Here is a 72,089-nt window from a genome sequence, read left to right as displayed (position 1 = left end):
GAAACCAGCCCACTAGAGGCTCACACTGATACAAATATAGCCCAGGGATGAAACAGGTAGACCAAACAGTGGAGAGAGGCTTGTGAGTCTGACATAAGAACAGAGCCAGTGGCAAGGACAGGAGGGAGGCCAAGCTGATCCAGATTAGGACTGAGAATGAAGGTTCACAGGCAAATAAACAGGCAGGCAAGGGTCAAGGCAGGTGGCAATCAGCAGTCAATAGAAGGCTTCAGGAAACAGAATTAAGCTAGGCTCATAGGATAAACCAGGCACTAAGGATAATCAGGCCACTAGTTGGTTTATTTAGCATGCATTTACAGGTCAGTGTCAACACATGTGGGATGACTATGTGCATAGGCACCAACACATACACATGACTTTAATGCACACAAGCATTGCAAACATTTATATACACAATGCCTGTCTTAATAACCCATGCTCTCACCTTGTAAACCATGAGAATAACTTATCCAGACAAAGAGGAAACTAGGAGTCCTGCCAGGTTGTTCAGCCACAAATACCAAGTACGATGTATGTAGGCAATGAGTTGATCTAATTTGAGACTCACTACTTCTTATGAATAGCTGACTTTTCACAGTACATAAGCTCCACCATATGCACTTTCATTTCTAGCACTCCCAATCCCAACCTCCAATAACACTCTGTCTTCTTTCTCAGCTTGTCTAATTTCTCTAGTGCCTCTAACACAATTATTTTTTGTTTTTTTCCAATCTTCCTATTATTTTTGAGATTGCTTCTCTTTCTTTCTCTCTCTCTACCCTTCTGTCTTCTGATTGGTGATATCAAGATTATAGATGCTGACATCTCCAGAGAAACCCAAACCCCATCCTTTGCAGTAGAGTTCTTGAGAGCCTATCACGGCAGTACTATTTTGTAAAATGTTTCTATAGAAATTGTGAACTTTTCCAAATGGCTTTGCTCATATCTAACAGCAGTTCTCACTGTTTTGGCCTCACTGTAAAGTCTTTGTTTATGGCCCACTAATGAGGAGGACAGGTCCACAATTTGTACTGCTTTATTGGTGTGGCTGCATAGCACAGAAAGGCCTGATTGGTAGTTAGAATGTAGTGTAGCCTTGGGCATTCCATAGCTCTGGTGACCAGGATCATGGCAGAGCCATCATTAAAGATTGTGCCCAAATGTTTTAAAGGAGGAAGCAGTAGATGTAATATGTTCATCTATCAGGCCATGTTGGTGGGTTCATGAGGTTGCACCGAAGCCCCAGCAGCTGTGCTATTCAGAGTCAAATTCATATGTAGGACACCTTGAGATTTACAGCAGAGGCGTTCTGCTCAGCGCTTTGTTGGTGCAGCATTTCAGATTTGATCCTACACACAGGAGGGGGTTGCAGTGAAGATTTCTTCATTAGAGACATAAAAGAGATTTCACAGGGCTGCGATATCTCTCAGCAGCAGGGAAAGAATGTGCCCATTGAGAATGAATTTGCATCATGCTGAGCAGCCCCTGGCTCATAGGGTTTTTTTTCTATCCTCAGATGTTTAAAACCCAACGCATTGCAAAGGATATCCCTGTGACATCATGTGACATTGTTTAACACAGTCCAAACTCCTGGCGGCAGCCAACCTACATTTTGTGCAATCCAATGTAAACAGGTCACTTTAGCATGTGCATTTTAACATTTTGAGATAACCAACTTGGTAGGGGATATGTATTCACTTTACTGCAGATCTTACAATCTAAATGTGTGGCCTACCACACAAGGGGGTTAAATGACAGTACAGGAATTCAACCACTTGCACCAGAATTTTGTTTGTGACTTTTCAGCTGAACTACCACTTCTCCCATATTTATAGGTATGAACAATGTATACCAGGTAACCCACAAACACATGCACAGTTGATACATAAGGACAGCTTTAATAAATTATCAGTGAAAATATATACATATGCTGCTTGTGAGGCTTCTAACAACACTGCTCTGTAAACAAAAAAATGGATTTGTGTTTATGTATTAGCCTAGTTTATACACGCCTGAAGCATTGACCTGAGTCCAGAAGTTTTCTTTCTATAATATAATAATGTAGGGATCCATAGGGTTAATGGTTAAGTCCCCTATGTTCCTGTGAAACCACATGTTTGGAAATCCCCTGACTGTTCAGCTACAAGTTAAACTTAGAGTACAGGGAGGGGCAGAAGCCCTTGTCCCTGTGCAGTGTGTCAGCCAGATACCAGAGGATGTCACAAGATGTCGCTGCCATTTTGCTGATTTCTATCTCACTGGGGAGAGAGTGATAAGGAGTGCTGAAAGATGTAAGGGCTAAGAAGGAGTTTGATAGCCCTGCAGGCTTGAGGCAGGGTACTCCAAAGCCTGGTAAGCTCAACCATGCAGGCTTAGAGCTTGGATGCCTTTTTGTGTGCTCACACTATGGAGATTGCTGGGAGCTGTAGTTCAGCAGAGGAGGACTTTGTGTGCTTGCACTATGGAGAGTGCTGGGAGCTATGCCATGAGGATAAAGCAAGCTGCTTATGCTTCGCTGAATGGATTTCATTGCCGTGGATGCCTGTCCCAGCTCTGGATGAGCTTACCCATCTGTGTGAATAGCCAGGGTGAGTTGTGTCCAAGGGAGGGTAGAGAAAGAAAGGATTCAGCACGTGTTCCTGTACAGATACAGGCTTTGTTCTTCTGCCTGCCACATGAGAGCAAATACTTTTGTCCAGCGGAAGAGGTATTTGGGCTGGTTGCGCTACCTGGGAAACTTAAGAGCTCTTTGGGGAAAAGGGACTGAGACTCTTTGTCCACCAGGAGTGGAGTGTGGGACTTTGCCTGGCAAGGAAATGCCAGGATAGGAGTGCAGATATTCCCAGGGTAGTGGGTCATTTATATCATGTAAATGCATATTTTACTTTGCCGTTAATCTTATATAAAGTTCCTATGTTTTACTGCAAACAGCGTGTTTGATTATTGTTTCCTAATGGAGCCACTTGCAGGTGTATTCCCGGATCCCATTAGGTGGAGGCACTGCCATGAGAGGTAATTCCCAGTACCTTTTCATCTTGCAAAGGGGACTCAGGACCTGAAGTTGGTAAGAAATATGTGATGTATAACCTTTGGCACGGGGGGATGGCGAAAAAGGGGTTACACTTAGTTAGTCAATAAAATCGGCCACCACCTTTTCTAATAAATTGCCATCCTTGGGGGGGGGGAGGACAAAGCCAAGAAAAAAGATCATCTTGGTACTAGACCACTGGATTACCAGAGGAAAATCCTAGTGGGGCTCATTGCCTGTATGTATGTGTGGTGTAGCGGGGTGGATATTTATTACGCAATTGGGGGGGAAATGTGCCTAGCCTATTACATCTAAATCATTGTGTTTTGTTCATTGGACAGTATTGTATGGGGTTACGTCTTTGTAGGTATGTATGATATTTTTTTTATTCCTATGGTGCACACAGAGCTGTGCAGTAGAACAATAAGTGAACAAAACAGACAGGGCTCAGTACAATAATAACATGTAAATAAATACAGAATACAGTTACATTCAAGATTAAAGGGATTCTGTCATGATTTTTATGGTGTAGTTTTTATTTCTAAATAACATTACACTGCAAATATTTCACTTTATATAATTATGATGATGCCCAAATATTAGGTTGAGGAACCGTTATTTATATAGTGCCAACATATTCTGCAGCACTTTACAGGAATTCAGGATCATTCCTTGCTCCAGTGGAGCTTTCTATCTAAGGTCCCTATCACATAAACACATCACACATACTATATTTTTGGGGACCTGAATTCTGGAATGTGCACCTCACACTATGGAGAGCAAATGGAGTTCAAGTCCCAGAATCCATCACTTCATAATAGAACATGGTGAGGTTGGGGTTGCATTATGCTGTGAGCCTGAAGGGGGAACTGGTCCCTGCAGCATCATGGTTTCTCTACTGTGAAATCAGATACATTATTGTGTGTATATTTATCTTTGGAAGCTCAGACAGCATTTTGCACCTTTTTACACATGGCCATGTGAATGAGCTCATGTCTAAATGTGGGCATATTTTCTCTTTAAATTTAAAAAAAAAAAGTCTAATTCTAAGTGCCCTTTACAATATATATATATACAGGTATAGGACCTGTTATACAGAATGCTCGGGACCTGGGGTTTTCTGGGTAATGGATCTTTCTGTAATTTGGATCTTCATACCTTAAAGGAGAAGGAAAAGTTAAAACTAAGTAAGCCTTATCAGAAAGGTCCATCTAAATATACCAGTAAACCCCCAAAGTAGTGTTGCTCTGAGTCCCCTGTCAAAAGAAATACTGCATTTCTTTCCTTCTATTGTGTACACATGGACTTCTGTATCAGACTTCCTGCCTTAAGCTTAAACCTCATTGCCCTGGGCAAGAGCATGCTCAGTTTGCTCCACTCCCCCCACCCCTCCCTTCTCTACTGTAATCTGAGCCCAGAGCAGGGAGAGACTCAGGCAGGAAGTGATGTCACACCATGTTAATACTGCAGCTCCTATCCTAAACAAACAGAGAGTTTCTAGAGCTTTTTACTCAGGTATGGTAAAATATTCTGCAGAATAAATATGGCATTCTAGCTTGCACTATTGCAGCTAATCTATTGGCAATAAAATGCCTCCGTAGCTTTCCTTCTCCTATAAGACTACTAGAAAATCATGTAAACATTAAATAAAGCCAATAGGCTGGTTTTGCTTCCAATAGGATCAAATACAAGGTACTGTTATTTTAATCCAGAGAAAATGGAAATATTTTTTTTTAAAATTTGGATTCATTTATTATAATGGAGTCTATGGGAGACAGCCTTTCTGTAATACAGAACTTTCTGGGTTAACGGGTTTCTGGATAACAGATCCAATACCTACCATGGATATATTATGGGTCATTAATGAGTGCAAGTGCAGCCACATTTAAAGGACAAACAAACCCCTTATTAAAAAAAACCCTACTCCCCTACCCCACATAGACCCCCCTCACCCCCAGCCTAGCTGCCACCCCAGGCAAATGCCGCTAACTTTTTACTTACCCCTTAGTGCAGATTCAGGGATCGGAGTTCACGGCAGCCATCTTCCGCGTTGTCGCAAACTGGTAAATAGCTCCAACTGCGTATGTGCCACTCCGCCAGACTCATTCTCAGATTACAGAAGGCCCGGAAGATGGCTGTCGTGAACTCTGATCCCTGTCTACCCATTCAGCAGTGTTACCATTCACATAACACATTATATTCAAACCCCTGCAACCCAATATTATCAGACATTTTGCATTGCGGATCCTATGAGGAAAAACAGCACTAACTAAAACTGAATACAGTTTTATAGCCTGCGATTTACAATTCCAGATAAAGCAAAACTAAGTCCATTTGGAGCCTGAATGAATATATTTCCTAGCACACACTTCTTTTGACTGAAAAAAAGCTATCAATATAACCTTAATGAAATATTAATAAACATGTTTGTCACCATGAAGAGGGAAATAGAAAAGAATAATGTGCAAACAAACCAGCAAAGATGTTACATTAGTACAATGAAACAACAAATTGCAATAAAACAATGAAACTGTTTGTACTGGTTGTGAGGAATCAATGTGATGTATAACTGAGGCAAGACATGCACTGTATGGTTTTCAAGATATAATAATGAAAAACTGAAAAAGCAGAAGATGGACTGGGTTTGTGTCCAAATCCAGGCACAGGTCTGAAGAGGCAGCAATCAAACAGAGTCCTTGAGACAGGCCGAAGTTCAAAGGGAGGGCAGCAAATAAACAGGGATCCAGATAATGGGCCATGGTCAAAATGGTGAGTCAGAGGGAGAGAAGATTCTGAGGTAGGAATCTCAGGAACAGGATACCTGAGTGGCTTGGACAGGCAGTAGAGCTAATGATCCAGCCCAGGTTGTTGTAAGAGGCAGGCTTAAATTGCCCCTTAATTGGGCAGTATCAATATCAACTGGGGAAAAGACATCCAGCCAACATGGCAGGCTTCAACACAGTCCCTCCTGTAGCTCAACCCAGAGGAGCAGTGGCCAGTATGCAGCAGGTCCCTGGACACCAGGGGCCCACCCAAAAAACCTTAGACCAGGGGCCCACTCAGTACTATTTTTCTTCCTCTCCTCACTCAATCTCTATTCTTCTAGTCTCTATTCTGTACATACTATAAACTATTATTCCATGTATTTAGCTTCAAAGAAATAGGGAATGGCCATGAAATAGGCCAAATGTTTAACAGCATGAGGGCCCACTGACACCTTGGCCCACTGGGAGTTTTCCTGGTATCCCGGTGGGCCAGTCCGACACTGGGATGACATCAAAAATGAAGAAATGCAGAAAAATTGTGGAATGTAACAGGTGCCAGAAGTTGGTGCCAGGTGTTTTACTTATTGATGCTTAAAATATTCATTTATTATTGGTTCATGGAATCAAAGTTCCTGGAAAAAACATTACATTTATATTGTACCTATAGCATGGCCCATAGTCAGGGGTATAATCTATTTGTACAGTTGGTGGAAGAGTAAATACCTGTCTACCCATTCACCAGTGTTACCATTCACATAACACATTATATTCAAACCCCTGCAACTCAATATTATCAGACATTTTTCATTGTGCATCCTATGAGGAAAAACAGCACTAACTAAAATTGAATACAATTTTATTACCTGCAATTTACAATTCCAGATATAGCAAAACTAAGTACATTTGGAGCCTGAATGAATATATGTCCTAGCACACATTTATTTTGACTGAAGAAAAGCTATCAATATAGCCTTAATGAAATATTAATAAACTTGTTTGATACCAAGAAGAGGGAAATAGAATAAGAAAAAGAATAATGTGCAAACAAACTAGCAAAGATGTTACATTAGTACAATGAAACAACAAATTGCAATGAAACAATGAAACTGTTTGTACTGGTTGTGAGGAATGTGATGTGTAACTGGATCAAGACATGCACTGTGTGGTTAACAAGATTTTATAATGAAAAACTGAAAAAAAGCAGAAGATGGACTGGGTTTGTGTCCAAATCCAGGCACAGGTCTGAGGAGGCAGCATTGAGACAGGCCGAAGTTCAAGGGCTGGCAGCAGACAAACAGGGATCCAGATAATGGGCCATGGTCAAAATAGTGAGTCAGAGGGAGAGAAGACAGGACAGTATTCTCAGGTAGGAATCTCAGGAACAAAATACCTGGGTGGCTTGAACAGACAGTAGAGCTAATGATCCAGCCCAGATTGTTGGAAGAGGCAGGCTTAAATTACCCCTTAATTGGGTACTATCATGGGTGTGGGCCAGGAAAAACTAAAGGGGGGAAAGACATCCAGCCAACATGGCAGGCTTCAGCACAGTGCCTCCTGTAGCTCAACCCAGAGGAGCAGGGGCCACTATGCACCAGGTCCTTGGTTCTAAACCAGGGAGTTTCTGACAGCTCCAGTCCACATTGTCCCCTTGAATCCCAGCCATCATGAGTGGGAAAGCCATCTGGGTTGCTTAGGGCACCAGACAGGTATTGACATACCAAGCACATTATACAATGGCTGCAGTGTGTTGCGGCATCCTATTCATATCACACAGTCCAACATCAAAGTTTTTGGTCAAATTATATTTCTACATGGCAAATAATTTACTACTGTAGTAGAGTAATAGAAAACCAACAGACCCAACAGTCATGACATATAACACCTTGGTTCCAGACCAACAAGATTGACATTATGAAGTGGCCAGCCCAATCCAGGACCTTAATCCAATAGAAAATTTGTGGGATGACATCAAAAATGCTGGCAAAAACAAGAAATGCAGAATAATTGTGGAATGTAACAGGTGCCAGAAGTTGGTGCCAGGTCTTTTACTTATTTAAATTGAGCAGATTATACACGCTATATATATTTATTGATGTATAAACTGTACTACTTGCAGACAAATGCTTACTGGTTCACATTTTAACCATCCACATTCAGGCAAAACTATTCCTATAAAACACAGAGTCACTTGTACTTCCCAGTTTGTTGTTTATATTATCAAATGCCCCTGCTGGTTTGTTTATGTAGGGAAAACAATCACGACTTTTAGGGATCGAATGGCTTTGACATCAGGCAAGGGTGACACTCCAGTGACAAAACACTTTCTAGAACTTAAACATACTCTATCTTGTTTAAAATGTATGATCGTAGACTTTGTTCCTGTGCCAGTGAGGGGCGGTGACCGTGAAAGGTTAATATTACAAACAGAACTTAAATGAATACATCAATTGGATACCCTGAGCCCTAGGGGACTGAATGAACTTATTTCTTATGCCTCTTTTTTTGAACTTTACAACCATTTATATGAATCAGTGTCAAACTCCCGGAAGGCCCAGGTGTCAGTGGGCCTCTTGATTCGAACCATTTGGCCTATTTCATGGTCATTCCCTATTTCTTTATAGGAACAAAGCGGTTTAATAATGGAAGAATAGAGTATAGTATGTAGAGAAAAGAGACTAGTAGAATAAAGTGGTTGAATGAGGAGTGGAGGTATAATAGTTTGGAAAGTGGGCCCTCAACCTAAGTTTATCTGGTGGGCCCCTGGCATCCCAGTCCGACACTGATATGAATTGTGAAATGGGGGTTACAATTTACCATGGCTTTAGTTTTCTGCGTTTTTGCACATTCTTTGTGGTGGTTGCTTTATAATTGGCTCTAACACTGAAAGATATGAATTTGATTATATTTATTTTCCTATTTCTTTCCTTTTTCTTCTCCTTCTTTTTCCTTTTTTCTATTTTTTGTTTTTTATGTTCATGGTATAGATCCCTTTGTGAGCCTTTTGTACAATTATTAATCTCACCATCTAAATGTTATGTGATGACAGCAAGGCAGGGCCGGAACTAGGGGTAGGCAGAAGAGGCAAGTGCCTAGGGCGCAAAGGCAGAGGGGCGCCAAGCACGTACCTCTTCTGAGCCCTTCCCCTAGTGTCCTTAAGCTGTGGCTGCAGCTTAGTTGTTTTTTAATGCATGCATGCCCTTCCACGCATGCGCACTGTCTGGCATTTTGAAATGGCATATACCCTCTAGCGTGCATGCGCACTGCATGCGCATTTGCGTGGCTTTGCCGCTTCGGCGCATGCGCACTAGCTCGGCCTCGCTGCTTCCGCTCTTCTGCGCATGCGTCGAACAGTGAGGGGCAACGTAGTTGGCCGGGGTTGCCTAGGGCGCCCGGCCAAATTGACCCGGCACTGCAGCAAGGTAATGTTGAGATGGATGGCATGGATCTAGTCACTTTGGATATATATGCTGCCATTTGACATGCTTTTTGGACGGATGAGGTGTCATATGCCCCTGTGTAGAGGACTACCTAATAGGGTCCAGTATATGTAAGGTGGCTGACCCCATTTAGTATCCCACGCCACTTACGGACCTCCAGTCTGAACGCAGGTGAAATGCAACATGCTGCGTCCCTCATGCGTTTGGCAATTACACGCGTTTGTGTGAGTACAGCCCACTTCACAATAATTGAGTGTGTCTACTCCTGTGCTCCACTGTGGCTGAACGGAAGAAAGCGCAACGCAGCGGAGCGCAGGAAAAAACACCCGTGTGTAAGAGCCCGTACTTTGGCCTAATTATCATTCATGTTGTCACTTCATGCACTATCCTGCCGTTTGGTGTTTATTAGACACACAGCAGTAAATGTTTTTCACTTTTATAAAGTCAAGAGTGCTAGCCGAAACGTCAGTTCTTTTCAATAAATAACCTTTTCACTTTTTTAAGACCTTAGAGAGCGAACATTGTTGTTCGATTATATATTTATTTATATATTTAAAATTCTACCTTCTTCCAACTACGGAAGAAAATCATACATGATAAATGATCCACTACATACACATTCTGCCGTGTGAATGCATGTTGTGCATTCCATTTTCTGGAACCAGAAAATGTAAATTTTTTATATTGCTGATCAGTGGTAGAGATGAGAAAATCCTTCAGACTGGAACAGATTTGTAGTTTTGGCAATCACAAAAATGTTCTTGAAACTGGTCTTGTATATTTCCATGTGTTCTGTTTGCCAAAAAAATGTAGCCTGTTGCGTATTAGAGCCCTCCTCAGTCCCCCTTCTATCTATGGAGCCTTTTTTTTCTACGAAGAACAATAGTATAAAGGAGCTTCTATAACAAGGTCAATGCATATGTTGCAGGTGTGGGACCTGTTACCCCGAATTATTGGGACCTGGGGTTTTCTGGATAATGGATCTTTCCATAATTTGGATCTTCACACCTTAAGTTTAATGTTTACATGAGAAAATCATGTAAACATTACATAAACCCAATAAGCTGGTTTTGCTTCTAATAAGAATTTGTTATAATTTAGTTGGGATCAAGTACAAGGTACAGTTTTATCATTATAGAAAAAAAGGAAATAATTTTTAAAATTATTATCTGGATAAAATGGAGTATATGGGAGGCCTTTCTGTAATTTGCTGTGAGATGTGTGCTTTCAAACAGCTGACTGGTTGCTATGGGTCACTCGACAAGTAGCAAACTTTGCACTGTTTATTATATTACCTCAATGGTGTTTTCGCCATGTGCTGATTTCAGTGAGAACTGCAGCCATCAAAATGGCTTTCCTGCCCAAAGTCAATTCCTGTCTGTTGAAGGTAAAACACAACCATTGGAGCTGCCAGCCAGTGATTACTTTGGAGCAAGGCAGCTCCTGCCATGAGGCAATGAACTTTGGGTCAGACGGCAGCATTCCAGCAACAGAAAAAAAACACCTCTTATAACTTTTAGAGCCAGATCTCAAAATTCTTGTGCAGAAAGTTACAACATTGCTTTCTGCACTTGCAAGCCATATTTAGCTTGCTCCAACGGCAAAGAAACTAGTAACCGAACACCTACACCCCCCACAAGAATTAAATATGACACATCGCCATATGGAGTGTGGACTGCCACTAGCACTGGGGCATATGGGTCAGCATCCTCAGATTCAGTTGTATGTATACATGTTATACATCCCCTAATAGAATCGGAAAGTACAACAGAAGGCAACACAACTAAATAAAACAATTCAACAATTGTAGGATCGTTACTTTTTTGAAAACGTTATCTCTGAGCTATATAAACAAAAAAATGTAAAGGGGAACACCAACCAAAAATATTATTCACAATCCTATTTTATCACATTAGTCAAGCAAAATAAACTTTAATTACACTATATAAATTATTTGAATCTTGTTTCCTTTGGTATGGGAATTCACAATTATAGCAAGCAGGCAGGAGCCATTTTGTGGACACAATTATTAAGGCAAGCCTTGCATCATCTCAGAATCTTGTTTGTGCACCAGAATAGGGGACCCCGATGTCCATCCCCATGCCCTGGCTACACATTGTGTGGAGAGCAGTAACATCTAGGAAGTGCTTAATGGAGAGTGAAAGTAATTGCCTGCTCTGCCTCTATGCCTCAGACTTGGGGTCCAGGGCCCAACAGGGCTTCTGTCTCAGGAGCCCACACACCCCCAGCTCCCCAGCCACAACCTCCCTCCGCCCCAAAACCGCAACCTCCCTGCACCGCTTGGGGTCATCTGGTCATTTTGGCCCTTGGGCCATGATTGATTCATAATGTTGTGCTCTATAGACTCATTGACAGGGACTGTATTAATAGGTCAATGTCTGACAAGTCTTTTCTAACCTGCACATAGCTATATGAGGGATTTTTGGCCAGATATTGGTCTGGCAGTCCATCAGGCAGACCCCATACACATTCCAGTAAGATGGGCCTAGTCAGCAGCTTGTATAGCCCACGTATGCTTGGATGTATGATGGAACTGTATCCACTATACAAATCCAGAGGTACAGCAGCCAATGAGTTGTTTGCGGTACCTCCTAAAAATACATTTCACTGTTAGCCAGCTCCCTAGGAATATATATGCTTATTGTGCTCTGGGGTTGCTATGGCTAAGCGATCGCCATATAACATGGAAACACAAAACAGAAAATAAGGTTACGTCTTTAAATTCAGTTCCCAACATTTCAATATTTGCGTCAATCACAGACACAGTGAATATTCAAATAATATCACTTATTCCAAAGAACTAATTCATATTGACACAATACAACCAGATTCCTATCATTGTAAGTATCAGAAGCAGCCCATATTTGTGTATAAGTCCATGCCTCCTTCTACACACCTTTTCCCCATATTGTACAATGCCCTCATATTTACATAACTCATTGAATTGGAAGGCAACAGCAGCCTCTCGTTACTGGAGAAGATTGCATAATCATATATATGACTCTTTAACTCCTTCCATGGCAGATGGGTCTGAAATAATTACTCTTCAAACAAAGCTGTTTGTGGGAGCTGCTGGTGACACAACCATATGTGCCGAGAAGTATATGCAAAGATGTACGTTTATACATGTGTACCATATGCGATATATTTATCCGCGCAAACATGATTTGGTACATTATTTTGGAAATGCAATGAAAAGCACATGTAGAAATAATTTAGCACTATAACACAAATCATGAATACACAAATGCAATAAAATAAATAGGAAATCATTCAACAGTCACAAAATTAATGGAAATGCTGTTTTATGGCTACAGCTCTGTCAGCGAATAGAAGTTGGTTTTAATCAGAGCCAGTAACATTGCACATGCAGGTTGAGTATGGGTGTTGGAAAGATCTTAAAGGGTCTGTTCCAAATGCATTTTCATGTACATACAGAAGCACTGAAATAATATTAACCTTAATCAATTGACAGTCTAGGCACCTTCGCCTACAGGTTTGTTTACCGCACTACATGCTCAGTGAATGCAGAATTTTTATTCCAAAGAGTTCTTTAACAATAAAGCAACATTGCATACACAAATATGCCTTCCACAAGCAGAGGTATTTAGTGTTTTTTTGTTTGTTTTTTTGGTGCAAGCTCCTCTTTGATGTCCAACATGCATTCAGGGCCTTGCTTAAGGGATAACAAGGTTACACACTATTTATTCATTCAGCCATTGTGCCAAGATTACCCAGGGAAGTAAACAAGCCTACAATACATTTTATACTAGTTAACCTTTAAATTGGACTTTCTGGAGTATTTAGGGGCATTCTGGCCTATTCCACTCTCCTATCAAGTTTCAGAAACCACTGAAACTGTGAAAAACTGTGAAAATGTGAAAAAGGTCTGTTTGTGGTCTGACTTTATTTGGAAACCTGACCAGTTATATTGAAAGTTTTCACGGATGCTCCTACTCCCAAAGTGAAAACAAGGGGGGGGGGGGGGAAAGCTGAGTCTGGGTAGAAAATTAGAGGCTAACAATCTACAGTTTCAAATGAAGCAATTCGTTACTTTTAAAAAAAGCCTGCTGGGGTATCGGTACATCAGAATTTGTAAACGGAAAAAATAATTATTGCAGATTGCTATTTGGCAGCTAAAAGTAAGGGCTCTAAGACACAGATGTTTTTTTCCTGTGTACCCATGAGATGGGAATAACAAAAAAACTGCATAGAAATATATATGTTTATCCCTGTCATGAAATGTATTGACTGCAACCAAGGGAGCACAGCAGTTGTCCTAAGTTTAAGGATAGGTAAAGCACCTTTAAAGTCAACTGTGAGTATCTTGATTGTGAAGACCATCTCAAATACTTACCCTGTACAAGGCAAGTTTCTCATATGCAGCTCATGGCTCAGTCAGTGAGAAGCATCACTTTTTTTTATTTTTAAAAGCAACTACTTGGACAACCCCCTAATACATTTATAAGGTGCTATATGGCTTCTTTACCCAGGGTAAGGGCCTTGTGCACCTCTAATACATTTTCTTGTTTTCTATGTTTAAAAGAAATCCTCATTATACACATGACAAAGGAATCCAACCCTAGTTATTCAGACATTTATCCTTATGCCTTTATATTTGAAGGTACAGGAAAGGGATCCTTTATCCGGGAAACCTGTTATCCAGAAAGCTCCGAATTATGGAAAGGCCATCTCCCATAGACTCCATTTTATCCAAATAATCCAAATTTTAAAAAAAATAATTTCCTTTATCTCTGTTTAAATACAACAGTACCTTGTACTTGAGCCAAACTAAGATATAAGTATTCCTAAGTGAAAGAAAAACCAACCTATTGGGTTTATTTAATGTTTACATGATTTTCTAGTAGACTTAAGGTACTGTATGAAGATTCAAAATACAGAAAGATCAGTTATCAGAAAAACCCCAGGTCCCAAGCATTCTGGATAACAAGTCCCATACCTGTACCTATGCTCATGTTATATTAACCCTCATTTTTTCTATTTGTTTCCGGAAGCTTTAAACGAAGAGTGTGGCAATGCTGTGAAGGGTGGTACAAATATTTATTTAAATATTGTTTTTTTTTTATCAATGACTTTTCACATGCAAATTACACATAGATGTTGAAACAAGTAAAATGTGTAATAAGGCAAGCATCGGCTGTTTAGGCCTGTAAATATAAACATTTAACAGTTTAATCACAATAGGCACAGTTTCATGTCTTATATAATGCTACTGTCTGTCTGCTACGTTATAATGCTACTGTCTGTATTAGGAGACAGAGTTTCAAGAGTCCCCTACAGGGCTGCTCAGTTTGTTACTCATGAGCCATGTAAATTGGGGGGGGGGAAGGTAGAAGGAGAAAAGGGGGGTCAGGGAGATGGCTGGTAGGGGGGGGGGTCAGTCCCATTAAGAGTCATGAAATATTGGGTTTTGTACAATAAGCTGTTGTGTGTGTTGAGCAAATTATTTGGAAAAAGAGATCAGTATTTTCTGTGGTCATTTAGATATGACAAATATGTTTGTTGTATGACAATATCTGTTGTGTATAGCAGCCAAACTCAGAATAATAGTACAATCTGTCCAATTGATGACGTCCTAAACTCAAATCAAATTGCTGACTTTCTGTGTGTGGCCCATGTGACAATAGATCTTACAAAATATCGCTCTTCATGATTCATTCATCTACAAACCAATCAGTCTTACCACCATAAGATGTATATGACGATTTCTATAGGTCTATGGCCAGCTTTCATTTCCAGAAAGGACTATTGAGTGTTTAGTAAGGAAGGGACCAGCAAATGTATTTATTTAACACCTTCTTGTTATGCTTGCATTGTGTCTTTTAAATTTTTTTATTAATGCGCCGAAGCACATTCGGGTAAATGTAATTTTACATGGCCTAATGAAATCGCTTTATGGTCCTACCTGTTTACATTTATGAGGATGTTTTCATGATTTTATGCCTACTTATATGAGACTTTAACCTTTTCTGCTTTCAAAGATGATTACATCATCACTCTGTAGTAATTCTTGTTGTAAAGTTGAGTCTGGCAGGTAATTTTAACGCTGTATTGTGATCAATGTTGCCCCATAACTGGACAACACCCTTGTGTTTCTTCTTCAAGAACAATTTTAAAGGCGTTGTTCACCTTTAAATTAACTTTTCATATGAGGTAGAAAGTGACGTTCTAAGACAGTTTGCAATTGGTTTTCATCTTTTATTATTTGTGGTTTTTGAGTTAAGCTTTTTATTCAAGCAGCTCTCCAGCTTGCAGTTTCATCTGGTTGCTAGGGTCCAAATTACCTTAGCAACCATGCACTGATTTGAATAGATACAGGCATATGAATAGGAGAGTGCCTGAATAGAAAGATGAGCAATAAGAAGTAGCAATAACAATAAAATTGTAGCCTCACAGAGCAATAGTTTTCGGCTGCTGGGGTCAGCGACCCCCATTTGAAAGCTGGAAAGATTCAGAAGAAGAAAAATAATTGAAAAACTAGGAAAAAATAAATAGTGAAGACCAATTGAAAAATTACTTAGAATTAGCCATTCTGTAACATACTAGAAGTTAACTTTATGGTGAACCACCTCTTTAACAAACTTCAGAGCACAACAGTTAAGGTTTTGCCACACCAGTTCGATGCATGTACAAGAGAATATAGTTCCACCAGATTTTGTGGTGGATTTGTGGTGGTCGGATACACCACATGGACAGGGCAGCAGAGTTATAGGTCGTCATTAATTCCTAACTGTCAGTTTATTCAAGAATAATTCTGTTTATAGCGCAATATGCCCAACATCCGATAATTTTTTCCTGTTTATAATGGAATGTTTTTTCTGACTGACTCACTTAGACAAATTCAAATATTTGCTGACTTGTTATTGCCTGGCAAATAGCCCTGTGCCAAACGTAAAGCTAAAACGTTCAGAGCCTGATTAATCCCAGTAAATGTTGAGCCAGATCCAGTACACTGAGAAAAACATCTCCATATCAATCTTTAGAATTGAATGGAGGTATGTTTTTCTCACAGATTCAAATTTGATGCTATGGGTCAGATTCAATTCAATTCCTATTTATCGCATGAAAATATTATTAAAGTCTATGGGTGAAAAAAAACTGGACCTGGTTTGGGATAAAAGTGTTTTTTTCTCAAATTGAATGTCGACCCATATGTTTCATGTGATAAACCATAAAATAAAGTTGTCATGGAATTGAATCTGGCCTCCTATGCCATACCTCACCTTCATGTCAAGACTCCTATCAGAGTTTTCATGTGTCAGTTAGCTGTTTTTTCTGTTGCAGCTTGTGCTATTATCCAGGTCCTTCTATCGATATTTTAATGGCGTTAGTGGCTGCAGGTTAACTATAGTTCAGTCTGCTTTAAACATGTTTAAAGACAAACACTTAGGGGCAGATTTATCAAAGAAAATTCCCCGGGCACAAATGCTTGACTTAGTGCTCACTTGCACCCAAGGAAATGCAGCTCCCTGCACCAGATTAAAAATCCGGTACTCGGCATAGAGAGCAGCATCAGAAGGCACAGCGAGAATAGTTGTGGTTCACAAACTTCACAGTGAGTTGCACCAAAAAATAATTTTCATTATACATACTTAAGTCATAGAACACTCTTTGCACTTTAATATAATTCCCTTTGGCACCCCTCGGTCCATCCTGTTTTTTGTTCTGAATCAATTGCAGTTGCTCCTATAAGGGAACATGGATCTAGCACCACTTTTGAACAAGGGTTCCCACAGAGCTCTGTGCTAGTTGCCATAGAACAGTTGTGCTGAATGAATAGGAAGTACTTATACACCATACGCTGAAAATTAAACAAACTGGACCAATCTTTCCAAGTCTCCTGCTGATACTTTAAGAAGCATCTAACTAAAGATCACGTTAGGGGATAGGTAAGGGGTAGGAGAGGGTACACATATATGCCCCCCCACCTATCCCTCTTCGATAGAGCATTCCCTAATAATGTTCTCTGTCTTTTGGAACAGAGAGAAAACCCCTCCAGCCATTCTGTACAGGCACAAAGCAGTGTGTTTTTAGTGTAAACAACCCCATATTGCTAATGATTTCCATCATGCCAATGTGCACAATGGCCTGGTTTAAATACATTTATACAGTATGCCTATATAAACTCATATTGGACCACATTTAGCTATGTGTTGCAAGCAGATCCATGGAATATATTTATTAAAATGTAAGCAGGTCTAGAATGGGAGTCAGAATAGACTCTGGTATTCCAAGTACACAGACCTAAACAGCCTGCCACCAGCCCACTAAGTAGAGACTTTCTATTGTATATTTTAGGAACCACTCTGGCATTTGCCAGAACCCACAGATTGCCATCCAGGCCTGAGCAAGAGCAGTGCAATGACAATATGTGTCAAAAGGAGGAATGCACAAAATGATCATTGTTTTGTGTTTAATCTAGGGCAGTGGTTCTGCTCTGTATGGGAAAATTGGAGGGATACAGATGCCTGTGTTCCCCTGTGCCTGTGTTACAACATTGGGTGATATTGCAACAGATCACTAAACCAATAGATTCTAATATTTACTATGGTGAATGCAATGTTGTACCTTCTGTTCTGGCCAACAGCTTTTGCATAGGGGTCAAAATCTCAGCATAGAAAAACAGCCTGGAAGAATAATAGGTACAAACTATGAACTCCCTGCTTTATCTGCAGACTCAAAGATTAAAATGCACAGTTCATATTGGTAACAGAAGGGTCTGCACCTTTTGCATTGCTTCCTCATCTTGTTCTGTAGAACCATAAGTAATCTCCATCTGCTGATGAAGAACTAAAGATAGATAACCAAGACCAAGCCAAAAGGTTATATTTACGACATTGGTTTATATCTATTTTATTATACAAATGAAATACATATATAGAACGTTCATTTATCTTTTACTATAGTCATGGAGCACTGTGACTATTTAAATGAATTACTTATATTCAGCACATACCTGTGAATGTTACAGCATTTTAATGAGACACATGCTAGAAATGATAGATATAATTGGTGTCCAACAATAGCTTTCTTCTTTTTCCACTATAAAAGAATGAGATTGTTAGCTCTTGTGATCAAGAGATAATTTATTCCTAAGAGTCTTTTTAAGGAAAGAGAGTTTACTGCTTCCAGATTGGCCACAAAAAAATAGCCATTAAAAATGAAATGATTAGAGGACACTAGCTGAAGCAGATGTCACTTGCTACAGTTATGATATAGTGATGCATTCTGAATATTCACTTTATAGTGCTTTGTTCTACTGTAAAAATAGGAGAGACCAGCTCAAGGGCAGTATCTGCTGGTTGCAGTTAATAATGCATTTCAACAAAAAATCAGACAAAAAAAAAAAGACTTATAATATTAGTTAAACATTTACTTAGAAACAGTTATTTCTGGAAGCTTCTGTGTATAAGAATAATGTATATGAGAAGGTTCAAAGTCGCACATTGGCCATGCTGCAGTGGGCGTAAATTAGGATACTATTCTGGATACAGGAAGGAGGCACTTGACTAGAATCTGCTATGCCCCACAGAAAAACTTCTTCTCAGTCAGGACCACCTTTATAAGTGTCTATATAACCCATGAGACAGGCATGTGGTCCAGTGTGCACATTGGTGCTTGTGCCCACATCTGTCTGGTAATAGCAGGTGCAAGGCCGGATTTGAGTGGCGGGCGGCCCTAGCGCCCACATTGCTCTAGAGAGCGCAGGTACACCGGAGCACTTACGGTTGCTCTAGTCAATATCTGGGTAATTAAAATCCCCCATTATCATTACTTTAACTAAACTAGCAGCCTTTTCTATTTGCATCAGGAGCTTAGCCACCTCCTCCTCCTCACTTACATTAGGGGGGTCTATAGCATACGCCTACAGTTAATTTGCTGGACTCTTTACAATTGGTGAAGAACTCTACCCATAAGACTTATGCCCCCTCATTTTCTAACATGACATCCTCCTTTATATAAGATTTTAAATCCTGCCTAACAAACATACATACCCCTCCTCCTTTTCTATTGCCTCTGTCCCTCAGAAACAAAGTATAGCCGCTGATATTAACTGCCCAGTCATGCGGCTCATTCAGCCATGTTTCGGCCACACCAATCACATCATATTTTCCATCCAGCACCAGCACCTCCAGCTCTCCAATTAAGCTGGAATTCTCCTTGCATTTGCAAACATACATTTAATACTGGTACCATAATAAACATATGACATGTGGTCCTCCCTGTCCTTAACAGTATCCCCAACCAAACCCCCCCCCCCATTTTCCCTTCCTTTGACCACTACCTAATCTTCCATGTAATCCTTTACTGAACCACACACCCCCACACCTAGTTAAAAAAACTCCTCCAACCCTCTAGCTATCTTCTCCCCAAAACATCATCATCATTGAGGTGCAGCCCATCCCTGGCAAAGAACCTGTAGCCAATTGAGAAATTAGCCCAGTTCTTCAATCACTCTGCCATGTATTAAACTCCCTAAGCTCCCATTGGTCTTGTGCTCAATTGCAACTGAGGCATATGCAACTCGGAAAGGCCAAGAGTTTTTACTATACTCCTGCCAACAAGCTACTACTTTTGCAGAAATGTCCATGCTGCACATGTCTACACTGCTTATCTACTGATTCCATCATTTCTAGTTGTCTTCTGGCAGTTGAAAGAGGATGCCGGGACATAACAACAAAAAAAATACTCTCTCTTCCTCTGTAATGGGGGTTGTTACTGGCACTCGGTATTTTGGGTTGTATTTTTTTTAGTAAGTTTTTTTTGCTAAACCACAGTATAGTACCACTAATAATAATAAAAGGTATCTGTGACAGTTCTATGTAGTTTGTCTCCTAACTTTTTCCTGGGAAAAGTTATGGTGGCAAATTGCTATGAGACATTTCCCTTTGTTTTAAATGGTTTGTTTATAAACTGATCATATGTTAAATGGTTTCTCTCTTTCCCGATTAATCGTACAGACTGATGTGACCAGATCAAACATTAAACAAATGGCAAAAGGTAGTTAGGTGAGATAAAAATCAGAGAACAGCAAATATGCATCAGGCTGCTCAGTGCCAAACAACCCAAGGACAGGCTAGATATTACATCTTTATACTGATAAGTACAGTCTGATATCCTATCAGCTCTAATCACACAGAAACATATAACCTTTTGCAATATGAACACAATTTACTATTTTCTGACCTGCTAGATTTCAAAATCCGTCATATACTACAAGTGGAATGGCCTAGTTACTACCTGTGGACTCATTTTGGGGTGGCATTTCGTTTCTGCTTTTTTCCCAGGAATTAGCTATGTAAATTGCAAATTAGCATGACACAAGGGAGCAATAATTTTCTTGACTGTGTTTTTAGAGGCTATTCAAATGTGTAAAAATGTGTTGAACATAATAAAAAGAGGCTCATACCAAACCTAACCAAACATTTGAGACATCTACCGTATGCACTATGAATACATGCTATATGCATACTGTACAGTGTATAAATGCATTTTCATTGTAAATCGTTGTATCTTTGTAACCTTGCATATAGATTTTAGAGAATAAGTACTGTATTAAATGTTGCAGTAAATAAGGTGCAAACTTGTTCTAGATCTAGTAAACTATAGCAGCCAGAGGGGTGCAGAACTGTAAATGCTCATTGGTTGTTGTGTGTCTTAGAAGCTGAGGAAACTTTCCACTTCATTACTTTCCACACATAATCCTTAGAGCACCCCCAAAACAGATTAAAGGGATACTCTCATGGGAAAAACATTTTTTTCCAAAATGAATCAGTTAATAGTGCTGCTCCAGCAGAATTCTGCATTGAAATTCATTTCTCAAAAGAGCAAACAGATTTTTTTTATATTCAATTTTGAAATCCGACATGGGGCTAGACATATTGTCAATTTCCCAATCACTCTTTACTGCCGTACTGCAAGTTGGAGTGATATCACCTCCTCCCTTTCCCCCCCCCCCAGCAGCCAAACAAAAGAACAATGGGGAGGTAACAAGATAACAGCTCCCTAACACAAGATAACAGCTGCCTGGTAGATCTAAGAACAGCACTTAATAGTAAAAACCCATGTCCCACTGAGACACATTCAGTTACATTGAGAAGGAAAAACAGCAGCCTGCCAGAAAGCATTTCTCTCCTAAAGTGCAGGCACAAGTCACATGACCAGGGGCAGCTGGGAAATTGACAAAATGTCTAGCCCCATGTCAGATTTCAAAATTGAATATAAAAAATCCGTTTGCTCTTTTGAGAAATGGATTCAGTGCAGAATTCTGCTGGAGTAGCACTATTAACTGATGCGTTTTGAAAAAACATGACAGGATCCCTTTAAGCAAGTGTCCTGCTGGGAGAAGATGATTTCCAAGGCATAGGACCAGATTTCATAAAAACAATATACCTTCTAATGTGATCTTACAATTCACACAAGGAGTGTAGGACGACCTCTGCTTTTTGGTGTAACCCTGGACCTTTCACCTGCTCCAGCAAATACCCAGTGGCTGCAGTAAAAAAAAGTAGAACATTTGATGGGAAATGCTCTGATCTGCTGAAGCAGTCTGATTGAAATGGGGCAGGTCCGGATTGAGAATTAAAATAGGCCCTGGCATTTCAGGTACACAGAGGCCCAATCAGCCCACTCAGAGGCCCAAACAGCCCCCACCAGCCCACTAAATACTGACTTTCTATGGCACCTTATAGCAGCCCCTCTGGCATTTGCCAGAACTCACAGATTGCCAGTCCGGGCCTGAAATGGGGCCCTATCCTGCCTTATGGGCAAGCTGACCTGTGGCCCTTGACACTGTGCGGGTTCTGCATTCCCAGGGTCCAGCACTTGCACCCCAAAAAAAAAACGTAAATGACCTCTAATAAGTTTCTGTACAGAAGGATTCCATATAATGGCAGCATAGGTATTTCCCTATGTAATGTTGATAAGCTCTACTGAGGGTCCTCTGTACCTCTTGTATTGGTTATTGGTTGTTTTTTGCAATCTGTATGTTCAGTGTAGCTATATACTTGGTAAATATACATCGCTGCGGAATATGTTGGCGCTTTATAAATATGTGTTATTAATAATAATAATAATAATAATCATTTGAATACTAATAACATCAGCATCAAATTTTAGGGTATAGTAGTCCTTTAAGTTTCCTTACATTCAGATTGAAATCAGTCTGATCTCCTAAAAATTAATATGGCTAAAATGCCATATTTTACACATTGAACTTACTGCACCATACTAAAGTTTCAGCTTCTCAATAGCAGCAATAATCCAGGATTTCAAAATTGTCATATGGGACATTCACATGCTCAGTGGGCTCTGAGCAGCTGTTTAGAAGCTAAACTTCGGGGTTGTTGTAAATTATCAAGCAGAAAATGAGGTTTGTCTGTAATATAAGTTGATGCTACAGGGCTGATTGTTAAACTATGATGCTAATTGCAGTGGTTTCTGAGCTGCCATGTAGTTATTATCTGTATTAATTACTAATCAGTCTTATATTGTGACATTTATATTCTATGTGTACTGTATATCGTGAGTCAGTCCCTAAGCTCAGTAAGTGACAGCAGCACAGAGCATGTGCAGTGAATCAGCAGAAAAGAAGATGGGGAGCTGCTGGAGCATCTTTGGGGGCACAGATCTTGTGGTTGCCTTGGGCTGGTATAGAAGCTCAAAACATAAAGCACACTTGTTTAATTAAGCTTTAATTCTTTAAGGCTTTTTTCTTTCTGATGGTGTGTTGGTCAGTTTTAATGGTGTAAAATCTCTATTTCAGTACAGCTATTGTTAAATAAACTTTCTGGCAATTTATTTTTACTGCAAGCTGTGTGAATGTTAATTGTAAGCTCTGCTAATTGCCATCTGTGTAGATCAGTTTTTCTGTTGACTGACAACTCTGCAGGTCAATGTGCTTTGGGCTTTTTTAAGTTTGTGCTCATTAAAAGGAATTTGGGTCTATTTACCTGTTCATGGGAAGTCTTATTTGGAGAATGGTAAACCGTGGGGTCTGTCTATCAGCTTTGCTTCTTAGTTTCCTTCACAAATTCCAGATCATCCTTCACCCTGATCTATTGCTTTTGAGAAATCACCAAAAGGTTTCTCCTGCAAAGAGATGAACAAAGTGAGTCGGCAAGTCCAAAAACTGGACAAAACCATACATTTATTGACAATGATGCCAATGAGTTCTCACGAAAGGCAGGACAAACAAGAAAAATCAGAACCCAATTTGGATATTTGATATCTGCACTTAGAACCACATATTAGGTCATAAACCTTTTGCTTAAAGCAGACATATGCACACATATAAATAAATAGCGATGCATGGAAAACATTATGTTCAAACAAGCAGATGGTTGAAGTCTCAAAAAATCTTTACCAGGCAGTTCTTGAAGTAATTCATTGGTAGTAATGCGAAGAGCAGGGTTGTTCATCTGGAGGCCCATGAGCTTGATGTGGTCCATCAAGAGAGTTTCTTATGGATCTCAGCTTGTACAGGATCTCCATATACCTCTGTGTGTGATAATTTGGCCCCCAAATGTGAAAAAAGCAGATACTCCAAGGCCTGGAAACGGATCTGGGGATGGGGTAGGATTGCTTCTCTCTCCACGCTGCACATTTAAAGTTCTTCCTCCTGTTCCTTCCTTATCTTTCTCCTCATTTGAGGCTCACTGCATTAGGCTCTTTTCTCCTGTTTCACTTTGCATTGCTGTCATATATCGACCTCCAGGACCAACAGCACAATTTTTGGATAACTTTGCTGCCTGGCTTCCTTACTTTCTTTCATCTAACATCCCATCCATCCCTACACTCCTATAACACCAGCCTTTCCCAAGCCAAACAAACATACTTTACTTCACTCATTAACTCCCTTTCTAAAAAACCGGCACAACTTTTCTCTACCTTTAACACTCCCCTTCTCCACTCCCTCCATGCCCTTCTGTCCCTGCTCAAGATATTGCCGAGCACTTCAAAAACAAAATTGACACTATCAGAAGTGACATTGCACTACTACTCAACCCCCCTAGACTTCCATCCCCCTCCCTCCACACTCCCCAGTTTCTCCTGTGCTCCTTCACCCCTGTCACTGATGAGGATGTCTCAAAACTGTTGCTCTCTTCTCACCTTACCACCTGCGTGCTTGATCCTATTCCTTCAAAACTTCTCCACAATACAAATCTCTGTCTAATCAAAGCCTTATCTTGCCTTATCTTGTTTAATCTTTGGCTCTCAATGGGAATCTTGCCTTCTCAACTAAAACATGCTCTTGTCATCCCCATTCTAAAAAAAACCTTCTCTTGATCCCTCCAATCTTGATAACCTCCGGCCTATCTGCTACCTTTCATCTCTAAACTACTTGAGCACCTAGTCTACAACCGACTAACCTCATTCCTCTCTGACAATAACCTGCTGGACCCCCTACAATCTGATTTTAAGCAACAACACTCCACTGAAACTGCCCTTACCCTACTAACTAATGACTTTTTAACAGCTAAAGCCAACAATCACTTCTCGCTACTAATACTGAATGATCTCTCCGCTGCATTTGACACTGTGGACCATCCTCTTCTTCTCCAGTCCCTCCATTCACTTGGCCTTCGTGACATGGCCCTGTCTTGGTTCTCTTCTTACCTCACTAATTGTTCCTTCAGTGTCTCCTACAATGGAGTAGCATCTTCTGCCCTTCCTCTTTCTGATGGGGTTCCTCAAGGCTCTGTCCTGGGGCCCCTTATTATTCTCACTCTATACTTCCTCCCTCGGCAAACTAATCAACTCGTATGCTGATGACACTCAGATATATCTCTCCTCTCCTGATCTCAGCCCAGAACTCCTAACTCGAGTCTCCTCCTGCCTGTCCGCTATCTCTACTTGGATGTTGCAATGCTACCTTAAATTAAACCTCTCAAAAACAGAAATGGTCCTCTTCCCTCCAACTAACACCATTAACATCCCAGAAGTATCCATCATAACTAACAATTCCACTATCACCCCATCTCCCCAGGCCTTGGGATTATCCTAGATTCTGCCCTGTCCTTCACTCCTCATATTCAGTCACTTATTAAATCATGTCACTTCCACCTAAGGAGCATATCCAAAATACAATGATTTATCACCCAAGATGCTGCCAAAATTCTTATTCACTCTCTCGTCATATCACGTCTTGACTACTGTAACTCTCTTTTAATTGGCCTTCCCCTCCAGAGACTGTCACCTCTCCAGTCCAAAATGAACACTACTGTGAGGCTCATAAACCTCAGCAACAATCCTCCTCTGCCACGCCACTGTGCCAATCCCTACAATGGCTTCCGCTACCTTTCAGAATAAAATTCTAATTAATGACATAGACATTCAAAGCACTTCATAACTCTGCCCCACCCTATATCTCTGATCTCATCTCTATTGTAATCCATCTCTATTGCAATCCATATTGTGATCCATTGTAAGGCAAAACTGTACTGATTTAGGCTTTGTTCTCCTTTAATTGCAAATTGCAATGCTTTCATTTTACATTGGTGCTTACTGCTTACATTTAGTTTAATAAACATGATTTAACAATTAAGCTTAAAACCCCTTTAAATGATTACCAGTTAAAATTACAGATATTCTTTAATTTCCAGCACTTTTGAAGATACATTATTTTTGCATTGTTTCAGTAAAGTTTTTTCTCATCTATAATGTTTATTACAAGGTTCACCAATGTCCCAATAAAAGTGGTGTCCTGGATTCAGTGTATATCTAATGCCCTCATCCATCTCCTTTAATGTTTACTTACCTATGTCCAGCTGGAAGCTCAATTTTAAGAGATAAGGGCATACACTTGCACAGTGTTGGACTGGGATACCAGGGGCCCACCCAAAAACCAGGGGCTCACTCTCAGTACTATTATTCGTCCTCACCTCACTCAACCTCTATCCTCCTAGTCTCTTTTCTTTACATACTATAATTGATTATTCCATCTATATAGCCACTTTTTCTCATAGAAATAATAACTGTCTGCTAAGGGGCTTTGTAATATCACAGGTGCAAAGTTTATGTCGAATTGCTCCTAGTAACCACTCTGCCAATGGCATGTATTGGTGTAGTCTTTTAAAGTAAGCTCCCAGCTGGTTGCTAAGGCTTATGAAAAGTCAGGCACATTTTGCACCTGTTATTTTATTATACCCTTGGGGGGGGGGTGTAATAAAAGTCACAAAGAGAATTATTATTTTTTGCCCAAATAACAATAAAAATTCACATTTCGCAATGTATTATTCTTGCTTAGACTGTTGTAATGTAATTGTGAATTTTAATTGCTCATTGCACCCTTTTAAGAAGTGCTTGAAGGTGGCGTAATCTTTTGGAGCATACTGTATATAACAACTTTATGAGTAAGAAGTTCTATTACATACAATGCACACTGACACAAACTATAAAATTCTCAATCTTTCTTCCACTGTACAAAGTGTTACGCTAAACTGTTTTCTGGGCTCACAAAATCTATAATAAAATTTGTTCATGCAAAAGTATACATTTGCAAAAAGTTTTTCCGTTACTGACTTTTATTATATTCCCCCATTGGTCTTTTTATATCTGCCCAATGCAGATTCAATGAAATCAAAGGCTTGAATGTAGGTTAACACTTCTTTCCAGTGCCTCAAGGTTGCAGAAAGTTTTCAGTTAGATGCACCAGAACAAGTATTGGACCAGAACAATTAAAACCTTATCCATGGGACAATGGAATCCAGATCTCTTTTGGTGCTCCATCTTCAAATGAAAACCACAAGGAGCCAAAATCTACGGAAGTAAAAAAAAAAACTTGTAGCAGAGCCAAAAAACAAGGAATCCCTAATTTATAATGTGCTATAAAATCTTATAATAATTTTATTTTAGGATCCCAACCGTACCCCAAGAACCCTGAGAAAAGAAACACATACTTTTCCAGCTTGGCTTGATAGGTTTTACTTTTATATGAAGATCCCCAGACTTCATATTCTCCAGCTGGAGCCATTACAGGAAGAGAAAGAACGATAAATTAAATACACAACAAAGCTTTGAATGATTATGCATAAACATATACGGCATTTCTTATATAACACTTGGCCGTCACTAATTTTACATCTAGACATAGGGGAGACAAAAATATCCAATTATTAAAACTACAACATTTTATTTTAATGCCAAATTGGCTGTATAATTTTACAGCTTTTACAAAATCAATATGCATTAACAGACTCAATGAAGATTGATTATACCCTGTCAGGACAGTGGGACACTAAGCTGTTACAAAATGTATTCTATTTGGTTTCAAGATTCTGACTGTTTCTAATGAATTCCACTAACATCAGAACTCAAATGAAAAATATAATAACTAATGTGTATTTTAAACAAGGTTGTTGAGGTGATTCTCCACTGAGTCCAAAAGGTAGTGATACCAATTTCTATTTGTAACTCAAGCAAGCATTGTTGCTTTTGCAGTTTTGGTGCAATGCCTTATCTAAGACAAACTTGGCTGCAGTTTAATGCACAGCTATATGTATACAAAGACCTGTGCACAGAATAAAGTGGGCCCTCATAATTTACAGCAGTTGTCATCTAAAGTAAAAGGAAGGCATTAGGGGTCATTTAATGCAAATGCAAGTGCAGTGTGCAATGTGCAATTCTAAATGCAAATCTTAATGTTTTTACCCATAAAGCAAGATTTTTCCCCATAATTCCAGTGTAGTTGCAGCCATGGCATGAGTTTCATCTGGCAAATTAGATTTTAATTTCAATCAGGTGCAAACAGTTTAGTAACAGTACTGAGTCAGGCCTTCCAACAAAGAAATCTTCAGAGGGGCCCAGCGCACAGCAACACCTACCTAGTTCTCTCTTCAGCCCACCCCCACTTGCAGGTGCCTTTACAAATGACCCCTACTGACTCCACTAAATCACTGGGTATGTAGTAGGCACAATGATTAGTACAGTCCTGCTGCCCTAAAGTGCATTAGGCCTGTGTTAAATTCCAGACATGGCACTATCTGCAAGAAGTTTGCATGTTCTCCATGACTCCATATAAAATTGACCATAGTGTGTGCATATGAAATAGACTGTAAGCTCCACTAGGGCATAGACTGACTGAATGATGTATAATTTGTGTAAAGCATTGTGGAACATGTCAGAGATATATATAAATAAAATATATTACCTTAACCATCTCATTCCACTGTGGGTTCAAGCTTTTAGACATCACCTTCATTTTCATGGACATGATTCCTCCAAATATTCTCTACATGTCAGGTCTGGCTATTTATAGATCAGATTTTTGGCTTCTAATACATGTATATAGAGTTTTCTGCAAGCAACACAAAATGTCACAGAGTACAGAATATAAAAGTGTTAACAGTGGCTCTATAAATAGAACTTTCGTCCTGAAAAATAAATTCCCACTGTCTTTCTGTCAGTGCGGTTCACTGACATCAAAATTGGTTGCTATGGGCTGAGTGAAATATTGACATGAGGGTAAAGTGTAAGGACAACATTAGCTTGGAAAGTAAGGGCAGATAATCAGTAGCATATAAACACAGTCAAGGTAAAGGTATTTACTGGAGTAATGGAGCATCAAGCGGTGGGTGAGCCCTGTTTAAAAACTACTAAACATTTTTTAATAAAAGCATATTGGAAAGTTTCTTAGAATTACAATTTATTTTATTAGGTTTAATTTTATTTTGGGATTAAATCCCCTTTAAGACATATCTTTTAAAAATTGCATTTATAAAAATACAAAGCAGTATATATGAAGTATTTGTAAATAGCCATGACTAATAGTTCTTTATGGATACTGGCTGAATGACACTTGTACATAGAGCCTTTTTACAGTTAACTTAAAAAAGAAAAGTGAAATGAAGATCAAATATAGGTAAGAAGGGTTATGAGTTTAAAAAAGGGTGCGGGGGAATAGAGGAAGCATTTAACTTTTGCTGATGTTAAAAAACCCAATAACTTTAGACTCATTTGTTTCAAAGCCAGAATGAAGAAAGAACAGATAATGGATAAGATAAAGAATAGAAGTTAAAAGTTAAAGTAGAAATATAGTTTCACAATCAGTCTGCATTGTGCCTGGGTCCTTGGCTCCAGAAACCACAAAGCATGTTACATTTCATTTGTAGGAAGGCAGAACAGAAAGATAAATAATTTAATAAGCACTAAAAATGAAGAATTTTAGACTGCATCTGTCTGCAGCATACTAATTTAACTCAAAGGTGAAAATGTATTTAGAGAGCAGCTGGGTTATTTATGAAGACCTTGAATGCAAGTGATAGAGCACTAAGGATGCAAAATACTTTAGTGCTCAAAAAGCAAGTACAAGTCAAAAAGTTGGGCTACTACTGGTCAGGTACTGCCAGATACATTTAGATAGCTTCAAGAAACCGTCGGATGCTATTTAGAAAGTGGGAAAATATTAAGTTACTGAAATTAAATTTTAATACAAAGTTGACCAGGAACTAGTCTAATTGCCCTCTGAATTTTTTACCCTCTGAGACAGATTGGAGATGCTTCAAATGAGCTTTTTCCCCTTCTGAGTTAAGCTGGCCATAGACGCAATGATCTGATCGTACGGATCGAGGATTCGTACGATTTTCGAACCGTGTGTGGAGAGTCCCGACATTTTTCTTCCGGCGGAGATCGGTCGTTTGGTCGGTCGGCTGCCGATAATATCTCTGCGTGTATTGCCGATCGTACGATTTTCAGTGGGAGACTGTCACTAGCTTTGGTTGGACATAGATATTGTACGATTGCTGTCAGGGGCAGAACATTGCTGATCTGTTCTTTAACTAATCTGACTGTTCTTTAACTAATCTGACTTTGATCTGAATGGTTAGTGGCGGGTCGGGAGATGGGAAAGTCCGATCGTACGATGATTCGTACGATCGGATCTTTGCATCTATGGCCAGCTTTAGGCAGGTTAGGCTAAACATGATGGACATGTGTCTAATCTAGTATGTTACTTCTTCGAGGAGCTTGAGGTCAAACTGCCACAAGGAAAAGAAATTGCTGGTTAAGGTTAATTGTTTACCTGTTTAAATTAATATTCCTTACAGTAATTTAGCATATTTAGGGTCTGACATGAGCTACTTCTGTGGGTTATTTGGAAGCATGTTCCAGTTTATATGTCTGAGGATTCATGCATGTAGTGACATTGTGCACATTGTTATACCAATAAAAAAGGACCTGTTTATGAACCCATGCCACATGCCTTTGTTAACACAGTGTGCCTCCCTGTTATTCTTATGGCAAAAGGGACTCATCAGTTGTAAAGATTTTGAATGATAAGATATCAGGGAAAACTTTGTTCCTGGCTAATCTCTATTTATAAAACATAACGAACTACCTTGGAGCTCTTTCTTTCATACATTGCCTTTACAGCCATGAAGATGTTGGTTAGATGTGTGATCCTCTTAGCCCTTTTTACCCTTGGATCCCCCATTCCACTAGAAGGACACAGCAAGGCTCCTCACAAACTTTTGCTTATCTCCTTTGATGGTTTTCGTTGGGATTATGATCAAGACGTTGATACCCCTAATCTGAACATCATGGCAAGAGATGGAGTCAAAGCCAAGTATATGACCCCTGCTTTTATCACTATTACCAGCCCATGTCACTTTACACTACTCACAGGTGAGTATACAGCTTGCCTACATACACACCAAAACACAGGGTGCTCTCAAGAAAGTAATGGAGAATCTAGGGATTTTTTTAAATAGAAAATGTATACACATATAACCTGGAGTAGCCTTTTCTATTCTTTTAAGATAAGGATGCAGCACAGGATAAGAGTTTAGCTTTGTTACTCAATAACCATTATAGTAATGCCGCAACTAAAATTGGCTTACAACGACAAGAAGGTTCTCTGTGGTTTAGCAACATATTAGTGATGATTTGGCTGTCCATTACTTACTTATTCTAGAATACTGATCTATATTGTCCAATAAGCTTCTGTTGAGAATGAGTATGATTATGTGAATGCTTATGCCCACTTATGTTATAACAGTTTAAATTTATATAATAATCACAGACTGGATTAACCCAAATTAGTTTAGGTAAAATGATAGAAAGTGACCGTTGGTTAGAACTGAGGTAATGGATTTGATATTGACCATTAGGTTTCCCCCTGCACCAGAAAAACATACTGGTAAATAAACTGGCTCTTGTGTAAGAAGGTGTTTGTGATATAAAATATAAAAGTCAAGGACTGAAGTTAATGAGTAACTACTCTCTGTAATTGTTGTGTATTATGTAAGCATCTTATATAACATATAAAAATTGTATTACCCCTAATACAATGGAAAATTATTGTGGAATAAGAATAAGGCCTTACATTAACAATAAAAAAAATCTAGAATGTAGGTTATACAGATATACAGAACAAACAAGCATTTTCTATACTACAGAAGTGAAATTACTTAGAGAAGAGTATATAGTTAATAGCATATTGTTCAGATAAGATGTCACAAAGAAAAACATCATTCTGATTATAAAGCAAAGGGGCAAAGTTAGCATTTAATAGGAAAACATGAAGTACAGTCTGTAACACAGAAATCAAGTGCAATAATACTGCATATGAAAGGGAAACTGATAACAAAACAAAAACACATCTACAAAGGTTATGTGTGGTCAATAATAAAAATCTCACAGAGAGGGCCCCTAAAATATGATGGAGCTTATTTGGTACCATATGTGCACCAGTTCTGTTACCTATAGAAAGCAGTTAGAAATTGTCTCTGAATAATAACTGTGAAACAAATGGATAAGATATGCTTCATCCAGACATTCTATAAAAAGTAAAAGGTCATCTATCACCAGCACTGCACACCCAGCTATGATACAAACCATTTAAAATGTTCCTCATTCATAATTGTACTTACATAAGTGAAAGGCAGTTTTGCAAGGGTGGGACATCATGGGACACTAACATGCAAAAGATCCCTCAGGCATGCTCACAATTGTGTTGTGCCCCCCTCACACAACCCACAATGCATAGCATCAGTTCTACTATACATATAGTATATAGTCAACATGAGATTTTAATCCTTCTGTTCCTAATGTTATGGAGACCCAAATTCAAACACAGTTCTGCCTGTTCTTTTGACAGCTGAGCGCTAAGAAGAAATTTAGCATGACTTTTTCCTTCCTACATTCACCTTTGGATAACAATATTGTATTATGTGTGAGAGGTCACCTCCCCCCAGCCATTCCTCCCTAAGCCCCCTGCATCTGATTGTGGTGAGGGGCTGTCTGAAACACTGACCTTTCCATAGTTTATACAGTCTTTATTCTACACATATGATCCATAGCTGAGCAATCCCACCTCTGGAGCCAAACGATACCCTATCATCCCTATCATCAACCACAAGTGGGAGCTAACGGGATGAGATCCACAGCACAGCGACCCAGTATCTCCCACTTGGAAACACCACAATCATTGCCACTGGATGATATTTTGGTTTTGTTTGGGGGGTGCAAGCCGCAGGAGATATGCGTCAACACTGCAGATGTGATAGCAGATGAGTGATATTGCAGTTTGTAGGGGTAGTAAATAAAATGGTGAATTGGGTGTGAAACAACACTTCACACACTCATAATTGAGCCCTCGTAGTACAGAAAGAGTGGGCTCTATATTTGGCTCTTTGATCTATTCCGCACATTAGTTCACATGGCCCCATGCAGCATAGATCAAAGAGCCAACCAACAGCACTGAAATGGTTCATTAAACATTTGACACATCAATTTACTACTAGATTATAAAAGTGAGCAAATGTATTTGACATTATCTATCCCTCAGAAAAACATTGTTACTTCTTATAAGGGGTCATTTACAAAAGACTGGGGGAAGAAGTACAGAGAGTGCAGAGGGGTCAAGAATTATCACCTTATCAGAAAGCTCTTCTTCCTCCAGTCTGACTGCAAACTGCACCACATGCTAGATAAAAAAAAATATGATACAAGATGCAGAACATAGTGGCAGATTGCGTGGGTCAGTTCTGTCCTTACCGCATGCCAACTACTGATCTTGCCCATCCACACACCCTATTTACTTTCCATGTGAAACACTTATCCATTTATCCAAACACTTATCCAATGGCATTTATCTGAAACAGGCCCTATGAATTCCCCATATATCTATGCACTAACTTGAAAATATTCTAAAAAATCTTTATAAAATCCTAGCTTTACACTTGATAAATCACATACCAAGAGATAGCAATTTGCACAATGGAACAATCAGCACTGCCTTTGGCACTGTTGCCATCCACTCTAGCTTCTATATCAGCTCTAAACACCTTTAAAATTCATCGGGGCTCAAAAACAGAACAGGTTAAATTTAATTTGATGACAAAACTCATCCCCTAATTCAATTCCAGATTTTCTATTACACAGAGCCAGCTGCAATTCAATGTGAAAATCACATTTCACTGTTAAACACATGAAAGCTCTATTGAAGTCTATGTAAAAAAAAACTAAATTAATTAGGATTTTTTTTTTCTCTTTAGATTGAATCTCACCCTTAGTTTCCATGTGATAACCATAAAATAATGTTTTCTCCTTAAACTGAATCTGGCAAAATGTGGAATTATGAAGAGAAGAACTCGACACAAGATGCAGAACATATTGGCAGATGGTGTGGGCCAGTCCTGTCCTTATCGCTTGCGAACTACTCATCTTGCCCATCCACACACCACATGTCTCAGAATCATGTCCCTTTATAATGTAACCTCTCAGAGCAGGGCCCTTGTTACTTCTTGTATCATTTATTCAATAACTAAGACAGACATAGATAAACATAGAATGCCTGTTATTTACTTTCCATATAAAACACGTATTGCAATTTATTAATTAGGAAAAAAGTTTTTTCTCCTCAGACTGAATCTCACCCTTAGGGGCAAATTTACTAAAGAGCGAAGTGACTAACAAAAATTCGCCAGCGCGACATAATTTCATAACTTCGCCAATTTACTAATGGTCGCCGGCGTAACTTCGCTAGCGAAAGAGATAGACTCTAGCGGTACTTTGTTCTCTAACGCCTACGAATGGACGTAACTAAGCAAATTCGCTAAGATGCGGATTTTACTGAATGTTACCTCTTGTGCCAGACTTGCCTTCGACCTCAGACCAGGCGAAGTGCAATAGAGTATATAGGAGTTCCTAAAAAAAATAGTTGAAAAATTTTCTAAGTCCCAAAAAACACTTTTCCTTTTTTCAGGGTGATAGGCTGCAAAAGAGCGTAATTTTTTTTTGGGGTAGCCGGCTTCCCCCCTACATTTCCTAACATATGGCACATAAACTATACACTGGGCTCATGTGTAGGGCATTATAACAACTTTATTTTATTTTATTTTATTAAGATTTCCCGGGCTTGTGTAGTGTAATGTATTTGCTGCAACATATACATCCATTGAACCTTAACTTCTCGCCGTATGCAAATTAGGCAACGCTAGCGCAACTTTGCTTCGCTTGGCGAAGTAACGCAAGTGCAACTTCGCCTGCCTTTGGCGCCCTGGACTCAACTTTGGATTTTAGTGAATTAGTGTTGTCCTGGCGGATCTGCCTGGCGAAGTGTTGCACTGTGAGTGAAGCCGTCGCTGGTGATTTTTCGGAGGTTAGTGAATTTGCCCCTTAGTTTCCATGTGATAACCATAAAAAAATATTTTCTCATTAAACTGAATCTGGCCTAAAATGTGGAATTATGAATAGAAGCATAATGCAATTCTCAACTTGCCTTTTTACTGTGCTAGGGAGCCACCTTGGTGTATGTAGGTATGCATGAATACGTTTGTCAAAAATGGTAAAGGCTGTAAGAGAAGCTTCACTCAAGTAAATGTGGCCATACATGGACAAATTCAAGGTGCTGATTCAGCAGCTTATCTGCCCATGTATAGAGCCCTCCAACAGGCCTCCCTAATCGATAACTGGCTGAAAATCGGAGATATCCCGATCAGGCAGCCTTGATTTTCCTGTCTGGCTGAGGACTGCATCAGCTCATTGATGTGATCCATTGTAATGCAATTACCATATTGTCCACCCAAAGTGAGCCTGTAGGAAAGATTTGCTTGTTTAGCGACCTTGCCAGGCAAGTGAATCTTAGGGCTAGTCCACACAGGGAGATAGCGACGCGTTAACGGTCGTGGCGACAAAGCGCCGCGACAGTCGCCGCGACCGGCGCAGGCGACAGTTTTGTATGGGCGCCTATGTAAAAATGCCTGTGCTAACCACACGAGGCGATGCGCTTTTCAACAGTCGCCTGAAAAAGCCTGGCGAGGCATTTTCAGGCGACTGTTGAAAAGCGCATCGCCTCGTGTGGTTAGCACAGGCGTTTTTACATAGGCGCCCATACAAAACTGTCGCCTGCGCCGGTCGCGGCGACTGTAGCGGCGCTTTGTCGCCGCGACCGCAAACGCGTCGCTATCTCCCCGTGTGGACTAGCCCTTACAGTGCATGGCCACCTTAACACACCTACCTATAAAGATTTATATACCCTTTTAAAGAAAAGCTTCCAAACCATTCCAATTATAACTGAATCACCTACCTTATATATTTTTCCATGCTATTGAGAGAACAGTCAGAATTACTCAGCCATTGAAAAATTACATTGCATAACAAAGTAATAATTACTATGGCTTGAGACAATTTGCATTGTGACACCCAATTGCTATGTGTCATACTCTGTTATGCACCATCGCCCTAACCTAAATAGGCACAGTGCACTGTTTTTTTTTCAGCACAGCTACATGGTTATGCTTGCATTCATCTACATCTGTCATCAGTGGCTACAAAAGGACAGGGCAATAGGGCTTACATTTGTGGTTCATTTGCTGTCCTATAGTAGAAACTTTTTTTGTATATATTTCCTAATGGTCTATGGGAATTCATCAAATATTCAAACTCAACAGGCAGTTCAAAGCCAAAAGTAAACCTTTTAGTCTAAATGGATGACATAGAGACTCACCTTTACAGATGTCATGTAGTAACAATGTATACCAAAATGTTACTTTTTACATCCTTTATAACTTGTTTCAGCTAATCATGGAATCAGCAAATTGATCAGTAAATCAATTAATTATGAAATAAAATCATCATTGGCAGTCTTTAAGAGAAACTCACTTTATAATGTCTATTTTTCTTACAGGAAAATATATAGAAAACCATGGAGTTATCCATAACATGTATTTCAACATCACCACTGGGCAGAAGGTATCCTACCATGGCACACAGGGAGTGTCCATGTGGTGGGATAATGGCAGCCTTCCTATCTGGATCACAGCTCAGAGACAGGTATTTCAAAACCCTAAAGATCGGGTGACTATATAAGTGAAAATCAAACACTTATAATCAAACATCGATCCCTACCAATATGCCAAAGAAAAAAAGTGATGAGGACAAACAAAGCAACCACCAACTCCAATTTGCAGCTCTGTTTTTAAAATCATGTATGGGGGAAGCAGGACCACCTCAGGGAAATTCTACTTTTTATGAGAAATTAGTACCATTTCTACAGTGATATTAATATTGTCATGAACCATAAATGCTGGAAATTACATTTTAAAGAAAATGTATAGGCAACATTGAAATTTTGGCAAGTTATTCTTCCTTGATCTTTCTGTTACTGTATGAGGAGTCCCTTTTAGTAACAATATGCATTCTAATTTGAGCACTCCCTTATCATGTCTGAGGTTGTGAAATCAAAAGTTTAAAATTATTAATTTGGTTTCTTTTGTGCAGGGCATGAACACTGGGTCTCTTTTTTTTCCGGGTGGCAATGCAACATATCGTGGTGAGAATGTGAATGTAAAAAAAGTAGAGACACGTACCCACACATGGGGCAATGAAACAGAGTGGAGAGAAAATGTTGACACTGTGATCCGTTGGTTCACACAGCAGGATTTGGATTTTGTAGCTTTGTATTTTGGTGAACCAGATAGCACTGGGCATAAGTATGGGCCAGACTCTGAAGAGCGCAAGCAGATGGTCAGCCAAGTAGATCGAACTGTGGGATATATACGAAAATGTGTGAAAGATCATGGTCTAGAGGATAAATTAAACATAATCATTACAGCAGATCATGGAATGCGAACAGTACAGAAGGGCCCTGATGAGATTGTCCTTAATAACATAGAAAACTTCTCACTTTCTGACCTTCAGTTTCATTTGGTAGATTATGGACCCAGTGGACTTTTGGTACCTAAGGAAGGTAATTTAGAAAAGGTATATAATGCCCTAAAGAATGGTCACCCTAAGCTCAATGTATTTAAAAAGGAAGAAGTACCAGTCAGGTTGCACTTCTCCAAAAATGCTCGGATTACACCACTTGTTCTATATGGAGATCCGGGATATGTTATTCATGGGGTAAGTTCCAGTTTATATTTTGCCCTATATGTTAACTTTGCAAATACTTAATTACACATTTACAGGCCAAAGGAAGCTGTGATAAAAACTGGAGGTCAAATTACTGACTACAGCAATCACCTCACTACCGAGTGGGGTACAGGTCCTCAAAGTACCTATGTAGTACTCATATCATCTACATGCCTTTGGGTGACAGTGTAGTGAAAGGTCGGAGAGTAATCCTCAACCCCAAAAGTTTTGGGCAAAAGTCAGTTGTGTACAATAAAACAATATCTGAAAAGATAAAATTATGTCATGGTATAAAAAATGTCCCCTTTTCAAATGTTCTACTATTCAAACAAAAAACAGATACTTAACTATATAGTAAGTACAATGGCACATGTAGCCAAAATGTGAATTGAGGACATAATTTATGAACTGAAGCCTAATATTCTTTAACATTTGAGGCTTTAACTCTAGGAATGCAGGGGAGGTTAAGGGGGCATCTGCCATCCAAGGGCTTGGTGGTGGTGAAGACAGAGAAGCCTAGAACCACATTGTTTTTTGCACCTCTGTTACACATGAAACAGCTTTGTAGGAAGGGGGGCATAAAAATATTATGTTTAGTTTCTCCCATCTGGCAGCCTCTCAAGAAAATGCATAGCAATAATATTTATATCAAAGGACGACTATATGGTTTCATCTGTTTTATTACCAAAACAGATTTTGCTAATAATATTATTAGGAGGTGAACATATATATTTATTTAATATATTCCTAGTGTCTATGAGTTTCTGCTTGTTATAACATCATCAGGGCATGGATAGATTAACAAGGTTGTAAATGGCACTTTCCCAGAGAATAAATACGTTTTCTTGTAGTCTGTAATGAGGAATACCACAATCTATCTTGTGTATCTAAGGTGTTACTTCTAATATAAAATATCTGAAGGAAAATCTAATGGTATAGTTGCCCTTTAAACCAATTTAAAATTGTAATCACAAACTAGAGAGGTACATTTCCTGAAGAAAATGTGAGTGGTGCTTGCCGTGGCAAAACTCAGGCCCCCCATATATGTTGGGTGTCTTGCCCAGTCGCCCCTGGTGCCTAGAGAGTACACAAAGTCGGTAGAATCCGGATTAAACCGGTGAAATTTAAAGCCAACCAAATTTTACCATTGAAATCAATCCAAACAAACTGGCTATTTTTGGCTCCGCCCACTTTTATAAATTTGCAACCCAGTCACCAAATGGACCAAGTTTGAGCACTCTTACATTAACAGTGTAAGAATGACAGGAATTTAAATATTCCCATTGAATAGCGTTAGGTAAAATTTGATTGGCTGTCTTAAGCTCCGCCCATTTTTCTGAATTTTAACCCCAGTTACCTAGTCATGGTCAGTGCCAAGTTTGGGGCCTCCGGTTTTAAAACTGTGAGAACGGCGGTAATCAAAAATTTTACATTGAAGTCAATAGGTGAAAACGGATTGGCTGTTTATGGCTCCACCCACTTTTCCTAAATTTTGACCGCAGTCACCCAGTGAGTAATTGAGCCAAGTTTGGTACACCTAGCATTTAAACCGTGATAATAGCAGCAGTTTATCATTTTTCATTAAGGTCAAAGGCTGAAATCTGATTGGCTGTTGTTGCCCCGCCCCTTTTTTTCCTAATTGTGAACCACAGTCACTCAGTGACTAACATACCAAAGTTTGGGAATGCTGTCATTTAATGTGTAAAAATGGCAGCATTTCTATTTTTTTTCTATTGAAAATCAATGAATGAAATTTGATTGGTTGTTGGTGGCTCCGCCCACTTTTTCTAAACTTGAAGTGGAAACCCCCAGCGACTACATTTGTGATATTCAAGGTCCCTGACATCAATACTGAGAGAATGGCAGCCTTCTTAATTTTTCCCATTAAAACCAATCAAAGAAATCTGATTGGTTGGTTTTGGCTCCACCCACTTTTCTTAATTTTAATCCCAGTCCCCCAGTGACCAACTGTGCCAACTTTGAGGAGGCTGCCATTAACCGTCTAAGAGGCGGCAGCAGTTTAAAATTTTCCTATTTAATTGAATGGCTGAAATTTGATTGGCTGTTATAGACTCCGCCCACTTTTTGTAAATTTTGGCCGCAGTCACCCAGTGACCCACGGTGCCAAGTTTGGGAGCTCTGGCTTTATTACTGTGAGAATTACAGCTGTTTACATTTTCTCATTGAAGTCAATAGGGAAAATCTGATTGGTTGTTTGCGGCTCCGCTCACTTTTTTGGGTCCCCAAAATAGGACAGAAAAGTCACAAACACCCCATTCCCGAATAAGCTGAACGGTTTGACACCTCATTCATGGGTCTGCGACAAACTAATTATTCGATAAATTCCCCATTATAAGTCAATGGGGCAAATTTGGGGACCTCTCCTGCCCCGGGGGTAAAACTTATACCCTCGTGTGGGGTATCATCTGACACAGGTCACAAACCTCTTCAAATGTGGTAAATTTAACGTTTCTACAAGATTCCCTCTCTGCGCTAGAATCCGTCAAAAGTTGGCCTCAATGTTAATCTATGGGACTTTTCGGGGTGGTTAATTGCCCCCGCAAGGGGCAATTAACCACCCACCCCTTAGAAAAGTCATACCACCCCATTCCCGATTAAGCCGCACGATTTGACACCTCATTCATGGGTCTAGGACAAACGGTGCGGGACTAGTTACGCGCCAAACTTTCATACGGAAGAAGAATAAAAATAAGTTTGCAAGATAACAGTAGTGATGCTTTGCTTCGCAAGCACCACTAATAACACCCCAAATAGTGTTACAATTGAATCACAGCACGTTAGTCCGCAAGATTTTACAAATATATATATTTCAATATCAATAAACTGACTTGCCATACAAATCCATTATACATAAAGGGATCCTTCACCTCAAACTTAATGATTAGTATGGTGTAAATATAATAATATTTTAGACTATTTGCAATATTTTATTGTTTTGTGCTTTTTGAATTGTGTTTCTGCAGCTCTCAGCCTTTGGAATTTAAACTGCATGGCAGTGGTTAGGGCTTAATTACCATAAATATCAAGAGGGCAGATAGAATGTCAAAATAGAAGAAGAATAGGAGAGAGTCTGAATAGATTGATAAGCAATAAAAAATAACAATAAAACTGAAGTTTCAAAAGCTAGTCTTACACCAGGCAGAATATAAACCCTAATTTTTTATCATTTTTTTCTAGTTTTGAATTAAGACCCATAGAAAAGTTCCATCTAAAAAATACTGATTTTAATTTAAAGTTCAACATAGACCTTTAAAGTAAAGAACTAAACACCTTACAGAAACAAAAACATTTGTTTTGCAGTTTGCAAAGTTACAGTTTAATAAAGGGGAGCATGGCTTTGACAATGATGATATAGAAATGAAGACCATTTTCCGAGCTGTGGGTCCATCCTTTAAGCAAAATGTTGTTGTGGAGCCTTTTGAGAGTGTTCATGTGTATGCACTAATGTGTGAGCTGCTGGGTATCAAACCTGAACCCAATGATGGATCCCTAGATGTGACACGAAACATGCTGGATGAAGGTATGACCTAACAAAAGTCACAATGTGATCATTTTCGTTTTGAAGGTTTGGCAAATAAAAAAAACTAGACTTTTTGAAAACATGTCATATGCTTACGAGTGCTAGAACTATAAGGCACCACTTATTTTTAACAATAAAATCCATGGAATAATTATTTTAAAAAACTAACATTAAATAATCTGTCAATAATAATAATAATAATAATAATACTATATATAAATATACATAAATATGTATTTACCTTTTAATAAATAGCTTGAAGGTTCCTTTTCAGAAAGTATAACCGTTCTCATACTGTATATAGGAAGATCTAGGGGAAAAAAAAGTTTTTTGACTTCCCCAGTTAGTTTATAATTTGTTCTAATTTAATATCTTTCCTCCACTTTCTTCCTTTTTTAAATTTAATCCCTTAGGTTACTGGCATATGGGGCATTTTGATCTTCCTGGCATACGGTGCATTTTGATTGTCCACTTTCAATGAGCAGAAAATAGTCCATACCATACTGTGCATTTCTGGCACTAAATGGCAGAAATCAGCACTGGCGAAAAAGCCCTGTCTGTCGGTAACCACTTTTAAGGTTATTGAAACAAAAGTGCCCAGCATTGCTGGAAATAGGGGTAGGCAGAAGAGGCACGTGCCCAGGGCATAACAGTGGGGGGGCTTCAGCCACATACTCCTTCTTACTCCTACCCCTGCTGCAGGCCTTTGCCCCCTGTCTTTCAGGCTTACTGGTTGTGATAATGACCCACAAGCAGCTCACGCAACATACTGTAAATCCTAAATAAAGGCTGGAGTGACTGGATGTGTAGCATAATAGACAGAATGCAACTTCCTGCTTTTCAGCTCTCTAACTCTGTCAGTGACTTTAAGGGGGGCCACATGGGACATAACTGTTCAGTGAGTTTGCAGACTTGGCATCAATTTGCATGCTTTATGGCGGTCCGCCACATTCTGTGTCGTAACGCGTTGCATCAAGACATGTGCACTCCAGCGGGAATTGCTGTGGCAATGCGCATATTGATACACCACCGCTATGGAATGGGAGCACGCTGAACAATAATAAGTATCCTTACACTACCTGCTAATCACAGACTGCTGTCCCGACGCATTGTATTCATTTATACGCACATGGCGTTCGCTCCCCTGTGATATCCCCATGTGTTAGCTCATTTGCGTGCGTCAGGGGGGAGGGGGCAACCTGTCCGGCCGGACTGCCTAGGCCTGCCCTGTATGATGCACACAGGGTGGTGACAGATGGACTCAAAAAATGCTCAAGCGATAACCATGTTTATTCATTCCATCCATTCACTATCATGCATTATTTCAAAAAATATGATTTCACACTGTCAGTTGCAGTATTGAAACTTAATGAATATGTTTCATTACTGTGGGTTAGCAGCATATTCTCAATGTAAGGGCAATGACACACTACAATATACAGAAAATACACAATGTCATAGACCAGGGCTGTCCAATTGGCGGCCCGCGGGCCGTTCTGTGGCCCCCCACATGCAGCGCTGATTCTTATGAAGAAGCCGCCCCCCTCGCCGGCAGGAACACTAGTGCGAAGAGCGCAATTGTTTCAAAAGTGGAAATTCGGCTCTTAAAGGTACCAGGAGCCGACTAGAAACCTATCTGTCGCTGCCGAAGGCAAGTTGCTGAACTTGCCTCATTGGCAGAGTGCCCCTGCCCACATGCTTTGTCTGTTTACCATTTGTAAACTTTAAAAGGTATCACTACAGAGATTAACTGGCCCCTGCATTGTTTAAACCTCAAATTTAGACTCCAATCCCCTGTATTGTTCACACTTGTGACACCTCTATTGTTTATATCCTAAAAACCTGTACTGTTCACACCTGAGATCCAGACTGAAACTGCCCACATTGTTCATCTGTTCACACTTTATTCAAAATGCTAATAAGGCAACAGCACTGTGTCACTGTATGTTGTACATATTAGAATGATAGGTCCCCTGCTCTGTTCTGCCTTCCCTCCCTGTGTGTGCCATTCTCTGCTTGCCCAGTGTTGCTTGTGTGTGCCATTCTCAGTTTGCCCAGTGCAGCTTGTATGTGCCATTCTCTGCTTGCACAGTGCTGCTTGTGTGTGCCATTCTCTGCTTGCCCAGTGCTGCTTGTGTGTGCCATTCTCAGTTTGCCCAGTGCAGCTTGTATGTGCCATTCTCTGCTTGCACAGTGCTGCTTGTGTGTGCCATTCTCTGCTTGCCCAGTGCTGCTTGTGTGTGCCAATCTCTGCTTGCCCTATGCTACCTATGGAATGTAAGCATGCTAGGGGTTTGTTAGCATGTGGAATTTGTTTTTAAGGGCCCCTAAGGTGTTTAATCATGTGTTGGGGGGGTTGTTGTATTATCCACAGGGGAGGATGAGGCATATGGATTTAAAGGAGAAGGAAAGGTTAAAACTAAGTAAGCCTTATCAGAAAGGTCCATCTAAATATACCAGTAAACCCCCAAAAGTGGTGCTGCTCTGAGTCCCCTGTCAAAAGAAATACAGCATTTCTTTCCTTCTGTTGTGTACACATGGGCTTCTGTATCAGACTTCCTGCCTTCAGCTTAAACCTCATTGCCCTGGGCAAGAGCATGCTCAGTTTGCTCCTCTTCCCCCTCCCCCTCCCTTCTCTACTGTAATCTGAGCCCAGAGCAGGGAGAGACTCAGGCAGGAAGTGATGTCACACCATGTTAATATTGCAGCTCCTATCCTAAACAAACAGAGAGTTTCTAGAGCTTTTTACTCAGGTATGGTAAAACATTCTACAGAATAAATATAGCATTCTAGCTTGCACTATTGCAGCTAATCTATTGGCAATAAAATGCCTCCGTAGCTTTCCTTCTCCTTTAAGGGCATGTTTTAACATGACTTCAATTTTTCACATATGATTGATGAGGGATTTCTTTGCAGTGAGCACCAACCATTTGTTTTTTTGGTGTGCTACCACCGTTAATGTGGATATGATCTTAAAAGTTCTTGTGGTAACATGGGTGTGGTTTACAGTGGGTGTGGTTTAAAAGGGGGAGTGGCCAACACTGACTTATATCATCAACCACATAGGCCACTAAAATGTTGGACAAAATATATCCAGCTCTCGCACACCACAATTCAATTAGATATCTGGTGCTCTGTGGTAGAGGTTCGGCAACCTCACAATCTGTTTAAAGTACAAAGTATCCACGGCACACAGCTTAGTGTAAGCAAGGGTCTCCTTGCACGTTTATTGCGGTAGTGAGCAACGTTTCGGGGTCACGCCCCTTTGTCAAGCGTGACCCCGAAACGTTGCTCACTACCGCAATAAACGTGCAAGGAGACCCTTGCTTACACTAAGCTGTGTGCCGTGGACACTAAAATGTTGGCCCTTGGTACCACAGAAGTTGGAAAGCACTGCCATAGACAATACTGAGAACTCGAACAAAGGCGTATGTTTGGCTTTTCTAGTCTGGTCCTTAAGTGGTTTCCACTTAAAGGGGACCAGTCACCCAAAACAATATTCCTATTTTATCACATTAGTCAAGCAAAATGAACTTTTATTACACTATATAAATTATTTGAATCTTGTTTTCTTTCAGACTGGGAATTCAAAATGATAGCAAGCAGGCTGCAGCCATTTTGTGAACACTGTTTTTAAGGAAAGTCTTGCATCAGCTCAGAATCTTGTTTGTGCACCAGCAGTGTCGGACTGGGATGCCAGGGGCCCACCAGAAACCCTTAGACCATGGGCCCATTCTCCAATCTAATTTCTTAGTACATTTTCTTTACATGATATACTCTATTTTCCACCTAGTTGGCCCTCTTTGTTTCCATAAATAATTAGGGAATTAACATGAAATTGTAAGAAATGGTTAGAAGCAAGAGGGCCCACTGACACCTGGGCCCACCGGGACTTTTCCTGGTGGGCCAGTCCGACACTGTGCACCAGAATGGGGGACCCGATGTCCATCCCCATGCCCAAGCTACACAATTAAATGATAAAGAGAACAGGGGAATGTGGGGAGAGCAGTGACATCTAGGAAGTGCTGAATGGAAAGTGAAAATAATTGTCTGCCCCGCCTCTATGCCCATGACATAGAGGAGGGGCAGACAATATTTGATTGACAGCTGAGATTTTTAAATGAGTTTACAACAGCTATGAATGCTTTAATAAAAAATAGAAATTGGATTTCATGTTAAGTTTGAAAAGGACTTTTATTATACCGATTTTGTGTCTGGGTGACAGGTCCACTTTAAGGACCTTACATCCTCTATATTTAATTAAATGACAGCGTAAATAGAGGAATTTTTTATTGTCTTTCTTTATATAAGTATGTTTTGTCTCACAAATAAGGCATTAAAAAGAAAAAGTGAAGTTGGTGTCTTTACTTGTCAGTTTATTTTTATGCAGATTCCATCTCAGATGGTTTCCCGGCTTCTCTTCTACATGCAACTATTGGATTGTCAACTGTTCTGGGGGTGCTTCTTCTTAGCTTTATTGTAACAATAATTACAGTTTCTGTCAAAAGACACAAAAAGAGAAAAAGGTAAGAGAATTTGGTAGCCTATAGATATGATAATTTAAGTGATCAGTTTTCAAAAATTATACTAAAAAGAATAATGATATTTAATACAAGTGACAGTTGGTCTTTGTTTTTATTTTGGTGGTTCTTAATAGGGATGCACCAAATACATCATTTCTAACTAGCACTATACTGATTATTATAATTGCCAACATGATGAGGGCGATTTTAAAAAAGCTACATGACCTCTAATTTTAAGACCAACTTAAAATGCAGAGCAGTCTTGGAGTCTGGTAAGTTAATATCAATATATCGGCTTTATTTTGCGCTTTTTAAAATTACAAAGGAGGGGATTTACATCTAACGCGTTTCGTGTCAGAAGACCTGACACTTCATCAGAGTCAATCCCCTCCTTTGTAATTTTAAAAAGTGCAAACTAAAGCCGATATATTGATATTAACTTACCAGACTCCAAGACTGCTTTGATCTGCGCTCTGCAGCGGTAACAGAGGTATGATGTAGTTGCCGGTCAGAAGGAGCCGATACATCGCGAGAGCTGCGGCTTAGCAGGAGCTGGCGTGCATGGGAAGCGATCCGCCATTGCCGCATCGCTTTTTCGTTTGTACCTCTTTATACAGAACCTTAACTATAACAATTATTTGGTGGAGGCTGAATACATTGTTATCTGGCTTAAAATGCTGATGCCCCCCTCCCATCCCCACAGCAAACCAGAATGCAGTTTAAATTCCAAATTGGACAGCTTGAGGTTAGATTTGTATTGTTATTATGATGTTTGATTACTAACTCTTCTGGCCCCCTGCTATTTATCTTCCAGTCTGCCCTTGAAACCACTGCCTGACTAAGAGTCTGAAATCCTTGCAACCCAAGAGCAGTAAAAAAAATTTCAGTTTCCAAAAACAAAACATAAAATCATTCTAAAACCACAAAACTACCATTGTCTACATAATACTAAAAAATAACATGATAATGAATCATTGGTATATTTGTAGAAGGACCTTTGTTGCACTCAGGTCGTGTTACACAATAATAGGATTGTATCACTTTCTGATTATTTCCGAACAGAATACCGGGACAGAGTTAAGAACACAATATGGCATTTCTGCCTCCTATCCCCTTCTTTTCTAATCTCTATGCTTTTTCCGCTTCCACTTTTTGTTACATCATGTCCATCCTCTCTACTTCTTTTGCCAATCTTTATACCCTCTCCCCCTATCACTGTGCTCTCTACTGCTTCACCTAGATCATTCATCCTGTTAAAGGATCATTGGCTACTTATAAAAATGATGGGTACTTTGGGTAAAGCGTCATAATTTTTGGTGGTGCCAGTTTTCAGTTTGTACAGTAAATGGTATGGTTGTTCGAGAAATTATTAGGTCTTCTGTTGCAGTATATTTTCTTAAGCAATCTATATGCATATCTCTTATTTCCTTACAGAGCTGAGAAATCTTTGAGTACAGAGACCATTACAGAAAAATGCTGAGATCCTAAACAGACATATCCAGACATATAACTCTTGGAGGCTGTGAGCACTTAATGTCATCCTAAGATGATCTTACCTCTTTAGAAGGCTTTACTCTATCATCAGCATCATGTTCAAGCATACACTGAAGAGTAAGCAAACAAAAGAAATTACTTCCATTGGTCCCTCAAACCAGATCTCCAGCTGGTGGATCCTCAGTGACTTTGGGAAAAAACAGATGGGAATATCTTTATACCAAGTGTAAGATTTTTAAGATACTGTATGATGGAACAACAATAAACACTATTTCAATAAAAGTCTTTGCATTTTGTCCAAGAGATTTAGCTGTGGAAAGATTTTTGCGTCAAAAGTCTTCTTGTTGGTTATTATTGTTTTCAAAGGATAATCCTTTCCTCTCTATTTTTTTAATGGCCAATTTTACAGTTGTCAATTACAATCTTAGCTCCAGCTTAGCATATTTGTTAACTATGGAGCCTCCACAGATTTTCATGATTTTTGCCTTCATTTTCAAATATAAATTCATCAGCTGTAAGACACATTTTCTCTTGTAGGCAGGACAATCAGACAATAATATACACTATATTAAGAAGTATCAGGGCACCTACCTGCCTTACATCTAGTTTCAAAAACAAGGCTGGCCCATATGAAGGTGACCCATTTGTTGATTCCGTAACAACTGAAACCCTTTGGGAAGGCTTTCAAGTAGATGCTGGAATATTGTTGATTTTATTTATAAAACCATTAGTGAGGTTGGATTGCAGTCAGCATTTGAATTTATGTAATGGGGGTTCAATTAGGTAAGGGGGTTCAATTAGGTAAGGGCTCTGTGAATGCCCGTTCATCAACTCCTGTCTTTGCAGAACAGTTCTGAATGTACATTGCTTTGAGCACAAATGTATTATCGTGCTGAAAGAGGACACAATATTCACCACATTGTTGCCACAAAGAAGTCTTAATGAGTGTAGAGCTAAAGTTTGCTTTAATCCAACTACCTTAACCAAAGTAAGAAAAAAAGCCCCAGGATATTATCCCTCCTTCATCTCACATTATAGTCAGCGTTTTGCATTTAAGTAGGTAACAATCTCCTAACATTTGTAAACCTATGCTCATCCATCAGACTGGCGACATACAAAGCACATTTCCAATCCCCTCCAATATATTATAAATTTGCATTTAAAATATTAACCAGTTGGTAAAGGACTTCAGAATTGCGTATAATTATTAGGCCAACTTATTTGCTCAGTCTCCGTGGGGAAACAGTCTAGTATTACTCAGACCACTTGACCATAGTCAGCTAAATCTAAATGTATAAGGTATTTCCTGCTGCCTCTGAGCTGATAATGGTTTAAATGGGTTGTTAACTTTCAGTATTATGTAGAGAGTAATATTTTGAGATAATCTGCAATTGGTTTTCCATTTTTATCATTTTTGGTTTTTGAGTTATTTAGCTTTTTATTCAGAAGCACTCCAGTTTGCAATTTCAGCAATCTGGTTGCTAGGATCCAAATTGCCATAGCTACCATGCACTGATTTGAATAAGAGACTGAAAATGAATAGGAAAAAAATGAATAGGAGAGGGCCTGAATTGAAAGACGAGTAATAAAAAAAGTAGCAATAACAATACATTTATAGCCTTAGGGAGCTAGCACACAAGCAGATTCGGGGAGATTCAGTCGCCTGGCGACTAATCGCCTCTTCTGCAGGACGACAATCTCCCTGAACTGCCTTCCCCCTGCTATAATAAGAAAATGCCAGCCCCAATGCACATGCAGCGCTTCGATTTCTGAAGTCGCCCGAAGTTTTCTTGTTAGGCAACTTCGGGTGACTTCGGAAATTGAAGTGCCGCACGTGCATTGGCCCTGGCGTTTTCTCATTTTAGCAGGCGGAAGGCAGTTCAGGGAGATTTTCGCCCCGCAGAAGAGGCGATTAGTCGCCAGGCATATCTCCTGAATCTGCCCGTGTGCTAGCTCCCCTAGAGAGCGTTTGTTTTTAGATAGGGTCAGTGACCCCTATTTGAAAGCTGGAAAGAGTCAGAAGAAAAAGACAAACAATTATAAAAAATAAATAAAGAAGACCAATTGAAATGCTTATTGGCCATTCTATAACATACTTAATTTAACTTAAATGTGAACCAACCCTTTAAGATATTTTACCAGTATCATTAAAAATGTTGCAGCCTGGTGTTTGTTCTCCCTTCGGTACGCAAAATCAAGTTTAAATTTGATAATTTCCAATGATGGAGGTGCATTTGGAACTTGCAACAATAGCAATATAGCTTTTCTACTGACTGCTGACACTATTCCTTCTAATTTTCTCTCCTTTAAAATGTTTTCAACCCCACCAAATATTGCCCATGCGGAGGTGGCTAATATATCATAAATATAAATATATATAATATATGTGGCTAATATATAGATCGATGGATAGATAATTCACAAAAACCATGAATATTTTGTAAATTATATCGGTATAAACGGTGAGTTTTGATCAGGCTGGCGCTGGCAAATTGGCAATATGTGGGTTCTGGCAAATGCCAGAAGAGCTGCTGTACGATGCCATAGGAAGTCATTATTTAGTGGGCTGGTGGGAAGCTGTTTGGGCCTCTGTGTACTTGAAATGGCAGGGCCCGTTTTGACTCCCAGTCCAGACCTGGTTCTGTAATTTCTGTCACATCATGACTCACGGAAACTTGTGTATTATAATAAATAAAGTACCCCCAGTTGCAAAATATGATATATTACAAGTTATAATTTACAAGAGGGGATACTTCATGCACTATATATATGTAATTTGGTTTGACAGTAAAGGATAACCTTGATCCCCAAACTGTTGCATTAGTGGACAGAAAACAGGGCTCAATCTCCTCCCCTGGGGCTGAACATTTCAGGCACCAGTGCAAGTCTGACCCCTCACTTTTTTCTCTCAGAAAAATAACCTGTATGCAGTATTAAATAAAAATTCGTGAGACAGAATTGAATGAGGAAGTGATTGAACATGTAATTGAAATAATGTGACTTTAGTCAATGCCAAAAAGACCCTGTTATTGCCATGTTTTGCGCTTTGGTCGCTGTGTGGGAATTATTGTTTGTAGTGCAAAGACCTGCGAACTCTGAGGCCCAAATGTAACATTGGCTGTATCTCCAGCGTTATATCTCTCCTATACAAAAGGCACAAAACTTGCAAATATACGTCTGAGAAGCGCTACTACACCAAAGAATGTAATTATAGAACACAGGGCGTAGCTGGAGCCATGCACTTAATATCACACACCGCTGCTTCGAATCATGCCACTGACAGACACAATAACAGCGCATTTGTGTAGCGTTACAACAACCACAAACAACTTCCTCGTGTTAAACCACGCCCACCTGAATGCATAGCGTTGCGTGACGCAAACCTCTACTCCCTCCTCCCCGGAAACGCCGCCACCAGATTTTTCCTCATTGGTTCCCTGGAACGAGGGGATGGGCGGTACATTGACCGGGGGCGCGCCTCCCGCTCGCGCTCGCTTTGGCTTTGTGTGTTGTGACTCGTGTTGTGGCCGTGACCCGGAAAACAAGGAGACGCCCTCCCGCGGCAGACATGGAGGAGCTGAGCGCTGTTGGGGAGCAGGTGTTTGCCGCGGAATGTATCCTGAGCAAGAGGCTACGGAAGGTAATTTAGCGTGGGTCCAGGAGGCCCGTTATAAAGACGCATCCTTCCGCGGTGAATTAACGCAGTTATTTGTCTATCTCCCTGCAGGGCACGGCTGAATACTTGGTGAAGTGGAGAGGCTGGTCCTCCAAGTGAGTCCCCCCATGCTGTCCTTTGTCGCATTAACGTGTCATTCATGTAGCTGTCACTTACCCTGTGTTTCTTTCTCCTCCCACCACTTCTTTCTAAACTGGCCCCTCCCCCTTTTTTGTAAGCCCCTTCTATAGGTCACACACCCACCATATACCTGTGCCTTTGTGTGGAGTAGTGGCAGCAGCCTGTGTGTGACTCTGTCACTGTCTTGTATTTCCCCCCTATAATCCACCCCCAGTAGTCTCTTCCTACTGGTGATGGCTAATTTGCATATTTCCATAATAAACCCACCTCCCAGGCATTCCCTATCTGAAGAGCACCCACTGGAATTGGAATGATAATTATCCTTGTATAGCTGACATATTTAGCAGCGTTATACGTGGATTATTATAATTATACATTAACAGCATTATGCATGGATTATAAATCATTCACATCAGTCCTTGCTTCTGTGGATCATACACTCTATATTCTCCATCATGTTCACTCTGGTCAATTTATCATGAATTAAAATTCATGTATTTTTGAATTGTGGGAGGAAACCCCCAAGGACATGCAAGCTCCTGGGCAGATAGTGTCCTGGCTGGACTTGAACCAAGGACCCTAGGCTGCAGTGTTAACGTCCCCATAGACGCAAAGATTTTTTTTTGGTGAATGACGATTTTAGCGAAATGCGACCAATCCGTCAAATTATTGTGAAGTTAGTGGAATTCAAACGATAGTACATCTTACGATTTTTCGTCCATCTGTCAGAAAATTGATCGGCCAGGTTAAAAAAAATGTATCGGTCCCAGTGTAATCTATCTATGTTTGCAGGGCCAAGCAGGCAGCTACCCTCTGTTTTCCTCGCAATATCACCTGAAATGGTCTTTTTAGTTGATGGACAAATCGCACATTAAACGATCGTTTTCGAGATAATCGTGGTCTCACGATAACGAAAAGATCTGTATTGCTCTGTGTGTAATACTAAGGTTGAACTTGTCATTTTTATGCAAACTATTTAGGATTTTTTTTTTTCTCCCAGACATAACAGTTGGGAACCAGAGGAGAATATTTTAGATCCACGGCTTCTCTTGGCATTCCAAAAAAGGTAAAATGCAGACAAAATTCATAACAAAACTTGTATTTCTTAGAAATGTTATTCATGTTCCTGACATTGTCATGTAGCATTCAAAGAAGGAATATACATACATCTGCAAACATACATTGTATTAATAGTGCTTATGTTATATCTTGCCTAAGGTGATAGTGACCTGAAAAAGGGTGATTGTACAGGTAACTTGCCTGACAAGCTCTGGTACAAACACGTTTACGGGAGGCTGTTAGGTGCTTTAATGCTGAGTATTTTGGGCTGCTTAAAAGGAATATCAATCCCAAAAATAATTTTTGCCTTCTAAACGAAAAACATAATTCTAAGCAGCTTTGCAATATACATTCATTACACATTTCTTATGGCTATTTCTTATTGCTATTGAAAGCAGTGTTTGTCTGTCCCTTTCTATTCTCGATGGCTCAGACTTTTAAGACAATATAAGACAAGCCAGCTGATTAACAGACCTGTCTTTGCTGGAAAACTAAGACTTTTGCAACATTGGTAAAAAGTAAGTTATTCTTCTCTTCTATCCCTTCGTTTATAGGGAGCAGGAAAAGGAGCTGCGGAACAGAAAGCGAGGCAAAAGACCAAGGGGAAGGCCACGTAAAAACGTGGTGAGTTTCCAGTTACAGCTATTGCTGTGCCACGCAGCAGCTCGTATTTTCATGTATTTACTGTATTATTGCTTTTCTGAATGTTTATTACCGGCAAGCAAAACTATTATGACTTTGCAGAGAGAAGCAGCAGATTAGTAACACCTATTGTGTCTGGCTGCAGAGCTTAGGAGTCTCTCTGGCATCTTGAGTAATGTTTAATTAAGGTTCTAGGGTTTTTTTGTGGATAACAATTGTCTAATTCTGGGCAGTGCCATTCTGTGGCCACTAAAGCAAATAAAGTTCTGTCTTGCATAAAAAACAGGCATAAACTCAAGGGATGAAAACTTAATTATGCCTCTTTATAGGCCCTGGTAAGGCTTCACCTGGAGTATGTGGTTTTGGGCTCCATTTTTTAAGAGGGCTATAAATGAGCTGGAGAGCGTGCAGAAACATGCAACTAAACTGGTTAGAGGGATGGAAGACTTAAATTAGGGTAGGGGTCAAGGTTGGATTTGTTTTCTCTGGGAAGAAAGACACTTGAGAGGGGGCATGATTACACTTTACAAGTACATTAAAGGACATTATAGACAAATAGCAGGGGACCTTTTTACCGATAAAGGGGGTCACCACACCAGAGGCCACCCCTTCAAATTAGAGGAAAATAAAAATCATAGCAACGTGTCAGTATCAAGTATGTGTTGCACCCAGAATATTTTTCCTCAAAGCCGCCACCAGCCTCGCTAACCTTTGCACAGCAGACCGCTCACACTACTAACGGATCTTCTGCCTTGCTTCCATGACGCTAGGCTGGGGGCCGAGTGATCCTCCCATAGGCTGAAGTCCTTTTTTTGATTCGTAATTAGCCTATGGAAAAATCTCGCCGCCCAGCGTCACTGAAACTGCACAGAAGGTCCTTCAACAGTGTGGGCCATAGGCATAGAGGCGGCAGGGAATTACTTGCAATTTCTAGATGTCACTGCACTCCTTACATTCCCCCTCTGTCTTCAACATTTAATTTTGTAGCCAGTGCATGGTATGGGCATCAGGTGCCCCATTTTGGTGCATAAGCAAGATTTTGGCAATATTTTAACTTGCCTTAATAACAGTGTCCAAAAAGTCGCTGCTGCCTGTTTGATTTGATTGTGATTTACAAGATTAAAAGAAAGAAGTTTGAAATTATGTATATAGTGTAAGTGAAGTTTATTTTGCTTGACATCATAAAACAGGATTTGGAATTATTTTTTAGGGTGACAGGTCCCCTTTAATGCATTCATATTGGTGACTTGGCAATCCTGTTGGCTTTATTTGATGTTTGAATGCTTTTTAGCAGGCTAGGTATGGAGATCCAAATTACAGAAAGATCCCTTATGCAGAAAACCTTGTCTCAAATATTCTGTATTATTGATCCTATACTAATATTTATTTATTTGTAAAAAAACAAGAGAGACCACCAGCAAACTATCATTTTAGATGAAATTATAGTAAAATGTTTGGTTTCATTTATGTATAGTTATGTTATAGTTATGAGAGCCATTTATACTAGAAGTATTAGAGGGCATGGAGGAGCTGTATGTCTATATTAAGGCACAAAGCTACATGCAAAGTGCAAAACAGAACTCTGAGGTTATTTCCAATATGTTCATATTTTACAACAGGAAGTACAATATTTATTACGAAAAGGATTTAAAACAAAGAAGCAGAACACACTTTTTGTCTTAAAGGAGAAGGAAAGGTTAAAACTAAGTAAGCTTTATCGGAAAGGTCAATATAAATAAACCAGTAAACCCTCAAAGTAATGCTGCTCTGAGTCCTCTGTCAAAAGAAATACTGCATTTCTTTCCTTCTATTGTGCATACATGTGCTTCTGTATCAGACTTCCTGTTTTCAGCTTAAACCTCTAGGGCTATGTCTTGAGCATGCTTAGTTTGCTCCTCTCCCCTTTCCTTTTTCCCTCCTCCCCTCCCTACTGTAATCTGAGCTCAGCGCTATTAGCAAGAAGCGAGTGCTTCTAGAGCTGTTTTCTCAGGTACGGTAAAGCATTCTACAAAATAAAAATAGAGTTCTAGTTTGCACTATTGTGGTCAATCTATTGGCAATAAACTGCCTCAGTAGCTTTCCGTCTACTTTTATATACAACTTGAAACAGATATTTTCTTCCTTATAAAAGGGTAATCGGAATACCCCAGGGCACACATTTGCAACCTGTTGTTGAATTGCAGGTCTATATGCAATGATAAAGAATATTGTGACAAATGAAACATAAGCAATGAAAGTAATTTTGGCGTTTTTTTGTTTTCTCAAGGAAATGGATATTCCTTTAAAGGCAAAATCCAGCAGCTCCTCTTCCTCCAGTTCTTCATCCTCATCATCTTCCTCTTCCTCCTCGTCTGATGACAGTGATGCAGACACACAACAATGCAACCCTCGTCCTCGAGATTCTCACCCTGTCCCTCAGAAAAAAGCACCAGCAGTATTGGCAAGACCAGAACTGAAGGAACCAGTTCGTAAGAAAAGGGGCCGGAAACCTCTGCCTCCTGAACAAAAGCTGCCCCGACGTGCAAAAGGGGCAAAACCTGGCCCAAAGGGTACCATGAACAAAATACAACTAGGACACAGCGTACAAGGATTTCAAGCCCTTAAAACTCACTCCAAAGACATGCAAGCTTCCAGTAACGATAGACCTGGAGGACTATCGGCAGAGTTACTCTCAAGTATTGCAAAGAATTCGCCCAGTCAGCCAAATGGAAGCTCACCACGAAGCCTTAGCTGGCAAAGTTCTATTGTCCATTATATGAACCGTATCAATCAGAACAGTTCACAGCCTGGAAGGAAGCCAGCAAGCTCCACATTCAATGCAAAGAGGAGTTGTCTGGACTCAAAGAATCTATTCAAACCAAGAGGTGAAGTGGAGATAAGCCCAGCCATGGCAAAAACATCTAAACTTCATGAGAGTGAGGAACAAACTCATTCCCACACAGCACAGTCGACTCCTGCAGTGGCAGCAGGCAGCAATGAAAATCCAAGTCGGACTGCTCCTGTGCAAAGTAAAACACAAGGCATGCGTGTTGCTGCTTGCCCCACTGGTCATAATAACCAGAAAAGTAATGGGTCTCCCTCAGGTGGAGTAACAACTAGCTGCAAAGGAGATAAAATTGGCAAGAAGACAGGAGCAGTTGGGCCTGCCAGGCCAGTTACAGGTCCCACAGCTCATCCTGCAACAGAGAGAGCACAACCGACAGAGGGGGAAAGGGATTTAGCAGATCTGAGCACAGGTGATGATAGCAGCCTGGACTCTGATCATGACTCCTCACTCTCTAGTCAGGACATGGCTGTTCAGGCGAGCCAAGACTGGAAGCCTGCCCGCAGCCTACTGGAGCATGTTTTTGTGACTGATGTCACTGCCAATCTTATCACAGTAACCGTCAAGGAGTCTCCTACCAGTGTTGGCTTTTTCAATATGCGCCACTTCTGATAGTGGCATTACCAAAATGCATCCCATCTCATACTAAACTATCTATATATATATATATATATATATATATATATATATATATATATATATATATATATATATATATATATATATATATATATATATATATATATATATATATATATATATATATATATATATCTCTCTCATCTTCAGTATGTTCCTCAATTGTCACCTTGGCATTGTTTTTAGTCCCCATAAGAAATTGAGGCACTGCGACACAACAGAATAGGATACCTGTAGTATTGAGAATTTGAACGTTCTTTACATTGTTTTGGAATTCTGGAAGCAGATTTTTATAAATATATATATTTTTTTATATTTGTGCTCTGTTAAAGGGGACCCGTCACATAAAAAGCTGTATAATAAAAGTCCTTTTCAAGCCAAATTATTATTATTATTTTTTTTTTTAAACATCCTTACCGGTTATAAACTAGTTTAAAACTTTAAGCTGTTGATCATATTGTTAATCATATAGCATATAGACGGAGCAGGCAGTTACTTTCACTATTCATTCTGCACTTGCTAGATTTCACTGCACTATCCATATTCTCCCCATCTCCTAACCATCTAATTGTGTATGTGAGGGGTTATCAGGTTCCCCGTTCTGGCACATACTAGATTTTGGCATGATGCAATGCTTGTCTTAATAACAGTGTTTACAAAATGGCACCTGCCTGCTTGCTGTGGTTGTGAATTCCAAGATGAAAAAACCCAAATATTTAATGTTTATAGTGTAAATAACGTTTATTTTGCTTGGCTACCATCGTAAAATAGGACTTTGAATTCTTTTTTAAGGTGAACGGTCCCCTTTTAAGCCCTAATTGCCAATTTTTTTGTAGTTATAAGGAAGTCATGGAGCAGGTTAACCTCAGTTTGGGGGTTATCTATTTGTAGATAACAGGTGACATGTCAAGTAGATGTTACTTGCGCATCTAGCACTGACTGAATTATTAAGGCAATATAATGAGGAAGAATAGTTTGACCGATTTCTGTTCATTCCTATTTTAGTTTACATAAATATTAGGAAAAAAAATCTTTAGGTGATTAATACAAGTTTAAGTCACAATGCCTTAAAATAATTAAAGAGAGTCACGTTGGCTTCTTGGGCTATTTAAACCAATGGTATATAGGGTATGCGATAAGCCAGCGTTACTCCAAATAGTTATGTGCCTTTCAAACTACCTATTACAGGCTACTGTCCTCTAAACAATCAGTGATGAGGTTGGGAACAGAAACATAAATGATGCATTATTTGCACTTCTACACACCAGTTGTTTTCAACCAAACTCTGGTGCCTGTTGGAAGGAGCATCCAAAGTCCTTTATTTTAAAAAGCAATAACGTAAAATTCCCTCAACTGAAGTCCAGTGCCTTATACCAACAGATAAGCAATCAAATTATGCACACTTGATCTTTTAATGTTCTGGTTTTTGGGCTGACAGGCACTATACTGATCCGCCCTCTTACTATATATGGTAAACTGCTTTCACCTGCACAAAAAAAGTGACCTTCTTAGTATTTAAATACAGACCTAAAACCCTCCCCAGCCCCACTTCTTTATGCAGAAGTGGTGAAATAAAAAATAATGTATACTACTTGTTGAATAGTTTGCTTGCAGTATATTTCATGTTTTCGCTGCAGCTTTCCCCCATTTGTCAGCAGTCGCTGAGGTGTCTTTGGTTCTGTACAGTGTTTTTAGTAGTGTCTGTTTTCACCCTTTATTGTGTATGTATTCTGTACCAATTACTAGGCTCTGCTCAAGAAGCTGCTGCAAATCTCATTTCCAAATCCAGACAAATTGCTTAAAATGTTGTTTCAGCAAGCAAATTAAGGGGCAAATTTATCAAGGGTCCAATTGAAAATTCAAATTACGAGTTTTATTTAAGTGTAATTCGACTAGGGAATAGTCCAAATTTTAGTTTAAATTTTTTTTTGGAAATTCTAATTGTACTGTCCCTTTAAGAATTAGAATTCGACTATTATCCATCTAAAACATGCCTAATTGGTGTTTTAACCTACGTGGGACCTCCGACAATCAATGTGGAGTTGTTTGGTGGACTCTTAATTTTTTTTTTTATTTCTATTCGAGTTTGCAGGTTGAGCCTATTCACCCAAATTTATAAAATTTAAATTTTTAAATACATTTCGATGGGTAATTTATTTCCAAATTTGAGTTTATGGGAGTTTTTATAAACTATGGGAGTTTTTATAAACTGCCATAAACTCTTAAGTTCGACCCTTGATAAATATACCCCTAAGTGTTTGATTTTTAACTGATGGACAGGCAGAACATTTACATGTACTTCATTTGTTTCTCTCTTTGCAGATAACAAATTACAAATGGAGCAAATAGAATGAAACCTCTGATACACGCCACAACCTAACTTTGTCATTTACTGTGTACAGCAGCATTTTTACTGCTGGTGTTAGAATATACCACATATCGTCACTTTAACGCCATGTAAAATCAAGTGTACTTATAAAATCCTGGGGTAAAAAACATTTTTAGTTCTGATTTTGTTCCACTGACTTTAAGACTGAGATGGTTTGAAATAATGTAAACATCTTGATGGACTAAATCATCAGTAGGAAGAACAACAGCTTTATAAATACGTTTTTGATTTCACATTGCAAAATTTTGATTTTCATAAGCAAAATATGCTGTTTTCAGCACTAAACTTTGCTTTTCTTTCTACCAGCATGGAAATAGGCTGTCCATAGCTACCCATTTATATGTAATATTCTTAGGGCAAAAAAAAAAAAAAAAACCTCTTTCTAGTGTCAATTGTGTTAGTAATAGTTGGAACTTTAAATCAGTAAATAGAAGAAAATATATTTTTTTACAATGCTTTTAAACAGCGCTGATGGTGCTGACTGTTCATTCTTCTTTTTTACCTTTATTTTATTTGATATATATTTTAATATTTTTAATAACTTCTCACCTATTGTGGTTTAAAAATACTGCTTATAGATTTCTAGGCAGCTTTTAATTTATTACTTGCATAAAACACTAGAAAACTTTGCTATATAACTGGAACTTTTGTACATGGTTTCTTTTTGTATTGTGTAGCATAGCAATAAATATTTTTGTAACCCTTTCAACCTGTGCCGCATTAATTCCACGAGTAGTTCAATCTTGTGCTACATTATATGTGAAGGCAACTCTGCTAACTTTGAACTCATGCTCGATTTAAAGGGGTGGTTCACTTTCAGGTTTACTTTTAGAATGTTAGAGAATAGGCTTTTGTTAGCAACCTTTCAATTGTCCTTCATTTTGTATAGTTATTCAATTCAAGGGATACCTTTGAGGAAGAAAGATAATGGAACAGGTAAGAAACTAAAATTAAGCATAGTCTAGACCAGGGGTGTCCAAACTTTTTGCAACGAGGGCCAGATTTGGTGAGGTGAAAATGTGCGGGGCCGACCATTCAGCTTGACATTCAGCCTGACACCGATATCCCTTCCGAGGTAGCTAACTAGCGATTTAAGCCCTAAATGAACCCCAGAATCTTGGAAAAGAAGTCAGCACATCGATTATCTCTCCTTTAGAGAATTGGTGCATGTTCCTCGGGGGCCACTTTCCACTGTTATCACAATGACCTTTGTTTGTAGAACAGCACCAGACTGTAAATCTTTTGGTTTTGGTTCTTTATTTCAGTTTAGGGCATCACAGCAACGTTTCAGGCCATGCGGCCTTTTATCAAGCTTGATAAAAGGCTGCATGGCCTGAAACTTTACTAATACTGTACTACTGGTCGCTAAAGGTCTTTCCGAAGCTGGAGGGCACCATATATGACAGCCCTTGCATGAGAAATGAAAGCCAGCTGTATACATTAGGAATGGGTCCAGGGAATCTAGTTGTACAGATTCCATGCTGCAGCCCGGTGTAAATGAACCAAAACGTCCAGTATGGAAGTGGCAACCCAGTTGCAAGCCATTACCTAATGAGCCAGTCCGTAAAGAACTTGAACTCTGGGCAGTGCAAAATGTCTGGGATGCTCTGACACAACCGCACAAAGACCTGCAGCTCCTCCATTTCCCACTTGTCCATAATGAAGGTGACACGTTCTGCGGAGCAGCTCAGCCAGACACCCAGGGGTGCTTCGCCAATGAGGCGAGTTGAGGCTGTCGCCTCAGATGGCAGTGCCCCACTAGGTACCAGGGGCGGCAAAAATGCTGCTCCTGGTACTTTAAGAGTGAATTTCTAGGCGGGGGGGGGCAAGGATCGCCCCTGCAGACACCCTAGATCTGAAGGGCAGGGGGCGCAGCGAGAGCAGCTCGTCATTACCTGCTGCAAGCCAATTAAAAATGGATCGTGGGCCGTAGTTTGGACACCCCTGGTCTAGACAGAATAGGGGGTGGTCTGTGTAAAACAGGGACATGGCCAAGACACCTGGTTCAAATAAGGGGATATCAATGACTATGCCACTCAGCAGCCATTTTTTTTTTATCAGATTTATCCCAGATTTCCCCAAATTTGCCCGGACAGCCTTGTGCAGTGTATGTAAGTTTTTGACTTGGGAGACTGTCATTCACCAGTTTCTTCCAGAAACCCAGCGCTGGGGGCTCCACAGCCTTCCACGTCATTAGTATGGCTTTTGTAGCGTGATGCAATAGCTGTAGTAAGCAGAGCCTTTCACTTGACTTTAGTGTTAGTCCTTCCATGTAGGGGTCCGTATGTTCGGCAGGCAATAATGGAGCTCATGATCCTTAGCACCTCAGTCCAAAAGTGTTGTATTTTAGGACAGTCCCAGAAAATGTGGCGGTAGGTACCTGCATCCTGATTGCATTTCACACAGGTATCCGGGCAACCTGGGTATATCTTAGCTAGTCAATACGGAGTCAAATAGACTCTGTTGAGAAATTTGGTGTGGATATACCTCGTCTCGTATTGCAATATTTATATCCGGCACTTGGTCTAATATATCCTTCCAGGTACCTTCATCTATGTGGGGAAGATCTTGGGACCACTTTAGATAGATAATTTTAATGGAGTCAAAACTGTTCTGAAGTAGGATTGTATAAAACCAGCTAAGTGCCTTAGTGAGCTCTGGCCTTCACAAATATTTCTCCAGAGTAGATGTAGTAATGTCTGGAGTCCCATTGGGGAATTGGCCTGAAAGGCATGTCAGAACTGAAGAAACCGGAAAAGCATGTAATTACAGTATGTAATGTGAATTCTTATTTAAGTTGGGCAAACTGCTTCAGCTCTCCCCCTGTATCACATCTCCCAGGAATTTCACCCCAGCCCACAGCCCAGCATCTGGTAAAGTTCTAAACTGTGAGAGCTTATCTTTACCCCAGAGCGGGGTTCATTTAGACCAACTTCCCAAAGCCCTGTAAGGGAGAATCACTGTTCTATGGAAGACCTGGGTAAGAAATCACCTGCACTCAAAGGGCAGGTGCAAGCAGGGACAATCCCTTGCGTTTATTAGCAGAAAATTCAACGTTTCGGGGTCAGACCCCTTTATCATGCATAACATTTTTGTTGTGAGAGAAAGCTATTTAACACCCCCCTGCGTGACATCATACACTCATCATCAGTATAAGTAATGAAGAAATTAACCACATAAATGACAAATGAAAAACAAGTGAATTATACAAAAATCGACATAAAAAATTGACATAGAAAATATTTTTCTCCGTTTATCACGAATTGATATAGTCCCATAAAAATTAATTTATTAGCACATTTGGATAAAATCATTTGTAGAAAAAACTTTGTAGAAAAACTTTACAGAAAAAACTTCGCCAAAAAACTCCACAAAAATAATTTTTGAGGTAATGTCCAAACAGTACATTTACAGAGCAGTCTCATTTATCAGGTATAATACAACACAGGAGACCAAAACATTTCCAACTGTGTATCAAAGGTGGCTGCTGTACACAGCAGCCACTATGAACTGACTGGTTTAGTTTGTATTGTGTATCAAAGGTAGCTCATCTTAGCATACTCTTGCCCCTTCTGTATGAAAACATAGGGGGTTGTTTAAATAACTGGCCATATTTAGGATCTGATTGTACAATCCCCCAATGCTTTAAAATGGTCTTTTTAATAAGTTTGTGGTTAGTGTCAAATGATGATACAAACGGGATACGTGGATTCCTTTACATTTTTTGGTAATTTCTTTAGTGTTATTTCCCTTTTAAGTTTCCCCACTTCCTCCCGTGCATTCATTAAATCGGGTAAATTATAACCCCTTTCCACAAACTTATTCACCATCTTAAGTGATTCTTGTTCGTATAAAGACTCAGTAGAGGCGATCCGTTTCACCCGCATTAACTGGCTTTTAGGCAAACCTTTCACCAGGCCCTGTGGATGAAAACTTGTGGCCCTTAAAAGGTTATTCCTATCAGTGGGTTTGCAATATAAAGAAGTAACAAACGAGGACCCTTGAACATGCACCGCGACATCTAAAAAATGTAATTAATTTGTATTGATCTCAAGGGTAAATTTAATGGTGGAATGAACGCTGATTTAAATTCCTGCACTTTATCAAATGTGCCTGTCCAGATGAAAAAGGTATCATCCACATACCTCATATAGGACGATATAAATGGGCTGAATTCAGCATTTGAAAAAATGTGTGCATGTTCAAAGAGGTCCATGTATATGTTAGCATACGCCGGAGCCATATGTTGGAAGGTGCCGACCCCTTCGTCACCGTGCACCGGGCAATCAATACGTAGGCCAGGGAGTGCGAGAAGAGCTTTTCATCTGAATCTATGGAAGACCTGGGTCACTATTTTCATGGGGTGCGTCAAATTATAAATAGAGAGGAGACCTCTATGTAGTTGGTTAGCCAGGGCTTCGAATTATGAGACCACTGCTGCCTCTAGGAAACGTGCCAGCCATGTTTTCATATGATGTTATTATGTGGGATGGCACATCTGTGTATGCTGGACTAGTTATTGCTACTTATTGCTGCCCATTTTTCATGTCAAGTGAAAAGTGAAAAGAGTTTGGCACTACACTCTATGTGGGTCTTTTGGTAGCCTGGTATCAAATGTACCCACGCTGCAGCGCCTCAGGAAATCTGTACTAGAGGTGTGTCAGGCACCAATCACTGCCCATCTCTATATGGCACCAGCTTGCATTGTAGTTAGTGTTTGGCACTTAAAGAGGGTTGGTTGAGTAGTTTAAAAGCAGGGCGCTGAGAAATAGCTGTAAAGCTTTTTCCATTATAAGGCAGACACGAGTAGGTCTAGACTCTATTTCTGCCTGTCTGTGATGTTACCATAGTAACCAATCAGACCTTTACTTTAGTTTTCTAGGTGACAAGTAGGTTGAAATCTCATTGCTGATTGGTTGCTTGTAGGCCCCATAGAGTGTCCGTTCTCTTACTTAAAAAACTAATTTCATGTATGTGCCTGTGGACTCAAGTTTCTGTAATGCCAACTCTTAAATGTGCAAAAATTCACTGCCCACTCCGGCTGCAGTTGACTGGTTGCCTACCGCTTGGTGGAAGGGCCACAATACAGCAGACTCCACAGTTCGGGGCTACCTGCATCCATGGGGTCTTCTGTCTGTAGTTACACCACTGCAGGGATGTCAATGTAGAGAAAACTGTGCAACTGCTGGGGGACCATGTAACTTTAGGGGGCCTCATGGGACTTTGACTGATAAGCAGCTGCCCACAACACATCCTCTAGCCCCCATTTATAAAGCCCCCTCCAGCCACCCAATACATATTTTTTTTTACCCAATACACGACAACAGCTTCACACAGGGAGCTGGTGTAGGCTGCTCAGGTACCACCTGGTTTTTTCCAGTGTTCCGCCAGCCCAGTCCAACCCTGTTTGGGCTGAGTGATCTTTCTGCGGACAGCCCATAATCTGTTTGTCTGTTGTGTGCTCTGAGATGTAGGCATTTTCACCACACACTAGAGAGCGCCCCTACTCCATTATAATGCTGGTGTTTTTCAACAAATCTGGATCATACAAACCCTTGATCTTTTCATTTCCCAGGCTATTTGGGCCCCTTCTGAACAATTAATAGGGGAGGGGCTTATAATATTGATATTGGGCTCCACTGAAACTGAATGTTTTCTTAAATAATCCCTCTCTTTATCTTTTTGTGGTTACCCAATGGAAATACAGGTATGGGATCTGTTATCCAGAATGTTCGGGACCTGGGGTTTTATTGGATAAGGGATCTTTCCATAATTTAGATCTTCATACCTTAAGTCTACTAGAAAATCATGTAAACATGAAATAAACCCAATAGGCTGGTTTTGCTTCCAATAAGGATTAATTATATCATAGTTGGGATCAAGTACAAGCTACTGTTTTATTATTACAGAGAAAAAGGACATTTTTGAAATTATTTAAAGTGGAGTCTATGGGAGATGACCTTTCTGTCATTCAGAGCTTTCTGGATTATGGGTTTCCAGATCCACTGGATCACAGATGTAATACCAGTCCTTAGAGATATATCATAATTTTCATGGGCTTTTACTGCATTTGTTACAGGTCTTCCTCCAGTATCACAGCTGATTTGGTATTCAGTGTCCTTTTGCTTTTCAAAACCAGACCCACTTGCACTTGGGGGATGAGACCCTGCGTTCAAGCTTGGTACCCGCAGACTGACCTCATGATCAGGGAATTGGGGACTTTCAACACAGAATCTGACTGATTTGTGGATATTCAGCCAGTACCCGACCCAGTGCAGGACTCAATGCCCTGTAACTCCCCAACCAGTTCTTTTTTATGCCTCTGCCTATTGCAGGTATAGCAAAGATATCTAGTGTGCAGCCCTGTAGCTGTGTGCCTGAGGATGCTTGGAGTGGTAGTCAAACAACAGTTGGAGAGAAGCTGCCTGGAAAATATCCCCTATCAGATCCACTAAATCAGATATTTAGTGTAGGTAAAGCTTTATGGGTAACTTCGCTATATATATTATATTGCATAGAAACCCTTAAAAGATATCAACCCTGTGTCTGTCAGCCCCATCACGTAATTATTAACCAATGAAATTGCATATCATTACTCATTCTAATAACCCCCCGCACAAATATTGTATTTTAGCCCCATGATGTTGATATTAACCAATGAATACCCAGAGCAGTACCTATTCTAAAAAATAACCCTGCATAGATATAAAACCATACAGATCTTTACAAGAGAATTCAACCTGTGGGCAAAAAACCCCGTACCCCCCACCCCAAGTAGACCCCCTCCTTCCAGGCTAACTACTCCCCCCCCTGGGGAAATGCCCCATATTCCATACTTACCCTTCATCGCAGATTCTTCCAGCGAAGATCCACGCATCCACGCATCCATCTTCCACGTCCTCAGTAAGATGACTGGGAGATTGTCAATTTCCACGTAATTCCGTGCATGCGCAATCGTCGCAAACCGGCAAACTGCTCCTACTGTGCATGCACAGAAATACCGATCTCCCAGTCAGCTTACATAGTTCGCAGAAGATAGATGCGTGGAACTTCGCTGGAAGAATCTGCGACGAGGGGTAAGTATGGAGTATGGGGCATTTCCCTGGGGGCTAGTTAGACTGGAAGGAGGGTCTACGTGGGGTGGGGGGTACAGAGTTTTTTGCCCACAGGTTGAATTCTCCTTTATGACTATCAATACCACTGCTGAGTTATATACCTCCCTGCCCTGCACCTGCGAGCAGCCTTTCCGCAGTATTAAATCACACTATTGGTCTGTTACCTTGATCAGAATGAGGCACAGGAGCACCTTCCCTCCCCTCAATATTTACCATAGAGATTCAAGAAAAACACAGAGACATATTTATGGGGAAAACCTGTTGGTGGGAACAGGATTTATTCATATTAAAAGTCAATTGGGTTCGGGCATTCTTAACAGTCGATGATCCATTTATATTTTATGTTTGAGAGGGAGGGTGCATGTATGTGCATTTGAGTGCTTATGTGAGTACTAATGTGGGTGCATGATAAGCGGGTAGGGGTGGGTGCGAGGGTAAGGGGGAGTGAGAGAGAGGGCTAGGGGTGGGGGTGAAAGGAGGGGTGAAAGTGAGAGTTATGGGTGGTGGGTGAAAGCTAGGGTAGAGAGGGTGAGAGGAGGGAGTTTAAAGTGAGGGTAAGGGATGAGAGGAGAGAAGTTAAAGCAAGGGTAAGGGTGTGGGTAAGAAGAGGGTGGGTGAAAGCAAGTGTGGGTGAGTAAAGGGGGTAAAAGCGAGGGTAAAGGGTGGGAGGTAAGAAAAGGGTGGGTGAAAGCGAGGGTGGGGGTAAGAAGAGGGTGGGTGAAAGCGAGGGTAATGGGTGGGGTTGAGAGGAGGGGTGAAAGCGAGGGTAAGGGGTGGGGGTGAGAGGAGGGGTGAAAGCGAGTGTAAGGGGTGGGGGGAAGAATAGGGTGGGTGAAAGCGAGGGTAAGGGGTGGGGGGTGAGAGGAGGGGGGATGAAAGTGAGGGAAAGAGGTGGAGGTAAGAAGAGGGTGGGTGAAAGCAAGGGTAATGGGTGTGGGTGAGTGGAAGGAGTGAAGCGAGGATAACGGGTGGGGTGTGAGGAGGGGGGTTAAAGCAAGGGTAAGGGGTGGGGGTAAGAGTAGAGGGGTGAAAGCAAGAATAAGGGGTGCGGGGTGAGAGGAGGGGGGTTAAATCAATGGTAAGGGGTGGGGGGTGAGAGGAGGGGGGTTAAAGCCAGGGTAAGGGGTGGGGGTGAGAGGAGGGAGGTTAAAGCAAGCATAAGGGGTGGGGGTGAGAGGAGGGGGGATGAAAGCGAGGGAAAGGGGTGGGGGTAAGAAGAGGGTGAGTGAAAGCAAGGGTAATGGGTGGGGGTAAGAATAGGGGGTGAAAGCGAGGGTAAGGGTTGGGGGGGTAAGAAAAGGGTGGGTGAAAGCAAGGGTAAGGGGTGGGGGTGTGAGAGGAGGGGGGGATAAAGCAAGGGTAAGGGGTGGGGGGTGAGAGGAGGGGGAATGAAAGTGAGGGAAAGAGGTGGGGGTAAGAAGAGGGTGGGTGAAAGCAAGGGTAATGGGTGTGAGGTAAGAAAAGGGTGGGTGAAAGCGAAGGTAAGGGGTGGTGGGTAAGAAGAGGGTGGGTGAAAGTCCTCCACCATGTCCTCCACCTCATCCACTACTTCCACCTCCATGTCCTCCAGTTCATCCACTACATCCACCTCCATGTCCTCCAGTTCATCCACTACATCCACCTCCAAGTCCTCCACCTCATCCACTACATCCACCTCCATGCTCTCCACTACATCCACCTCCATGCTCTCCACTACATCCACCTCCATGTCCACCACCTCATCCACCTCCATGTCCTCCACCTCATCCACTACATCCACCTCCATGTCCTCCACCTCATCCACTACATCAACCTCCATGTCCTCCACCTCATCCAGTACATCCACCTCCATGTCCTCCACCTTATCCACTACATCAACCTCCATGTCCTCCACCTCATCCACTACATCAACCTCCATGTCCTCCACCTCATCCACTACCTCCACCTCCATCTCCTCCACTACATCCACCTCCATGTCCCCCACTCTCCTCACCCCCTTCTTTCCAACTATTCCCACTTACCAGCACAGCCTGTACAGATGTAATATATAAAAGCAAGGTTGGCTCTCCTTGAAAGAGAAAGGAAGAAGGTGGAATTACTTCTACTGTTACTTCATTATTCAATGAGCACTTCTGCCCTTGTTTGCTTTATATTATTATTATTATTATTATAAAAAATGTTAAAGGGGTTGTTCACCTTTAACTTTTAGCAGCAATAAAATATATCATGCAGAGTCTTGTAACAGGAACAATGGGACAGGGGCCACACTGTGCCACCTAGTGACAGTTTTGGAGCTCCTAAAGGGACATTATTGCAGTAGAGAAAATACAGATAAGAGTAACTAAGCTGATGAATAGAATGGAAGGTCTCCGGTATGGCCAAGTTGGGGTTGTTCATAGTTACATGATAACTATGTATAAATATACTAGGGGGACCATACAATAAAATCTCGGATGCTTTATTCAGCAGTATACCCTTCCAGCAGACACAAGGGACCCACTGAGATTAGAAGAAAGGAGATCCCATCTTAACATTTGGGAAAGGTTTGTTACAGTGAGAGCTGTGAAGTTGTGGAATTCTCTCCCGGAATCAGTTGTAATAGCAGATATATTAGTTAGCTTTGAGAAAGGGTGGAATGACTTTTTAGCAAGTGAGAAAATATAGGGTTACTGACAGTTCAGTAACTGTTGATCAGCTCAGCTCAGTACAGGTTGATCCAGGGACTGGTCCGATTGCCCGCTTGCCCCATATGTAAAAATTCACTAGTTTTGCTAGGAGCAGTAACCTATAGCAACCAATACGATTTTTGCATTTAAACAGTTATTTGTAGTTCAAGTTGTAGTTCAATGAAAGCCAAGAAATGCAGAAATGGTGCAGTACTTATCTGGGAAGCTGCAGTAGGAATAGAGATCAAGGGATCCCTAATGTGGGGAACATCCAATGTATATGTCCATACAGCCCTTTAGCTACTTTTTAGCAACCAAAAAGAAAATTGGACCATGGACCCTGAATAAAGAGAAAATCTGCAGACACACATGCAGGCTAAATGTTTCTATTGCTGCACCATTCCTACCCCTTTTCTCCCACTTGCAATAGTTCTCCTTTAATCTCTCCACCAGGTTTTCATGGAGTCCATCATTCATTAGGGATATATCTTGCCCAAAATACAAGCTGCAAGTGAGACACATAAGAGAAGCATCCAAAGAACAAACAGGAGTACAGAGTCCATATCTAAAAAAGTAATATGTGAAATCATTTCTGCTAATCAATGGAGGGAACCTGATACTCATTTAATATCAGACAATAGCAAGTCAGCACTACAAATACACACATATATGTGGATAGTAGACACAAGTCATTTTACAGTACAATAGTTACAATCTCACCCCACATAATCCCCCCAACAACTGAAATACACTCAAGGCTAAGTACAGGGGACTGACCAGGGAAGGGAATCCATTTTAATGTTGCGGGTTAAAAACCAGGGCCTGATTTACTATGCAGCACTAATTCCTCCATGTAACAGAGTTGCGTCATATACTATAAAAACAGACAGAAGCAGGGCCGGAACTAGGCAGAGTAGGCACATGCCTAGGGCGCAAAGCTGGGGGGGCGCCAGGCACGTACCTGCTCTGACGCCTACCCCATTGTCCGGTCCTGTCTTTCGCCGACTGCCACAGATAATTCCTTGTGATATCGCTTCTGCGCATGTGCGCATGCAGTTCTGCGCATGCGCGTCCGAGCGCAGTTTCGCGCATGCGCGTCCAAGCGCAGTTTCGCACATGCGCGTCCGAGCGCAGTTTTGCGCATGCGCACTCAGCCGGCGCCGTGCCCAGCCAGGTTGCCTAGGGCGCCTGGCAGGGTTGGCCCGGCTCTGGACAGAAGGACTTGGTTTATCTGGACAATAATGTTTAGTAGTGAAAGCCAATGAGCTCCCGGAGTAGAATGTGGATCTTCTGGCTTAGACCAAAGATGGGAAAGTCTGGATGTATAAAAACTGTAGGCCTTGAGGAGCAGAAGATCCTGTAGGAAAGGGGCAGGAGGAGTGGGCTAGAAGAGTAAGGAATAAATAGAGTCACACTCGCAGGATCTCCAGATAGTTGTTATGACAAATGGCAATCCAGTCAGGCTGGGTGCTCACCTACTGCACATTGTTGATTTCTTTCTCTGCTGTGTATGCCAATATGGGACCCTCAATGGCTCTTGACATCTGCTGAATATCCCAGATTAGGGCCTGATGATCATCCGCTGCAAAGGAAACAAGCATATTTCTGTTAGTCAGGATGCTACTGGAGTCTGTAACCTGATTGCATATCACATAACTAACAGGACACCAGCCAGTTCATGGCTATACCTAATTTATACTGAATATTTTTTAGTGGCATATAAAATACTTAAAAACCCATTTACATTATAGGTGTGCAAAATTCCAGGCCTGTGTGTGTGCTGCAAGGTGCTACACACCCAAAATGTACACTTTGGTAATGTACTGCAGTAAAGCCCAAGTAAGAAGCTAACCTGTGGTACAGTGGAAAGATGAATGTGGTGCCCAGGCAATGTGGCTGACACAAGCACGGTGGTTTTCTTGCTACTGAAGTACAGAGCACTCGTACATCCAAGATTACTGCCTAAAAAAAGAATAAAAATTTACACTGGCAAGAACAGATAATGCCCTAATGGTGTACCCCAACCTACACAGTCCCTCATACCATAATGTAATTCAATGACACAAACCAGACTGCCAGAGCAAATAGTCAGTATGCACCACAGGGCTGCCAAAAAAGTAACTAAGCAGGCAGCACAGTGTTCCAACCTGTGTTGAATGAAATCATCATGCACATCCTGCAGCATATACAGTAAGAGTGCCCCCTCCTCACCTCCATGGCCATCCATGCCAGATCCATGGCCATCGTTCCATCCATGGCCATCGTTGCCAGATAGTTGGATCCTGCTTGTTCAACACAGATGAAGCAAACGGATTATGATGCTGGATACATTATATGATAGATACAAGAGAGCCGCAGAGAAGACCGCCTGAAACTCATTCATGATATATTCCATAAATACCTTCCCATTATCTTGTGTTTCCTACCAATAAAGTGAGGACTTCCAGTGGCCTAACTACAGTTTGTGGGGCCCCCCTGCAGAGGAACTTTCAGGCCCCCCACCCCGGCGAACAACTTTCGGTGCCCTCTCCATTTATATTAATTAGTGACAATGCCAATATTAAATATATATTTTTTTTCTTTTTGAAGTAAGAATAACGTATATGGAATATTTGGAAAAGTAAATTAGATAAAGGAAAAACAAATTGAACAAGGGCTGAAGAATTTGATCATTGCCTGCTATCTAAATAACTTGGGCCCAACTTATCCTATCCATGAGCAGTTCTATTTAACATAATTAAAGGGAATCGCTGCCAGAGGGAAAAGGGAGGGGGCAGAAGGGAAAGGAGAAAAATGGAACAGCTAAAACAAAGAAAAGTTATGAGAACACAAAAGAAAAACATAGACAACCATAAAATAGGGAAGCAATTCCACGTATAATACCCCCAGAATTCATAGTAGGATGGCACAGTGGCAATTCCATGTATAATACCCCCCATATTTCATAGTAGGATGGTACAGAGGTAATTCCATATATAATACCCCCCAGATTTCATAGTAGGATGGCACAGAGGCAATTCCATGTATAATACCCCCCAGATTTCATAGTAGGATGGTACAGAGGCAATTCCATGTATAATACCCCCCAGATTTCATAGTAGGATGGTACAGAGGCAATTCCATGTGTAATATCCCCCAGAATTTATAGTTGGATCATGTCACATAGGCAATTCCACGTATAATACCCCCCAAATTCATATTAGAATGGCACAGAGGCAATTCCATGTCTAATACTCCCCAGAATTCATATTAGAATGGCACTGTGGCAATTCCATGTATAATACCCCCAGAATTTATATTAGAATGGTGCAGAGGCAATTCCATGTATAATACCCCCCAGAATTCATAGTAGAATGGCAAAGAGGCAATTCCATGTATAATACCCCCCAGAATTCATAGTAGAATGACAAAGAGGCAATTCCATGTATAATACCCCCCAGAATTCATAGTAGGATGACACCTATTACATGTATAATACCCCCCAGAATTCATAGTAGAATGGCACAGAGGCAATTCTATGTATAATACCCCCAGAATTCACATTAGAATGGCAAAGAGGTAATTCCATGTATAATACTGCCCAGAATTCATATTAAAATGGCACAGAGGCAGTTCCATGTATAATACCCCCCAGAATTCATAGTCGAATGGCACAAAGGCAATTTCATGTATAATATCCCCCAGCATTAATAGTAGAATGGCATAGTGGCAGATTCACAACTGATACCCACTGAACACTTTTTTTAATGTACAACAGCCTCAGCCAGTGTCGGACTGACCCACCGGTATACCAGGAA

The 72,089-nt window shown here is 40.4% G+C and overlaps 2 protein-coding genes and 2 long non-coding RNA genes across 9 annotated transcripts; 2 read left to right on the top strand and 2 right to left on the bottom strand.

Annotated features, from left to right (window-relative positions):
- Window positions 1-25,635: 25,635 nt before the first annotated feature.
- On the bottom strand, window positions 25,636-28,668 carry LOC121398749. The gene is made up of 3 exons (XR_005964499.1): window positions 28,423-28,668; window positions 27,173-27,236; window positions 25,636-27,032 (listed from the first exon to the last, which is right to left on the bottom strand). It is a non-coding gene; the product is annotated as an uncharacterized LOC121398749 (long non-coding RNA).
- A 68-nt stretch (window positions 28,669-28,736) lies between these two features.
- On the top strand, window positions 28,737-47,219 carry enpp7.S (ectonucleotide pyrophosphatase/phosphodiesterase 7 S homeolog). 2 transcript variants are annotated; one of them, XM_018238348.2, is made up of 7 exons: window positions 28,737-28,842; window positions 30,642-30,893; window positions 36,400-36,545; window positions 36,993-37,616; window positions 40,947-41,166; window positions 45,557-45,692; window positions 47,124-47,219. In XM_018238348.2, exons 2-7 carry the CDS (start codon window positions 30,644-30,646, stop codon window positions 47,167-47,169), a joined length of 1,422 nt encoding a protein of 473 aa, XP_018093837.1. In that variant the 5' UTR covers window positions 28,737-28,842; window positions 30,642-30,643; the 3' UTR covers window positions 47,170-47,219. The 2 variants fall into 2 exon arrangements, with proteins under 2 accessions (XP_018093837.1, XP_041433841.1); XM_041577907.1 differs by having other exon boundaries at window positions 28,780-28,846.
- LOC108702715 lies at window positions 41,394-50,670 on the bottom strand. 4 transcript variants are annotated; one of them, XR_005964497.1, is made up of 3 exons: window positions 47,246-48,597; window positions 45,535-45,664; window positions 41,394-41,476 (listed from the first exon to the last, which is right to left on the bottom strand). It is a non-coding gene; the product is annotated as an uncharacterized LOC108702715 (long non-coding RNA). The 4 variants fall into 4 exon arrangements; XR_001933348.2 differs by lacking the exon at window positions 41,394-41,476 and adding an exon at window positions 50,538-50,670 and having other exon boundaries at window positions 45,342-45,664; window positions 47,246-47,370; XR_005964498.1 differs by lacking the exon at window positions 41,394-41,476 and adding an exon at window positions 50,440-50,538 and having other exon boundaries at window positions 45,342-45,664; window positions 47,246-47,370.
- Window positions 50,671-50,686: 16 nt separating this feature from the next.
- Window positions 50,687-59,241, top strand: cbx2.S (chromobox 2 S homeolog). 2 transcript variants are annotated; one of them, XM_018238347.2, is made up of 5 exons: window positions 50,687-50,823; window positions 50,911-50,954; window positions 51,980-52,045; window positions 52,593-52,662; window positions 54,947-59,241. In XM_018238347.2, exons 1-5 carry the CDS (start codon window positions 50,752-50,754, stop codon window positions 56,114-56,116), a joined length of 1,422 nt encoding a protein of 473 aa, XP_018093836.1. In that variant the 5' UTR covers window positions 50,687-50,751; the 3' UTR covers window positions 56,117-59,241. The 2 variants fall into 2 exon arrangements, with proteins under 2 accessions (XP_018093836.1, XP_041433842.1); XM_041577908.1 differs by lacking the exons at window positions 50,687-50,823; window positions 50,911-50,954 and having other exon boundaries at window positions 52,004-52,044; window positions 52,591-52,662.
- The last annotated feature ends 12,848 nt before the right edge of the window (window positions 59,242-72,089 follow it).

The sequence above is a fragment of the Xenopus laevis genome, chromosome 9_10S (assembly GCF_017654675.1).
Source record: "Xenopus laevis strain J_2021 chromosome 9_10S, Xenopus_laevis_v10.1, whole genome shotgun sequence".
NCBI lineage: Eukaryota > Metazoa > Chordata > Amphibia > Anura > Pipidae > Xenopus > Xenopus laevis.
This window is presented reverse-complemented; position numbering and strand designations above follow the sequence as displayed.

Excerpts from the sequence above, each read along its gene's own strand:
- enpp7.S (XM_041577907.1), top strand. Across the intron at positions 30,894-36,399 it reads TCACTTTACACTACTCACAG|GAAAATATATAGAAAACCAT; the intron begins GTGAGTATACAG and ends TTTTTCTTACAG. Across the intron at positions 45,693-47,123 it reads AGACACAAAAAGAGAAAAAG|AGCTGAGAAATCTTTGAGTA; the intron begins GTAAGAGAATTT and ends ATTTCCTTACAG.
- cbx2.S (XM_018238347.2), top strand. The coding sequence starts at position 50,752 with ATGGAGGAGCTGAGCGCTGTTGGGGAGCAGGTGTTTGCCGCGGAATGT. Across the intron at positions 50,955-51,979 it reads TGGAGAGGCTGGTCCTCCAA|ACATAACAGTTGGGAACCAG; the intron begins GTGAGTCCCCCC and ends TTTTTCTCCCAG. Across the intron at positions 52,046-52,592 it reads CTCTTGGCATTCCAAAAAAG|GGAGCAGGAAAAGGAGCTGC; the intron begins GTAAAATGCAGA and ends CTTCGTTTATAG.